The 71,149-nt window shown below is 40.1% G+C and overlaps 4 protein-coding genes across 8 annotated transcripts; 1 reads left to right on the plus strand and 3 right to left on the minus strand.

The window, feature by feature from the left end:
- Positions 1-3,930: 3,930 nt before the first annotated feature.
- On the minus strand, positions 3,931-13,186 carry LOC142400284 (monocarboxylate transporter 12-B-like). Its single transcript, XM_075485067.1, has 9 exons — positions 13,076-13,186; positions 10,802-11,065; positions 8,641-8,744; positions 8,269-8,412; positions 7,819-7,914; positions 7,440-7,596; positions 4,906-5,661; positions 4,562-4,821; positions 3,931-4,135 (listed from the first exon to the last, which is right to left on the minus strand). Exons 2-9 carry the CDS (start codon positions 10,948-10,950, stop codon positions 3,939-3,941), a joined length of 1,863 nt encoding a protein of 620 aa, XP_075341182.1. The 5' UTR covers positions 10,951-11,065; positions 13,076-13,186; the 3' UTR covers positions 3,931-3,938.
- Positions 13,187-14,642: 1,456 nt separating this feature from the next.
- pank1a (pantothenate kinase 1a) lies at positions 14,643-43,880 on the minus strand. 3 transcript variants are annotated; one of them, XM_075479836.1, is made up of 9 exons: positions 43,806-43,880; positions 42,330-42,650; positions 26,088-26,234; positions 25,790-25,995; positions 25,101-25,354; positions 23,278-23,454; positions 22,106-22,229; positions 20,132-20,257; positions 14,643-19,930 (listed from the first exon to the last, which is right to left on the minus strand). In XM_075479836.1, the coding sequence occupies exons 2-9, from the start codon at positions 42,613-42,615 to the stop codon at positions 19,871-19,873; spliced, it is 1,380 nt and encodes a 459-aa protein (XP_075335951.1). In that variant the 5' UTR covers positions 42,616-42,650; positions 43,806-43,880; the 3' UTR covers positions 14,643-19,870. The 3 variants fall into 3 exon arrangements, with proteins under 3 accessions (XP_075335951.1, XP_075335960.1, XP_075335970.1); XM_075479845.1 differs by having other exon boundaries at positions 43,842-43,878; XM_075479855.1 differs by lacking the exons at positions 42,330-42,650; positions 43,806-43,880 and adding an exon at positions 41,587-41,793.
- Positions 43,881-46,693: 2,813 nt separating this feature from the next.
- LOC142400292 (C-signal) lies at positions 46,694-49,021 on the minus strand. Its single transcript, XM_075485080.1, has 4 exons — positions 48,672-49,021; positions 48,049-48,226; positions 47,791-47,885; positions 46,694-47,251 (listed from the first exon to the last, which is right to left on the minus strand). Exons 1-4 carry the CDS (start codon positions 48,996-48,998, stop codon positions 47,060-47,062), a joined length of 792 nt encoding a protein of 263 aa, XP_075341195.1. The 5' UTR covers positions 48,999-49,021; the 3' UTR covers positions 46,694-47,059.
- A 9,289-nt stretch (positions 49,022-58,310) lies between these two features.
- nphp1 (nephronophthisis 1) lies at positions 58,311-69,459 on the plus strand. 3 transcript variants are annotated; one of them, XM_075479870.1, is made up of 20 exons: positions 58,311-58,454; positions 58,994-59,055; positions 59,265-59,325; positions 59,734-59,867; positions 60,124-60,352; positions 60,909-61,010; positions 63,225-63,388; positions 63,578-63,620; positions 63,754-63,853; positions 65,425-65,519; positions 65,676-65,804; positions 65,937-66,011; positions 66,147-66,257; positions 66,351-66,433; positions 66,591-66,667; positions 66,781-66,880; positions 67,378-67,490; positions 67,573-67,646; positions 67,861-67,905; positions 68,192-69,459. In XM_075479870.1, the coding sequence occupies exons 1-20, from the start codon at positions 58,389-58,391 to the stop codon at positions 68,468-68,470; spliced, it is 2,142 nt and encodes a 713-aa protein (XP_075335985.1). In that variant the 5' UTR covers positions 58,311-58,388; the 3' UTR covers positions 68,471-69,459. The 3 variants fall into 3 exon arrangements, with proteins under 3 accessions (XP_075335985.1, XP_075336003.1, XP_075335994.1); XM_075479888.1 differs by having other exon boundaries at positions 63,754-63,841; XM_075479879.1 differs by having other exon boundaries at positions 63,581-63,620.
- Positions 69,460-71,149: the final 1,690 nt, after the last annotated feature.

Genomic DNA, 71,149 nt, shown 5'->3' on the forward strand with positions numbered 1-71,149 from the left:
ATTCATTGAGAAAAGTAATGAGATACTAATAAAAATTTATTTTTAATAACAATACACTTTTTTCAGACAGCAATGTTAGTTAAATTCAAGATCATTAAATCTGCATGTGCTGTCAAAGTTAGGAAGCACATCAATGCCTCTGGACAGAAAAAAACTGGTAGATATTTATCTTCAGAATTTGACTTTGCCTCCCCCATGTGGATCTGCAGTCTGTTGGCTCAGAGTGAACCAAGGAAGCTGACGTGTTCATGCTTACTATCAGGGCAAATACTGCATATACTGTTTGGCTGCCTTAAACTGGTACTGAAAAACTTAAGTTGAACGATTAGAAAGAGACAGAGAAGACAATGTGATGAAAGAGAACAAATCTTATCAAAAAGTGCTGTTAGGCTTAAAGATATCTACGTCTGACTGTAGGTTAGAAAAATTTTTTTTTAAAAATCTGTGTGTGTGTGCACAGTTACAGGGGGAAGTCCTTTACTTTTCTGTGTTTGGGGATGCCAACCTCAAAGGAAACCCCTCCTCCGCCTGCCTCCCACGCATCCACCTACACAGTGGAAACTTCTGTCTGAAACACACACACACACACACACTGCACACACACTAACACACGTAGGCGTCACAGTTTTTGATCTCGAGGACACTTGTGGAGACTTTCGGGTGATGTTCATGCACCTTAATCCTGCCATATTAGGCGCAGGGGAAATAAAAAAAATACATTTAGGCAGAATGCAGTTTAACATATTTGGGTATGTTTACTTAAGATATGCAATACTGCAAGTACAGGTTTGAGGTACCAGCGCTATACTTTCATGTTTCCACTTTATAACAGCTACGCTACAGTGCATACCACAGCATTTTACCTAACGTTTCTACATTTATACGACAGCAACAGTTACAGGTTAACACAAGATTTTCAAATATGATGTTTTTTTAAGTCAATTAAAACATCACCTCACTGATCATTTGTGAATCACTGGTGTCATTTTAAAACACTCCTCCCCAAATGCAATGAATTGCTGCTTTACTTTGACTCACGTAACAGGAAACTGAATCACATTGTGGTTTATACTGTTGTTTTTTCAAAACAGCACATCTAACGAAATTACCGTGAGCTTGTGAAATTATCAATAGTCTAGATTTTACCAACAAATTCAATGTGAAATATATAGTTTCAGGCTGAATTGTTAGAGCGTTACATTTAACAATGAAACAGTAAAATGTTGCTTTAACATTCTTGATTATATACTATGGCATACTATAATCAGGAACCATTTGTCTTTACCTTTACTGTTTATATTAACAGGTACATTTTGGCAGTTATACCATTAGGAAAATATCTGTTATTTCTTTTTAGTTATAGTCTAAACACCATCTTCCCTCCTGAACAGCAACAAGGCAGAAAATACATGGATTTGGGCTTTGTAGTACAATCTTAAACATGCATTTAACATAGGTTTTGTATGAGTGCAAGGACACTGTATTTGCCCACTGGCTTTCCACCTCTGCAGCTATAAGGTGCACCCCTTCGGTGGCTGTGAAGGGAGAAAATAAGGACCTCTTCAACAGCAGAAACTTTTTTATAGTTGCTATGACTGTTTATGCAAATGTCCAATCTCTTTTTGGTCCATAAGACCAAGGATCAATAGGAACTAAGGATCAATGTAGTTCTCAGAAATAAATCTAATACTCCTCATTGTTGGTCCATTTCTATGTGTTTTCTTTCTTTTTTTTTTCAGGCTGTTCATAAACACTAATATTTATTGTTAATACATGTTACCAATGTTTACAAGTAAGTGTCTGCTGGCTGGTTGAACAAAGGAAACGTGTAGACTCCACACAGAAAGGCCGCAAGCAAGAAACCTTCGTGCTGTGAGGCGACAGTGCTAATTGCTCTTCTCAAATGGAGGTTGTGTATTGATACGAAAACAAACGCTTTCTTAATAAAACATTTGCTGAGGTGATTTTTTTCCAAATTTATGCAGTTGCTCTTTTTTTTTCTTGCTGTCTCATTTCTAGATGGCAAACCAGCACAGTACTGTTTACTGGAAACCACCATAGCAGATTTCTCAAGAGCACAGAAAGCATTATTGAAGGTATCTACAAACAGACCACAACAAGCTTTGTAATGTACAAATCCTTTCTCACAGCATTCTTTGTCATTCATAATTGAAGTCGCTCCAAAACACTAACTTTGATGACTGTAAGATCAAAATACTTTTAGACTGTATTGTTTATGTTCATTAACTGATATTGAGACATTAGCTGATAAACTTGTTTAATTATGATTCAACAATACATCTCTAAAGCTCTCAAAGGGTTTTAAGAATTGAAAGTGACTTCATTCTTTGTCATTTTTGTGATGACTCATATCTAACTCACACAAATAAAACATCAAATGAACTATCAGTTGAAATAATAAAACACAGACAAACAGATATCTGGATCCTGATGAATAAGGCAGACATACGCACACACACGGTGTGTAAATGGCATCACTGCTGAGAATGCAGAGAAAACACACAACGGTGTTTGCAGCAGCGGAACAAAGCAGGGCTCCCCGTGTGGGGGTGGATGCTCTCAGAACGGGATGTTCTCTTTGGTGAACACACACACACACACACACACACACACACACACACAGAGCAGTACAAACACACCCCACTGAATGCTTGGGCACACTTATACAAAAAAGCTGTCGCCATAAAAACCACACAGTTTGCACTCACACATTTAAACCTAACACTTCCCTTTAGAAAACCTTTCTGAATGAACTTTTCTTATTGTACTTATAATTCATGAGATCTAAATAAACCAATCTCGCTTTATATTTGGTGTCCAACATCCCCACTTTGACTGTTTGCACTGCCATTAGGCCTTGCTTTTGTTTAAGGAAAATAAGATTCAAAGTTGACATTATAAACAATTTTTCATTTCACTCGGAGGACTAAACTGGCAGTGCACTTGCATCCCAAATGCCGTCACAGTTTAAATGCACTTAAAAACAATTAGTGAGAAGTATGTGGATGATTTGAAGGAGATATTTTAAGAAATTTTGACCAACCTTTTGTTTATTTTGTGGTGTCAAATGTAATTCCCTCTTCCCAATAATTCTGTAGCTGCTGGACTCTTTTGAACAAACTTGAAACATTTCTTTTGAAAAGTTTAAACACTGAACAGATGAGGTAGATTGATGAAAAAAGCTGTGCACAAGTCTACTTTCCCCTCGTGATTGTTGTAGTTACTCCATTAGTGGAAACTTCAGCAGCTGAGCAACCAGGGAAAATAACAAAACATTTTATATATCTATATCTCCTGCTGACTTGGGAACACCTCAGTGTCCCCTCTGAAGTTGGCAGGGAAAGTGGGGTCTGATTGAATATATATTTCATGGTTTTCACTTCTTAAAATGTTATTGTTACCGTAGAAAATTCCACATTTATCACGTTTTACTCATTTGTTTTTCAAACAATCATAGATTGACATAACAAATGGACATAAATCAAGTTTGAATGGAACTCTACATTGCTGTTATATATACTGAAAAGCTACTCACGAGCTGGTGCCAAGGAACTGTAGTGATGTGTTCTTTGACTCAAAATTTGACCTATTTATTCATTCATTGTGCAGATAAATTCAGCTGACCACTTGCCCAATCTAACAGTCTGCTGTCCCTAATCTAATCGATCAATTATCAGATAGATGCCTGTCAAATGAGCAAAATTTTCACTACGGGTTCAAAACTATAAAAGCAACACTGACCACATTTCTGCTTTGAATCTGAAGGTCAGTTTTATAGAAAAGCTCATAAAGCGTCCAAATAAATCTGTAAACTTTGCCTTCAGTGAGACAAATATCAAACCAAAATATTCAAATATAACTCAGACAAAAAAAACTAACAAAAAAACAATACTGTTTATTAGATGTATCAAAACTTTTCATTTTTTGAAAAAAGGCACAGATTCTGACTGATTTCTGTCTTGTGGGAACTGTTCTTGATCCTGAGCCCTTTCACATCTTGTCATCACATGTTTGACTAAAGAGGCAGCAGCCAGAATCAGAGAGCTGAGGATGAAGGAAGCACTGCTGAGGAAGAAGGTTGCTGTGTAGTCCCCTGTCCGATCTACTAACCAACCTGGAGAAAAAGGAATAGACACAAAGAATAAAAGATAACAATTGAATTCTCTGCCTCTAATCTGGCTTTCATGTTTTTCTCAGTTTATGGACAAATTTGTTTACGAACATCCATGTAACTATGGACACAATAGAAAGTGTAATAGATAAGAAATCAGGTTTATTACTTTATGACATTTAGAAGTATGCATGTTCTCTGTATGCACAACAGATGCCATTAGTATGAAAATATCAATAAAAACAGAGCATTTTTTTTTTCCTTTTTTTAGTTTAAAGCTGGTACGTTTAGATTCTGAGAGGATAAAGCTTACTAATTTTTCTTACAAAAAGGCAGAAGTGACCGATAGTGTTAAAGGTCTTTTTTTATGAAAATCTCCAAATTTATATGACCTGTGAATATTGCAACATCTAATTCACAAACCCTTACCTCCGATTGGTGGGCTGATGAGGTATGGGATGGCATGCAGGAAGTAGACTACACCCAGAGCAGAGGTGAGATAGGTGGAGCCCACAGTGTCAGAGGTCACCACAGGTATTAGCGCCACATATGCCCCGTCAAAGTAGCCGTAAAGAGCAGAAAATGGCACCAAAAGGGAGAAGCTGTGCAGGAAGGGCACGAACATACAGCAGAGGCCCTCCATGCCTATTGCCACCATGTAGCTCAGCATCTGATACTTCTTCAGACACCTGGAAGGAAAGAAATCATTAACTATTGACTGCAATTTTAAACAGACATTCATGCAACAAACTAAACCTCCAGCCCCAACTTACTTCCTATCTGTGATCCATCCAATGGTAATATTGCCAACAATGCCGCTGACACCAAATATAGACATGAGGAAGGCACCGTGTTGATGCTCCACTCCGACACTAAGGGCATAGGGAACCAGGTAAACTACTGGAGCGCTACAGCCGTATGCCAGAAACAGGAAGGACACTGCCAGTATCAGGAACTTGGGCATAAAAAGGAAGCCAAACTCCTTGCTGGCCTCAAGACAAAAAGACTGACCTCTGGATGAAGGTTGGGTGTTTACCAAGGGTTCTGTAAGAACAGTTTTAGTCAAGTCATCTGTTGGTTTGATTTTACTAAATCCTGAATCTTCACTTGTTAAATTCACATCCGCCAACATATTCTTCGAGTTCATGCTTTTGACCAGTTTCAAGTCATCATCAGTGCTGTCGTTGAAAAGTTTAATATCGGATACTTCAGTCTCGCCTAGCATCGTCTCAGACAGCTTTTTGCTAAGCAAAATGCATTCAGCTATCTTCAGGTCAGTTAACCTTGGATCAGGCAGTCTTCGGTTTGGTAGCAGTATTATTTTCTCCTGAAGTTTCTTGCTTTCAAGTCCAAAATTTTTAAACATTCCATTGGCAATGACAAGCCCCCCTGTGTCCTTTACGTTGTGCATTTCCTGATGTTTGGGCTCCTCTTGGCTGCAATCAGTAGTTACTTGTTGAGTGACTTTAGATTCCAGAACTGTCATCATGAAGGCTTTCTCCATGCCTCTCATATTGTTCTCCCATATGCTGTAGGAAACACAGCAGAGTAGGGAAAAGATGTATATTTAAGTTCTTAAAGGATTAGTTTAAGATCAGTATCTCTCATTATCTAGTGTTTTCTTTGAACTCTGGAGCCAGTGCATTGTTCTGGTTAGCTTAGCTTTGCTTAAAAACTGAAGACAGAGGAAGAGAAGAAAAAATACTTCCTATTTCAGCATTCAATATTTATTTATTTTTAAAAAGTTCCAATGTTAATACATCTGCAAAAAGAAAAGGAACATTTTGGTCATATGTGTTTTTCACTTTTGTAACAAACTGTCACAAAATCTGTTGCTAGGACCCTGGTGAGTGAAGCTACGGCAAATGATGAAGTGTTTGATTGAGATTTAGTGGAAATGATCAAAAACTGTGTGAGTAAAACTGCATTTAATACTTTGATGGTTACATTTGCAGTTAACATATGGTTAAAAAAAACTGTGGAGTGGGAAATAGACGCAGCTCATTATATAATCCATTTGTACCCCACTCTGTCAAATACTAGGCATCCCTCTGGGTTGATTTATGACAACAAAGGGTCTTTACAAAATGTCAGCATTTGTCGGAGAATGGATGAATTGGACGCAATACACCATTAATAATTAAAATCCTTTTTATGTGTCCTCCTGCATCACCTTCAGTCTAATTCAATTCCAGTTTTACTCCTGTCCATCCTATAAAAAACAATTTCCACATCAGAGGTGGTTCAGTCATCCTAAAAAAGTTTTGTTTTGTCCTTTCCTAAACAATTTTCCTTAACCATGATGGGAAATGACATGGTGTTAAAACATGTTGGTGTACATTTTTAGTTATCTGTGACATGATAATCATAAATGTTTGAATAGAAGGCATCTGGACTTATAAGTCTGATTCTCCCCACCAGTCAGATAGAATTAAGAAAGCTTTTCAGATGAGAGGTGAAATGTCTTCAAGAACCAAGAACAAAAAGTCCAGTTGTCTTCTAGTTAAGCATTTGGTATGACTCAAGGTTCGGGAAAGATGGTAAGGGGGATTTTTAAGGAAGAATACAACCATGCTTCATGTTGTTCAGCTGTTCTACTTTAGCAAACTGTTCCAGAGATAATTTACAAAAGGACATGTTGTCCCATGCAATCCTAACATGGTTTTTCATGCAGGCTACATATATGCAGGAAGCATAATGGGAGATGATCATTTGACACCATAACAAAAGGCAAGAAAAAGCAAAAAAAGTTAAATGTATTGTTGCCACAGGGTGCTCACCTCCTGTTATCATATTTGTCTACTCGGGACTCTATGATCATAATTTAGTGTAATTTTAAATGTCATGGACACATTGAATTGTGTGACAGCACAATCTTTAGCAAGGAAGATCCAGTGATTACAATCCCAAAGAAGAGGATAAAGGAAGCATTGATGCTCCTCTACCTCTTCTCCCTTTTACAGGGTTCTACATCAGCTGCATTAGCAAGCATCTAGCCTCCTCTGTTGGCCAAAACAAACCAGTGTGAGTAAAGCAAGCAGCAGGTTCTGCTGTTCAGACTTTTAGCAAATCTGCGATCTGTCTTAATACACCTAAACCTGTTTGCAGAGTTAAATGTTGAGACACAATTTGCTCTCAAAGAGGAGATGAGCAAGTTATAATATTTTTGATAGTTTTAAGATTTAACTGAAAGCTGTCAAACTTGAGCTTGTGATAAATGAAGAAATTACATTTATTAGTAGCAGTGGTAACATTTAGAAAAATAAATAGGTTGATAGATAAGTAAGCAACGTAATGGAGGACTGACCTTTCATCTCGCTTTGGCTCTAATGGCCTCATCAGAGCGCCACAAACACACAAGTTGGAAACAAATCCCCCAAGGATGAGCAGAGCTCCTCTCCAGGTGTAATACTCTATAAGCATCTGAACTGCAGGAGCCAGTAGGAAGGTCCCGATGCCACTGCCTGAAGATGAGGTGAAATTGGATTTCATGGGATGAAATAAGACAGGAAGAAAAGAAGAGAATGATGGGAAGAATAACGGGAAGCTAGGCTAGAAGCAAGCATGAAAGAAAACAATAAATGAAGTCAGGTTAAGTTGATAAGTATGAAAAAAGGAGGAGAGGAGATGGGAAAATAAGGTATAAATGACAAGAAAATAAAAGAGCAGGAAAGTAAACTCAGTACCAGACAGGGCGATGCCATAGGCCAGAGCTTTTCTCTCAACGAAGTACTTCCCAACCATCGCTATGGCTGGTGTGTAGCTGAGAGCAAAGCCAAGACCTGCAGAGGACGGATGAAGGGGTTTGGAGTTTGGCAAAAGCTGCTGAACGCTGACAAATTTGAACAGACCCCTCACAAATCTGTGGTGTGGGTGAGGACAACAAAGCTCAAAAAACTGTTTGACATGCTTGAATCAGATGAGACATGCTGCTGTTTTTCTTTCCTTGTAGTTTAAACTGACAAACCACTGTAATGTCCGCATTTGAGCGTTCACTGTACTCACACTTGAACTCTTAAGTTTTGGATTTGTACAGGTTAGATATTACTTCGAATTGAAGAGTGCTAATGCATGGTGCAAGGACAGATAATTATAAAGGGCTCATGGGTCATGAAAGGTGGAATGCCTGTGTGTACCTGTAATGATACCCAGAGAAACGTAGAGGAATTCCAGGCTGGAGGCAAACGAGCTGAGGACCAGGCCAGCAGAAGACAGCAGGCCTCCCAAAATGACTGTAGCTCTGCAGGACATACGGTTGCCAAGGTAACTGCCAAGGGGAGCTTAAAATACAGTTTGTGCACATTAGTTAGATTTGATATAGTGATGCAGCCATAATCTTACAAAAAAAATTAACAAGGGACTTTATTTCCTTAGGTCCAACTTTACTCCAAAGTTTCCCTAAACTGTCTGTTTTTCATTAACTTATACAAGTAACTATCACCTGGCTGAATGTGGTCTAAGAGTAGTATCAATATGCCCACAGTTTCTGGTACAAACCACAGTCTTACCACATAGCATTGTGGTGGAGTCAATCAGACTATGGATCCAAGCAGTGGTGGAGTAATCCTTCTCAAAGCGCATCTGGAACTCCACAAAGAACATGGACACACATCTGTATATGGAGAGCAAGAGAGGAAAGGTTTTACATTAGTTCATTTTAACATAATGATATGCAAAGATGATGGACTTTCTTGACAAACAAGTGTCAAATCTTTTTAGAAGAGCTGTTATATTTTCTACAAAGATTCTGTTACCGTCTCTACGCTTTGCAGAACACACATTTTAGTGCTGCCTATTTTAATTCGAAGGTTTAAAATTAAGTCTAAGTAAGTACACCCATAGCTAAACAACAAAACATATTAGATGTGTCATTGATTTAAAAGGAAAAAAAGTTAAAATGAAAAAGTGTGAGACAGAAAAATAATTGTACTCCATAACTGAATGGCTGATTTGTTTTCTGGATTATCAGTTTTCAGTTTTTTACATCATCACTGAGGAATTTTTGCAGTATTGTGTTTCTGCATAGCTCTCTTAAAGTCCCACCACAGCGTTTCAATCAGGTTGAAGTTTTAACTTTAACTTGCGTCTATGTGATTCTTTTATTTTCAGTTGTAGATTTGTTGCTGTGTTTGGGATCATTGTCCTGTTACGACCCAGTTTGGACTAAGTTTTAGCTGGCTCACAACCCCGGCATTAGGGGGCCATTTGGATAACTTGATCCTCCATGAAGGCCAAGTGGCTGCAAAGGAACCTTAAATCATCATCCTTTCAACACCATGCTTGACAGTTGGTGTGATGTTTTTGTGCTGATATGTTTTCTTTAGTTTTGACCCAACATGCTGCTGTGCATTATGACTAACATCTGGACCTTGGCCTTGTCTGTCCAAAGGATATTATTCATGAAGTCTTGTGGTGTGTTTAAAGCCTCAGCCTTGCTGCCATGCTCTTTTTAGAGAGAAGGCAAATAAGATGTTGAGTTTTTAGCCTTTTAAAACATGCACTAGAGTCCTGAAATGTTCTAGAGATGTTCCGAGGAGGTGGAATTTGAAAAGACAAATGTCAACATCGTTTGCTCTAGACTTCCTGTGGAAATATTCCACCCAGCTCCCTTGTGAAATTTCTGGATTATCAGCAGCTGAGACAATATTCTGCAAATATTCTGGAGCATCTGCTGCCTGTGTATGAGTGTGAGCATGTGTGTGTGCTAGTTCGAGTTGCTCCTTCATTTTCATTTCCACTGACCCGTATGTAGCTTTGCACACACTCCTCGCAGATCTCAACACCACAAGGACCCTCATCTGTCATTCTCAAATAAATGTAAAGAAAAAAAAAATGTGCTTTCCAATGCCTATTTTCTGCATCATATCCTACATCCTGTGCGCTATAGGCAGAGATCCCCCTGCACTCCCTCCCCTTGCATTCCCAGTCAGGAGAGTGAGTCTCCAGCAGAAAGCCTCCTGTTGTGAAACACGTGTACAGCAGCTATGGAAAAAGTCCTGAACAAACTGTCCGTACTTTTACATTTCCCTGAAGTTCCACTTCATTTGAAGTAACTTAGTAACTTAGTTAGGAACAGATGATGTTTTTATTATATCCTGATGTGTGTAACAGCCCTAAAATGAAACAATATGAACTTTCTGTATCTCTCAAAGATGCTGCTTGTTACACATTTGCATAATGCCTGCTGACTAACTAGTTTTGCAAACTTGAAACAAAGAATGAAGGCAGTTTATATTCAACCAATCAGAACAGACTTGGTCTGGTTGGAGACCCAAACAAACAGGAGCTACTGTTTTAGACTGAAGGGGACAAATGACTACAACAGTAATGTACAGTATGACAAAAATAATCTGTGTGTTTTATATTAAAGTATGTAAATCTATACTAAATTTAAAGCCCCATATAACATTCTGAATCTGTAAATTAGCATGTTATGAGCTATTCACAAAATATGGAAAGTAAGATAAATTAAAAAGGGGCATTATCTCCAGTTGGTTTCATTCTGATTTTTTTCTTTACTTTTTTACCTTCTTTTTTCATTTCGTTAACTCAGTTAAGATTAAACTGTTTAGCTGGCAATAAAGTACATTGCAAGGACAATTAAAGTTTTACAACTTCAGAATGAGGACATCTTTGCTCATCGTACATTCACAGACACACACTCCTCACCTGGTCACAGCCCGGATGCAGATGGTAGAGAGGAAACAGCCAAAGACGATCATCCAACCCCAGCCACCTTCTGGGGGTCTTATGGCTCCTGACGCCTTTCTGCCTTCCTCAAACCTCTCTTCCATGGTAACTGCCATCACTGCAGACATTCACAGCTGGACGTTGTAGTGCCACTCTTTGGGGTTCCTCTGCAACACTTTATTTCATTGGCTGGATTTGGTCAGTCAAATTTGCACTTTGTGCGTCTTCTTTCACCTCAACTTCCTGCACCACAGGAAAAAACCCCGACAAAACACAAAAACTGGAGTGAAATCACAAATATGCTCATCATATATATGCAAACTGGCAGTAGTTTACCTAATGCCTGCTTATATTTAATTTTGCATGGGACATTTAAATTTGCATCATGTGAATCATCTAAATTTCAATCAGGTGCAAATCCACCTGAATCTCAGGGAGCTGGTGCCACTGAATAAATTTAAGGAAATTCTAAATGAACTGGAAGTTTTAGGTTTGTTTTTCATTTCAGATTATTTCTATTTGTGTCAATACTTACATGATATTTTGTTAGTGTCCATACTGATACACATAGTTCATAATTTCATTCTACTTACCGTGGAGTAACTTTGCTCACATTTCCTGCGACATGAACTAATACAAACAACTAATCTTTGCTTGTGTTTTCCCCCATTCATGTCTGTGGCTGCAACAATGGAGAGCCCATGTGCTGTTTTAACAAAAGGTGTTGGTGTGTCACACAAAAAGACGTCAGACAATAGTCAAACAGGCATTAGAAAACAGGAATCACTGACATCATCGAGCCCACCCACTTATTTCCATCTCAAAAAGTAAAACTTTCCCATTCATGCCTCACAGTAAGTGCACTCTCTTTTACTGTCCTCATTTAACAATAAGCCATCAAACAATTGCTGTAACAGATGTAAGTAAAATGCTACAGAAATCTACCTAAATTAACATGTTAAGTCTCATCTCAGTAACCCTCATATCTGTCCCGTCTCTCCTCCAAAACGTGCATCATGTATGTTTTCCCATTTCTGATTGAGGTGTGATTTATAACAGGAATGTTCTCAATGACTAAACTAAAATAAAATATTAGGTCCAACAAAGTTCAGACAGGAGTGCTGACTCTGTTAATGGCACCCAAAACAGCATGTTTTTATATACTGGCTATAGTTGCTCAACAGCCCAGTAAATTGTGAAATAACGTAGAATAAAAACATAAATAGATCGTGTATTGGAGCTGTGGGAGATGAATTGCAGTCGTAATAGTTGTAATATACTTCCTCTAAATGTAAGTTTGCCCTCCAACAAAATCAGCAATTTTATGGATATTATGGGGGGGGGGGGCTTTTGTAAATTCTGTTTTCAAAGACACAATTTCTTGAATTTCGAATTTCAACAAAAGCAATCGTTAGCTACATTTACCCCGCAGCTGCCATAGGTCAATGAAACACTAACTGTCCTCTCATGGTTGTTTGCATTTTATAATTCCAGTCCAAAGTTGAGTCTCTTTGTCTTTAAATTTGAAAAGCTAAAATATTCAAACCTGATGAGCTGTTTGTCACCTTTTTAAAACTGTATGCGTATGTTGATAAGAAAGCTGGACAGACACTGGAGACACGTACTGTAATAAAAAACTTTTAGGTGTGAGATAAAGCGATAAGAACACTGGCAGTCATATTTACAACCTAAGAGGAGAGTAAACATAAAGAGCTTTCCTGTCTGCTCTGTTCAAACTCTCATGTCTCTGTCCAAAGGTCTCATTGCATCTTATTTTGCTTTGTCACTTGTTTCTCTGAACGCTTATCTGTACAAAAGTGACATGCTGTTAACTTTGCATGTGTGTGTGTGTTGACTGACAGCATGTGTCCATCACCAACATAGATATCTCCTCCTACTGCAAAGTAAACTGACACTGAGCAATGAAAGCAACTGAGTTTTTTCATGTTTTCACATTATATCCAGATAGAAAAAAGTGTAATTGTTCTTATTGGTTCAAATTTGTTCTAATTGATTTTAAATATCTTTAAAATCAGTCTTGTTTGAACTGCATATAAATTAAATTATTATTTTGAAATTACAATGAATGCACTTGCAAATTCTTTAGAAATATTTTCTCCAGTTTTTGCCGTGAAATGCATATTTCAAAGCTGGGCTCAGAGCCGTTGCATGACATTGATTCAACATCAATGAATTAATAAAATCAATTCAAACAAAATAAGTTTTTTTTTTTTTAAAGAATGCTGTACTTACATGGGCCTGAGAGTCTCTGTACCACTTAGTCACAGCTGCATGGCTCAAATGCTCACTTGATAAAGTAACAGAGAAAGTCTTCCAGCTGCTGCCTGTCCTGCAAACAGCCTAAAGTGGCTTTGCAACACAAATGAGTCTGCAAACTATAGATAGGAGGGTAGGAAGGAGGAGGGGGAGGAGCAAGAGGAGGAGGAAGAGAGCCCCCCAAAGATTCGACCTACTGCGTTACTGTAGTTTTCAATATTTCTACTTTATGCTGTTATTCATTGGTATATTCCATGATAAAATGATAGACCCTGCATGGCCAGATACGAGCTCTCAAAATGTATAAAGAGAAAAAAAAAGGTGATTTTTCCTCCTTCAATAGACATAATTTAGTTACACAAATGAATATAAATCTAACTTTTTTTACTTAGCTTTTAGTAGAGTATTTTACTGTGTTAGCTTCTGTGTGGAGTTGGTAAGAGCTGGGAACCCAGCTGAGAGTTTAGAACCTGAAATTACAGGATTGCAGGATAATAAACGCCCTCCTTCATACCGTACCTTCGCCAAGTTTGGAGTTTTATGTTCCTTCAACTTTCGTCACATATAAAAGTAAATCCGTTTACTCGTTTGCTCATTTTCAGAAGATCCTGCTTATTCTTCAGCTCCATTGTTTGTGTGTAAATAAAGCAACTACCTTTCTGAAGCACATACTTCAATTAGCTTAAAACTGTCATGTACCAGTCAGTATTTACCCACTTTACCTATTATTCATGAAAGTTTTTCACTACTTATTACATTGTTTTTAAGGGTCAGTTTCATTAACAATTCTATAATCATACAATAACCCATTTAGCTCGGGCTGAAAAACCAAAGCTGATATAACGGTGGCAACACGTCTGACACTGACGTACCTGGCGGATAATATTCCTTGACAATATGTCTTAGTACTTTCCATTAACAGCCAAAGTAATAAACATTGTTTATTATTATCCCCATTGGGGGATGAATAAGGTATTTTTCTATTGTATTCTAAAGAGTTGGAAAAACTCTTTATATTTATCAAACAACATGGAAAGTTAAAGTAGTGACCATTTTGTCGTTCAATAGAATAGGCATTGATTTATCATAAGACTAGCAGCTAATATCAAAGAAAAAAAAGGAAGTTTGTAGTAATGATATATACACTACTTTAGCAGTACTTGTCACACTTGACACTGGTGATTGTGTTACTTAAATACAAGATTTAATTTTGACCCGCGTTTGACATTTTATCTTTTTTTTTTAATCACTTTGAATTGTTCTGTTGTCAATGGCAGCTTTCTATATGATTACATTTACTTTACAAACAACACACTGTGTATGGAACAGTTACAGTGGATGGAATACCTCCATTTATATTTCTTAGAGTTTTTGAATGCAAAAAATGTTTAAATTTTCTTGACGTCACATCCCTTTAAGAAAAATGCCTATTGCTAATTTTGAGTTGCCTTTTTGAATTGCAGTTTCTTCCATGCAGTGTTTTCTTTTTTTCTGCATCCCTTCTTTACAAAACACAGGCTAGTAGAAAAAGATCCAGAGCACATCGTATCCAGTTTTAGTTTATTTCTTTGTTAGAAAACAAAAAATCTCTTCACTTCAGTACATACACATTGCACAAGGCAGGGAGCTTTTTTTTCTTCTTTTTTTTTTAAACTGTCATTTTTCCCTCTCAAATCATTTCTTTTTTTCAAACCAATCTTAAAAGCAGCAGCAGAACTGACGCCAACAACCAGCACTGGGCTTCCCAAAACGTCCACGGCTCAGAGGAGCCCAGGTGGACAACTGGCACTTAAAATCCAGCAGACAGAAAACATGCATCCTGACTGTCCACAACAAAAACATCCAAACTTGCAGGAACAGGTCCGAATTAATAACTACAGCTCTAAAATATCCATTCAGTTAATTATGACTATGTCAACAAGTCAAATGGCTTTGAAACAATTTGACAAATTTATATGAAAAGTTAGAACTATATATATATATCCAACTTGGTAACTTATCAATGCAATAAATGGCAGAAAGACATCTAATTGCATTTAGTTTTAAACTGGAATATCCTATCAAGCATGTACTGCATGTAAAGTAAAACAGAGTTAAGTATCAGATAACACAGCTCTTTAAATTAGTTGGTGAAGGAGATAATCTACAGAGAAAAGTAGTTGATCTTGATGTGTCTTCTGTCTGCATTGGGATTGTGGATGAAGTGCCAAGCTGCGCTTGGGAAACTGGGCTCTATGAACAGTTAGAACCACTCTATCAACAGACACATTTGCTGGTGTAGAATATATCATATTATTAATATTATTATTATTATTATTTACAAATCTCTGTACAATCAAATACACAAGGGATAAAAGGTCCGTCCTGCTGGTCAAGCATTCCAGAAGACAGTTTACGAGTTGGATGTGCTCATGCAACAGGATGTTTGACCAGTTTAACCACCTCTGAGGAAAAGCTCAGCAAAATAGAGTCAAGAACATATCTGAAGAGCAAAAGATAACAAGGAACACGTTGTGATGGTGGGGTTTATAGATCACATGAAGTAAAACAAGCTATGCAAGCGATACCTCTATATTTTTTTGCCCACAGCTTTCTTGAAAAAGTTGAGAATTCACCTGAACCAAATTCAGCTCTCAGTCACCAAGATGCACTGCATTGAAAAGTAACTGATGCGTCCTACTGTGTATGACAGCACGATTAAGTGACATTGGTCACACTGAAAATACATGCTTTTCAAACGTCTTTGGGGGCCTACTTAGGTCAAGAACATCCTGTTACGAGCATCCACCTTAACCAGAGTTAACAAAATCAGCAGGACAGAAACTTCAGGAGGAGAAACTCTCTCCATCAAGTTTCCAACAGGATTTCTCAGAGGGGAAAACCATCAGGGTTGCATAATCTCAAAAAAGTTTCCAAACATGTCAAATCAACTCTGGTAGGTTTAGAGAAGAACAAAGAAGATGGATGAAATACTGCATAGCTTGTAAGTTAAGATTTTACCATTGATGACGTCGACATTTTTCCTTTCGGTTTATGCTTTAAGGTGAGGCTCCTTACAGTACCAGGAAAGACACACTGATCTGAGTGCATGTGGTCCCAGTGGGAAATGAACCCCAAGCTTTGTGAAGTTAATACAGCAAATTCTACAACTACAACCAAGACCACTATGAAAGCTGACAAACGGTACATTTGTTCAACAGTTAGGTCCAACAAATACATGTATTTGAACTTATGATGGCCTTCAGTACTAGCTTGAGATCATTTTTAGATCAGTATGAAAATCAAAACAGGTACACTTTAAAAGAAACAACATGCCATTCAAAATCTATATCGTCTTACAATGATGCCAAGTCTGGGCCAAATGAGGAGCAGTCCATTTGAAAGAGCAATAACCATCACCAAAAGTACATGGTGTTCATCTGTTTCCATGACATGTTCAAATGGAACAACTTGTAGTGAGACTTGTCAATTTTTAACAAGCAAATCACTGTCCGCTTATAAAAGATGACAGAGCGAGATTTACATTTGTGGAAATAATCACACTGGTTCTGTTGTGCCAACAAAAAAAACCCCAAAACAATAAAACCATATAAAAACAATCTGCTCTTCTTCTTTTCTTTTTCCCTTTTTTTTTCTTTTTCAAATCAGATGGAGAAAAACTGAGCTCACTTATCACTGGCCACAAAAAAATGGAAAACAATGAAAGAAAGAACAAAAAACAAAACAAGGAAAAGTTTGCAACACGTGAAATTTTCATTTGCAGTGGCTTTGTGATATCCAAAGAATGATATAGCATTAAAAAAAAAAAAAAAAAACAAACAAAAAAAAAAAAACTCTCAAACCCAGACTGCTGCAGCAGCAGTGGAAATTGTTTCTTTTGTACTAAGACAAACTCAGCAACAGGAAGTCAGCTTTGAGACTGAAGATCATTCAGACTAGCTCCAACCCGTTTTCTCTGTTACAGTACAAAAGGAAAACTAAACAAATCTGAACACAGAAAGCAAACCATAAAAAAAAAGGTACCTGCAAAAAACAAAACACTGTGGTGAAGTTCAGGAGGAAAAGTGGTGAAACCAGGCGAACGCAGTGAAGGCAACTGAGAGGGGTTTTCAGCTTAGAGGGGGGGTGGCACAAGATAACCAACACCAGCTCCGCTTTCAAGAGGAGTGGCACCTGATGGACTGAGGTCACTATTATCATCCAAACATGAGTTGGAACAAGGCAAATAAAAAGAAAAACAGAGCACAGAACACAGATTGCGTCACAGTTTGCAGTGTCATCACAGCAGGATTGAACGCATTGATGATTCAATGTCGTCAGGGGAAACCGATCACAAAACCTCTTTAAAACACCACCTGAAAAGTATTTCATTGGAGTTTCAGTCTCAACACTTGCATAAGTAATGGTATTTGGATTATTTAAGCCAATGGGTGGTAATGGAGCCTGTTGCACTTTTATGGTATTTTGTGTTGCTGTGGCTAAAAACATCTGCTTAAAGCCACAGCTTCATACGGAGAAAGTGGAAAATAAATAAGAGAAAACAGCACAGCAGCAAACATGTTGTTAGCTGGGGTCAAAGTGTAGTCCAAGTGTATGATAGATAACCGCAATCACTCAATCCCATCAATAGGACCTTCAGAATACTTGCTGAGCTAACATTTAAGTACCTGATTAGGAGTTCAGAAGTGAATTATATATGCACTGTAGGAGAAATTGTTTGGAGAAACCCGATGCCGGGTGCAAAAATGTCCTGGGTGCAGAGGGGGTGGAGGTGAATCCACAGTTCCTCTGCTGGAGGGTAAAGGCATGTACACTGTGGAGTTTAACACATAAAGAAGTGGAAAGCACAGTCTGGCTTTATAGTTCAGCTGCTCCGACCATAAAAAGAGATGAAAGGCTGTAAGCGTCCAGACTTGACGGGGGGGAGGGTGCAGCAACACCATGACAATACAGAAGAAATACACTTGTGGTCCACTTTGCTCGAAACCACTATAATCTGATAGGTATATAATCCACTGACGGCAAATAAACGCTTATTGATGACTTAACTTCTCTACAGCTGACAACACTGCATCAAAAAATACTAATCTGTCCTACAGGATGAACTATAAACGTGGAATACACAATTTCAACTCCCCCAAACAACCGCAGAGCAGATCATTTAGGCAGACGTTTTGATGAAATATCCACACCAGAGGATCTGCATACCTTTCCCACGTATTCAACACATGATAATTAGAATACGAACAAACAGCCAGCACAGGAGGATTCCCTGGCTTATGAGGTTATTTCTCCATTCAATACTTTTCAAAAGCCTGGTTTGTGCCACACCTCAGTTTGCATTACTGTGGTTCATTTTGACCACATCTGCCAAACTGCTCTTCATCTGCAGCCATGTCGACGTCGACCAGGTTTCATGGGTGGCTGATATGAACAACTAATGCTTCTGAGAAGTGATCAGTATCTGGGGAATGCTGGACAACTACTAAAACTGTCTGCAGGTAAAGAATATTAATTTTTCACAACGTGCAGGAGGGTGGCAAAGATATAACTTTACCTACCCGACTTAAAGAATGCCTCACAATACCTACACCATCAGAAAGGTAGAACTCGCTAAACATACAGCGCTGACTGTTTATGCAGCTGGCATATTAGTATTTTACGTTATGGGGTGACTTTTACCAACAAACATCTTGGTCCCCATCGTCTCTTTTCTTTTGCATTCAGTATCAACAGCTGGCTTTCTTCGTGCCAGAACTCACAATCAGCAAATGCATTCTCAGCCTGAAGAACTGCATTAAGCCACACCTCAACATCCAAGCAAGGCAGCAGGGCGGCAGAGAATCCAGAGGACAACGACAGCGGACAGTGGAAGGAAAGATCAGAAAGGGCTTCCTGAACAGAAATCAAAAAATGCACTCCAATCTGTTGGAAGACAATGTCTTGGTCCCGTCATCTCACACTCAACTCAGCAGGTTGGATATTGGCAATATGGTACTCATAGTGTTGCTCACAAGTAGGCAGACGGAAGAGAGACGAACAAAAAGCAAAAGGCCATATGCAGAGGAGCAAAAGACAGATTTCAAAACTGTTTTTCTGCTTTCCATCTGAGCTGAAGGAGGCAGGGGAATCTCAACAGGATTTGGCTTCAGTGCACTCCTCAGAAGACGGCAGCATGGGGGCAACTCTTCGCACAGGTGACCAAACCTCCCAACCCTTAAAAATGATATTTCTGTGGTCGCAGAAATACAATTTCCTTGAGTCGCTGGTGGTAAAAATCATTCATTCAAGTGCGACTTCTTTCCTGTGCAGGCATCCTCTCCGGAGAAGAAGTTGCAGAAATCGTCACCAAATGCACTACTGTCCCCGGGGTGTAATGCTACAGTAGCTTTTCACACAAAACACAGTAACAAAAACAACTACAATACTTTGTCTCTGTGCTTCCTGACAGGGCTGATCACAGGAATCAACAGGAAACTATAAATTAAAGATCACAATATTAAAACCTCTATGATAGGGGGACTTTGGGGACTTTAGAAGAGAACTGTTAGAGGTTATCATTATTTACAAGAGTTAAATTATCAAAATGGCTTTTCTCAGTTTCTCCATCTCCATCGTAGTGTTCCTTTAGTGGCCTCTGTGGATGGGACCGTTCAGCAGCGTCAAAAGTTCATGACCTCACAGCGCTTAAAGTTGATGACGTCAGGGTGTTTTGGGAGGGAGGCTGACATCTTCCAATCAAGAACTGATGACGTCACGGCAGAATTTTCTTCACAGGTCCTCTGTTGTCTTAAGCAGCTCCATCAGCGCCCCCACAGCTCCAAAATAACCCTGGAGCGAAAAAAGACAAACGCATGAAGACGCCTCTCACACACACGGAAAAGGACTTTAAACTGAAGTGGAACTGAATTTAAACAAAGGTAGCGAAGGAGAAATATATACCTTCGTTTAACATGTGAGAATACATTTGGTCAGGTTAAGTTCATGAGTTTGACCTGCCTGTAACCCACATTTCATTTGTCAAATGCTCACCTCATGTTCAAGAAAGAGGGCTCTTAGTTGCCCTTTGGACCAGAAGTCCATGGCATAGGCTAGCAGTTTAGTAGACACCGTGTTGATCCGAAGGAAGTTCCCAACAAACACCACTCGCTCAATTTTCTGATACACAAAAAAAAAAAAAAATGTACAAAAATTAGGGGAAACCTAGCCTTGTTATCTGTGTGACAAACAAGTCAAATGCAAGAACAACAGGACAAATCTACAATTAAATCTGTGTGATCTCATTCCACATTTATCATTTTATTTCTTTCAACTAATCAGCTCTAATATGGAAATATCACTGGGCATAATGATGGCTACAGTTAACCTGGTGCTTTCTATTTAATCCTATGATGAACACCGTCAACTGCAGTGCCTTCTTAATTTTTCTTTAGGAAAGTTTGATGTATCATTTATCATGTCAATAAATAAAACTAATCCCACATGTAAACAGTCACACCATAAACAGGACTTCGGGTAATGAAAGAACGTATTAGAAATCTTTTCCGTAATACACTTCTGAAACTCAATGCAACACCTCTTCCAAACCACATGGTGGTGCTAGAAACTAATAAGCAAGCTATCAAATGCTGATTAAATCATTAACCTTAACACAGCCTGAAAAAGATCAAACGGAACTTATTTCATCATGTAAATTATATTGTGCCGTTTTACAATTGTACATAAACACTTAGGTTGTATTTTTGTGGCTGTAATGGCTTGGCTCAACTGTCACAATAACATAACAATATATGATAGGAAAATTTAGGGTGAACTATAATCATCAGGATGGAGGGCTTTAAAATTTAATGACGACATTTAAAGACATTAAACAAGTAAAAAAAACTCTCCTTAAGTCAAAAGCAAACAAAAAAGCGCCAGCAGACCCTCTGACTACGGGCCTGTGCCTGTCTTTGCTGCAGTTCTGTGTGCAGTGATAGCCCTGTACAATGCTGCTTGATCGCCATGCCACAAGGCAACACTGTAAAGAAGCTCACAGCACACAGAAAGTCCTCAGAGACATGTCTGCTGCCACTGAGACACTTTCAAAACCAGCTTCAGCTCTTTTTCACTCAACTTTCCACTGACCCACTGGGAACCAGTGAACTATTTAGATTATCGGTTTTATGATTCATTTGATATACTGTTCATACATACTTTAAAAAAAAAAAATTTTTTTAGTTGAGAACTCATGATACCAAAATGATCAGCTGGGTCATATCTGATTATCTGAAATTTATTACTAAACGCAAGTGATCATTGTTGTTTTTGTTGTATTCTTTACATTGTTTAAAACATTTTGCACAACACAACAAAAAGTAAACCTCATTACTCTGATAACCAGTGATAGCAAAGCCAAACTAAATTAAATTATAAGTTAGTTTTTATATTTTTAGACAGTATTTGGTTCATTTCTATGTTGTTAAACCTGAGTGGAAGAGTGGAGTGAATCTCTTGTTTAGGTGGGTCATTAAAGCCCTTTTCACACAGTCCGTTTCAAGGTGAGACTGATGTGCCTTCATTGAACATCTGTGTCCTGAGTGTAAGCACAGAGGCAGAATGAGGGTCAGACTTGCTGCGCCCGTGATACGCCTCTGAGGCGGTTGGAAGGGCAACTCGGCACAGCTCAGCTGCACATGCCAATGCTTCGCTATGCCTCATCTGTTTGGGCTGCGTGAATTACCACAGCGGAACAGAGGCAGCTAAAATGTGTAAAAACAATCAAAACTTTGAGTCTGTGAAAAGGCAACTGAGTGAACTGTTAAACAAGAGACACAATGCAAAACACCAGCATCTCACATCATTTCTTTACATGTGTGATTAACATTATATCAACATTCCTTCTTTTTATCTTCTACATTTATGTTGGTGTATTCCATAACATGCTGTAAACGCCTGGTTCGTAATGTATAGGTGATGGCGACGTACATTCTTTCTGTGTGCGTGTGTTTTTGGGTGTGTGTATACCTCGTTGACAGCGCACATGCGTGCGATGGATCCTATGTTATTAGTGATGGTGACCAGTGTGGCTCTGGCCAGGTCTTCCTTACTGATGCTGTCTCGCTTCTCTTTGCTCATCATGTGACCAAAACTGTGAAACAAGCCATATGAAACATGACATTTCAAAAAATAAATAAATAAAAAAAAAAGATCTGTCGTTTTAAATCAAAGCCCCGACTCGGCTACAATTTAAGTTTAACAAAGTCGGGCACAGAATGCAACTCTGAGAAGCAACAGTTAACCAACGTTTATCTGCAAGTTTGTATTTTGTTTCACTAAATAACAGAAGGGAACAACACAACAGAACACACTGATTCTAATCTGATTTCTGTGCTCAAATCTGCTTTATTACTCCGCTTTATGGATTAACCTTTGAACTCAGCCGCATGTTTACAGAACACATACGAAGCCCCGAGTGAGCTGGTGTGGATGTGATGCTTACCATTCAGTCAGCTGTTATTGCATACACCCATTTGCTGGTGTGTACCTTCCCTTGCTTGTATAAAACCTTGTCCATTAATCTCAAATAAGCCGTGCTCTCATTATTATGTTATGTGAGAAACTTGCTAATTAGTGTGCAGTTTCTGAGCTAATTTTAGACACTTTACATCACGAGTTTAATGATTTGGATCTAATTACTTAATTAGCCATACATTCAATTCAGTACAATTTTAATTCAGTTAATCCAGCTTTTAATGAAGAAAAAAATCTTTAAGGTTTAATTCAGGGCTGAACTCAAATCACCATATTCCAAGTCAATTATTACTATTCGGTGAATATTCAACATTGTTATTACTGGTGTATTTTTTCACCATGGTTATGGGAAATACATTATTCACAGCTGCTGAGCAGTTACAGCAGTTACAGACCAGTGCTCCAGCAGGGCAGCCGTCCGGAAGTAAACTATCATAACATCTCCTGTGATGTTTACATGAATTCAAGCCCGGGGTTTGATTGTTTTTCATCATCAGTTTTGTCCTCTTCTTGTAGACTTGTGACATTATCCGATGAGATTTGTACCGTACTGCTGCATCAGCTCTAAACCTAAATCTTGTTAATCTCATACTACAATCAAGACAAGACACTAAACGTATTTAAAGTCCGTCTGGAATCAAATGCTGCACCGACTCCATGCTCACCTGGATGCGACAGCAGAGCCCTGTAAGCCAAAGCGCTCATAGTCTCCACCGTAGATATCTTTCACCAGTTTGTCCACGTTTGTAGAGTCACCCTTGCTGGCCATTTCCAAAGCCTCCTCGAACGTCTCGCAGCCAGTCAGTAGACAGCAAAGGCCCAGGAACGTACCTCCTCCCAGGCTGAAAGTAAGGCGGAGAGAGGATGAGTACACGGCAATAAAGGGAGAAAAGACAAGAGAAAGAGGAAATCAAGGGGCAAGAGGAAAGAGGAAAAGCAAAAGCAAGGACAACGACCAAAGGAATGAATATATAGGGAAGAAGGGAATAAATTCGTAAGGACGAGAGGTGTGGAAATGTAGACGTGGATGACTGTATGAATGCATACGTTCTACAGTTGCGGAATATAACCGACAGTTTGCAGCTTCCACAAAATCCCACTATATGATTGTCAATTGGGGATTTTTAAATTTTTAACACAAGGATACAGTAGCATGGTTACCTCTACTGTCTTTAAACACCAGAGAAGAAGAATTTACATCACGCAGCTTCAGTGTTACGGTAACGTTAACGATGGGCGATATGGCAGAAAGATACGGAGCTCAACAGTGAGTGATGAAAGCCGGATGTCTTTTTGATTTTATGAACGCACTGGAAAGCATGAACTAAGTAAGACACAGGAGGTGTTCAAAATCTGTCTTGCAACTAACGCGAGGAACCACTCTTTTTCTCCTAAATGATCAACTGCAACTTCCGAGAGGAAAGAGAATCCCCCCCAAAAAATCTGCAGATGTTATTCGGTTCTCGTTTCACTAAGACCTTGGATCGGTGGTAAAGCTCCCAACACAAACTTCTGTTAGATGCTTTGAATCATTAACGCGTAGATCATAATGGAATCAGACAGACTCCAGTGGGACCTCTTTTTCACAAACTGTTCTCAACCTGATGGTCTATAAGTCAAACTACACCTCCTCAGAGAGATGCACCATGTATAGACACACTCTGATGTAACAGTGAGGAGCCTCACCCTCTGTTTCCATAACAAGGACGTAACAAATGAGCGGTGGTGTACTGTGACACCAGCACATGAACACACGCCGACAGAATAGCTGAACTCTGTGCTTGGTTGGATTAGTTTATCAGCTGAACAAAGATTGTGAAATAATCAGGAGGGTGGTTCAAACATGAAGTAAAATTAGAATTAAATCAAACACAACAACCGCAGGTCCGAGAGGTACTCATTTTTACAGTTTGACGATATCTAATCACATCTCGAGCTAAAGTTACATAAGTACAAAAGTACACAAAGTGAAATGGCTATGGTTGGAATTCTAACACTTGAGTATGTGACACCTCACTTATCTGGTAGATCCGCTGAAGCTATAAAAGATCCTTAACTACAATAACATTTCATGCATACTCAGAGAAAAATAACTTCATGTTCAAAACTCAATGATTTACGACCTAAAGTTGACTTCAGTGCAAAAAAACATCTACAATCTTTAACTTGTTTTGCACTTGTGCCAAACCAACAACACTCTTAAATACTGTACATATCTGTTTAAATCCAGCTCCTCTCTTCTTCACGAGGACCCATTTCCACAACCCCGACCCTTTTTGTGTGACCAATTTACTGCAGCCATTCAGTTAATATGTTCACTTCACGCTCAGGATACATGACGGCAGAATGTTTGTTTTTTGTTTTGTTTTTTCAAAAAAGAAATTGTTAGAAGGGGTCAATAAGCGTATCATTCTGTTCTGCAAACTAAGAAAAAAATAAAATAAATATGCAAGTCACAACACTATGAGTAGATGCCAGCCCTCCTCACCTGGTCCCAGTCACCCGTTTGTAGTTGTTCTCCGAGTACACAGCCAGAATGGAGACCCCAGAGCCGATATTTACCAGCAGCATGGGGAAGGGGTTGTCCAGGTTACAGGGTTTCTTCACACAGCTGTGGGTGTCCGACGGGTTCTGGAAGTAGTAGCACTCTGGGTGTCCATTAAAACCAACCCTGTCGATATACAGCAGCCCACGGATAAGGCAGTCCAACTCGTCCAGCTTTAGCAGCTCCAAGTCGGCCATCTGCGGCACAGTATGAGGAAATATGAGGTAAAGAGAGGAAAATGTTTGCAGCTCAACACTTACAGAGGAGTTTAAACTGTAAATATATACCAAAGCATTCTTTGGAAGCGTAGATTTGAATGGGATTTTTAAAGCACTTTAAAATGTTGGGGTCAGTTCGTGCTGAAGCACCATAAGAGAGTTCATTGATCCTCATGTACTGCAGACAGGGTCAGTGAACTCAGCTAAACTGACAGTCACTATAGTCTGAGGTGACGTCATTGAATGCCTTATCTCGTCTCACCAACAGTCAAAAACACAAAGATATCAGAATGTAAGACTTAATAAGACAAGTTACAAATGTTCCCATTTGAGAAGCTGTTACTGTGAAATGACTTCAGCTGAATCTTTTAACAAAACGGTTACAGGTTACTTTTTTCCCCCCCACACACTCACCGTTCTGAAGTCATTCTCGAACTTATATGCCCCGCCTCCCGTAGCGCAGAGAGTCGTGTGCAGGCTCGAGAAGTTCTTGTCCTGTCCCATCTGAATGAAACGAGGCATGGCCTGTGTTGGGAAGCGGATGAAGTGCAGGTTCCCCGTCCTACCGAACATGTTCAGGTTCCTCAGCTCCAGGTGGACATCACGGACGCCTGTTTTACCTGAGTGTGGAGGGAAGGATCTTTAAAATACGGGCATCCGACACACACAGAAGTTAGAAGGTCCAACTGCCCACGTGTGTGAGCATACATACCATAGGCAACGTTTGAAGTGAGGTAGCGACGGATCGACTTGAGGTTATCAACTTCTTCTTGTTCTTCCTCTGCAGTTATATCGACTGGCTCAAAGTAGACCAACTTGACCAAGGTTCCGCCGATGTCCATACCGAACCAGGGGAAGGCTGCAGGAAAAAACAAACTGATTAAAATAAGACAATACAGATGAAAATGACAATCAGCATCTTACAAGAAACTATTTATATGGAAAGTATTGTGTTATTATGGAGATGTGGTCAAAGATGTGATCATATTGTGGTTGAAATATGAGGCTGCAGGTATCACCTCTCAAGAAAGACGAGAGAATGAATGATTTAAGCAAAGTCGAGTGAAGTTTAAAGCCGCTAAACAAAACTGACCTCCTTTATTCTTTTTTATCTGCACAGTAATGGTTTTTTTTATGTCTTAATAAGATTAAAACTATCTTTTAATAAATAATACTCGCCAAGATGGTCAGCTTTTACTGCCTTTTTAATGCATTTTGTTAAGTATGTTGATTTGCTTATAACTTTCAATTGGATGATGATTTATTCAGTCAATAAAACACCACAGGGACACAATGTCCATCACAACTTCACAGCATCTGTGATCGTACCTTCTGATGTCTTGTTTTGGGCTACCAACATCCAAAAAGCTAAATGAATGTGTTTAAAAGGATATAAAACAGAGAAGAGGCCCACAAAAGCATACTCGAGAGGCTGCATCCCTTCTTCTATGAAATATTAAAAAGGAAATGCCTTTGGAATTTGGACGATTGTTCCGACAAAACAAATATAGTAACGCATCACTGCAGATGCCATCATAATGAGAAAAGTATTATGAGTAATCTGATAGTTTGGTTAGTGGAGGGTCAGGCTGGAAGTGTAGGAACGCGGCCCCGGCAGAACTGCCCACAGAGAGGACCAACCATCTCCTCTTGATGGTTGGTCGAGTTCAACATCATGAAAATAAAACAACAGGCTGGTTAAACTGGTTGAAAAAAGAAAAAAACTCACCAAGAGCTAATGTTGCCATGGAAACGGATACCCCTCCCCCATCATCTCCATCTCTAATACACTCTTCAGCCTCCTATTTTCTCCTTGCTGCTCCTTCGCCTCGGTGGCAGCCTTGAACAAACCATCCATCTTCTTACTTCTCTCTCCATCCCCCCTCAGACCAACGCTCGCAATTAAATCAAGATTCACTGAAACTAATGTGGGAAAAGCATTGCCGTTTAATGCACCACAACGCAAACATAATATCCAATTAGCCTTTTTTTTTTTTTTTTAGTTTTTCACCTCTGTTGAGTGAGATGTATTTGAGTGATTTCAGCTCAAACAGTGGTTGATCATTTTCTATTCTTACATCAATGTAATATGTATCATCTAAATATAGGACTGCTGGTCAGAAAAAAACACAAGCTATCCGTTTAATGATGAATTAAGAATGTAATCAAAGAGGGAAATTAGCAGCCCTGATGATAAGGTAATCAGATCAGATGGGATGTTTTTTTTTAAAAAAAAGGAAAATCTAAATGAATATTTTCATTTGAAGATGGCCATCGCTTGAAAAATGTGATGATTGAGAAAAAAGGGTCTTGAGTTTTGAGTCTTGACTTTATACATGACTGAACTTGATGTTGTGAATAAACATTAACTAAAGACACACAATATAAAAAGTCATTGTTCCACACAAATTGACAATAACTGCATCAAACTGTACTTTTGTTTGAAAAATTGTACAGTGATTTTCTGTTCAATACATGGCTATTTTTAGCAGCCACCAGCACTGACCCATTTTTGTTTGCACGAGCAGATGAACTGATACCAAAGTTCTGGTTGAACAACTCAGGGACTGATGGCGTTTCAACCCTCATGATGACACAATAAGGTTACTGAAGCCCAAACTGGAGAGGGTCTTCTTCAGGTTTTATTTTTGATGGAGAATACAGGAAAAGGTTAACTGATGACATTCGATACGGGCACTGTCATTTTGAGCAATGAGTCTCCGTATTTTGGAATAATGTAAACCTTGTGCAAGTGCTCAAGCAGCATGTGTCCACTTAAACATGTGTTGTTGTGGAAAACGCCTGCATTCACCAAAGGAATGTGTTGAATCCATCTATTTAGAGCGTAATGGTGCTCCGTCCCACTGAGCCACCAGGACACTGAAAACCACAGTGCTTTACGAATAAACAAACTTACTCATGCAGGAAGCTCGTTTAAAAATGTTTAAGCGAGTTTCTTGAACATCGTGACCAATTCTTTTGTTTTGAGCTGTTGGAAAACATCAACTAGAATCTGAATTGCACTTACTACATAAGAAAATGCACAACATTTCACTTCACATGCTGGTTACGAACTGATTTAAGACTGAACATCCAAACAAAAGATCAGTCTGCAACAAACGAAGAAAGATGGAAGCTCAGCAGATATCATGAATGTACAAAACGAGCCTCAGCACCAACCAGAGGCGCGGTAGCATGAGTTGACTTAGGGTTGCATGAGTGCAAAAGGTTCTAAAATGTATAGATGGTAAAGATATGAGCACCTCAAGCAGTCCAGGATGATTTTTTTTTTTCTGAAGAAGAATGGAAGAACATCTCAGCAATAATTTGCGCCAGCTTGTTATCATCAATGCAGAGGAGAAATGAGGCATCACAGATTAAGGTGGAAAGTTAATCTCAGTGATAAGAGGTGGACTTTTAGTGAGATCCTGCGATGGGGCAGCATTTTTTCATACAATTGTATAATCCGTTTGTTTTCAACTGTATGAAAAGAAAAAAATAGCCTTTTTTTAAACATTCGAGGTTGAAGTTGTTTTCAATCGTTTGTTATTTAATGGACCACTGACAGGAGTTTGCTCTCATCTGATGAATGTTATCATTTTGATGATTTTTGCAGCATCTGGATTAGTGGTTTAAGGGTGCATACGTAAAAATCCCTTTCTGTGCTTGGGAGCGTATATTTGAGGGTCTGAAGTCAATGACAATTAAAAAAAAAAAAAAAAACAACCTTGCCAGCTTTTATTGGCCACCGTAGAACTGAAAACATGTCATTCAAAGAGCTGTTTAGATATGCAGTGGTAACTCCCATCACTCCTCCTCCCTCTGGATCTCCGTCTCACTGTGCTTTCTCCCTTTTATTTTGACCAAAGCGTGTCTCAGACATTTCACTTAGACCACAGTAAATTGTGTCAGCTTGTGAAAAAATGGGAACGACGTGTCTTTCAACACAAAAGCATCTAGGCCATTTAAAACTGCAAAAATCAGTTTGATAGTAAAGGTATAGCCCCAAATTTCCTTGTCTGACAAAAGATTAGACTTTTTGTATTAGACTGTGACTGTGCTGTAAAAACCTTAGTGGACATAAAGAAAGGTCAGTAATCAGTTAAAGACAAACATGCCATTGTGGCATAAGGGGAAACCCCAGTGGAATTTGGGAGACTTTCTGTGGCACAATGAAGTGTCGACAACTTGTTTTCTGAAGTAGCTCAGCTAATGAGGAACGTCTAAGCTGACCTTGAGCACGCATGCCAATTCATGTATAGTATGATGCAGTCTGCCATGTTTCTTCATCATTGTGCTCACATTGTTTTGAAGCAGAAGCAACTCGTACTGGTACTTGATAAATCAGAACAGTTCACCGTTTGGCCGTCAGCCTCAAATTGAAAGCTCCTCCATTCCACCAACCTGCCACATCTCACTGCAATATTAGGAATTTAACTAATAATTATTTACATATATCAATCAATCTATTTTTATTTATACAAATCTATTGTACAACAACAAGGCCTAAAAAGAATCTCAAATATCACTCACAAGTTTCCAACAAACCAAAACCCCTGAATATCAAGTTTATTGCTGCAAAAGAAAACAAGGAGATTAACAAAGTAAGAGGGTGGAAAAAGGAGAGGTTTTGTGTAAATTATTCAACAATTAATCATTTCTGTTCAAAGCAAATAAACCTGATTTACGACACTGTGGGAATTTTGGAAATAGTTATTGCATTTACCTTTCGGTTAAACACATGCTTAAACACACAATAACTCTGGGATTTGTAAGCCCTCAGTGTTCCCTTAAGTCTGCATATGACTGCTGACCTGCTGGTACACCCTGTGCTATCAGCATGGCCCTGAATGGATGATCAGGAGATGGGACTATTTCACAACAGACAGCTGAGAGGGACAAAGTGACTGTCTGGTTTATTGAGTCAAAGTCCACTCTCAGATGAGGACTACTTTGAATCTCGGGGTCCAGGGCCCTGTACTACGAAGCGGGTTCAACATATTCAGGGTATCTTCTGGTTATCTGGCTTAACTAACCAACAATGGAGATCTCAAGGGCCCACCCTGCACAAGCTGTCAGTCCGTCACAGGGCTAACACAGAGACAAACAACCATGCACACTCACTCTTAGGGTCCAGATAAGAATAATCAATTGACCTGACATGCATGTTTTTGAACAATGCAAGAAAGCCAGAGTACCCGTAGAACGAGAACGCAGGGCTGACCAAAAAAAAAAAAAAAGGACAAGAACGCAGACTATGGAGACACCGCCATGTCATTTAAGCACAAGTAGATGTGACAATTGATGAAGGTGTATTTCATTACATGCATGTGCTGCAGGTGCATTCTTCAGGTATGTGAGAATTTCAGTCTAACTGTGTCAGATGCAACATCCGTCAGTGGACTTATTGTAAATGCAGATCTTCATTGCCTCATGAAGATGCTTCTCAAAAAAAGTCAAATTATTTAGTCTGAGAACTGACTGGTAGGGAGGCAACCTTTTACACAGGTTCATCTTTTATAACAAAGTCAAACCTGCTCGGAGAGGTTCGCGTTTCAATATTTGACCAAGTTGCCATGGTGGCACAACCCAGTAAGAAGTGAACAAGCTTCATGGTGTAAACCCTGTTAACCTGCTAAGTTAACCTGCTAAGCCACCAATCTGCTTTGTAGTACAAGCTCCCAGTCACAAGAGAGCCCCCTGTAAGCATGTATTATAGACTTTTGTTAAGTTCCCTTACTTGCAGTGTAGCTAACTTAACAGTCCCTGGTCTCTGAAAACAGGCCTCATTAAACATCTGAAGACTGAGATGTTGAGTGCAGGGCTAACAAGTAGCACTGGTATCCTTTATTTATTCATTTTTTCTCAAACATGACTGCATAAGTGATACATAAATAATTTGGTGATAAACACAATTCACAGAAATTTCAAAACTTATTTTATCACAATAATAATATAAACCCAGCAGAGCTCTTAGATCCAAGGACTCAGGTCAGCTGGTCCAGTCCAGAGTCCAGACTAAACATGGAGAAGCAGCATTTAGCTGTTATGCTGCAAACAAGTGGGACAAACTGTCAGTGGAGATTAAACTTTCACCAAATGTAGACACATTTAAATCCAGCTTAAAAACATTTCTTTTCTCATGTGTCTATGCATGAAATCTGCACGATATCTTTTAACTTATCGGGACTGTTGCTTGTTTTTAATCATTTTATTTGTTTCTCTTTCTATTCTTTGATGCATTTTTAATGGTTCTTACACTTCCCACTGCATTGGTTTTATTTTATGTAAAGCACTTTGAATTGTTTCGTACATGAAATGTGCTATACAAATAAATTTGACTTCAATGGGAGAGAAAAGTGGAGTCGTGCTGTAGATGCCATAAATCATCACCAAATCTTAACTTCCACGGCAGGTTTTTATCAATATAAATATTAGTATTAACTAAAGAACTGGGTGAAACATCAGTGTCACGTCCAATGAGCTGCACACATCAGACGAGTCAGATTTGACGGGAATTCTGTTTCTGAAGACAACGAGAATTCTATGGAGGAGTTCATCTGTGCCTTTTAAATGCTGCTGGCAGTGGCGTTGGTGTATCACATCGATGTATCACCTTTATGTGGCACTTTTTGTGTTTCGGGTTTAAAGTTTGCGGTCGAGTTAGTTAAACTAGTTTTCCAACAAATGCTGGGCCACGACAGCTTTACGTGAAAAACAAAGTGTGTTTTTCATTGCAAAGTTTCTACCTTTTAGACTGCGCAAGTGTTTCATGACAGATTGAGAGGAGGAGCTCTTCTTTTCTCAACACCAGCTCACATTGGTCATCTTTACCGTAAAGAATTTTGAACTGTAGTTTAAGAAGAGGATCTAAATAATCTTTTGTTTTTGCTCTCTGCTGTTGTTTTTTTAAGATGTAAAATGATTAAAAAAAAAAAAAAGACATAAACATAGTTAAATCAAAGCGGTGCATCTAGTTGGGAAGTGTAGTCACACTGCTGTAAAAACAGCCACAAAATGCAAGTAAATGGTCGCAGTCTGGAGCCTTGAACTGGTAAACAGTATGAGCTGAAGTCTAACTAATTTAGTGCTCGTTGTGAATCCTATGGTTCTGTATGTTGTGAGTTAGAAAATTGAAGGCATAACAGCATCTTGCCTGATTATCAGCCAGTGAAAACTCATCCTGTTCATTTGTCGAAATCTGATTAAAATCGTAGCGCATCAAATTTGTTCTAAAATGTAAGAAATTGTGTCACTGCCTGTGTTGATGGAGTTGGATTGTAATCACTGTTTAGGTGTGTCAAGTTACAAGAGATTAATTAGGAGTTGGAGGCAGAAGCTGATTAACTTTCTTTTTTCTGTAATAAACATCTTTAGGCTTGCACCCGGGCTATCAAGCAGCAGCTGAAACCAGCTGTGAGACTTGTTGCAACACCGTGCTGCTACCGTTACCTGCTGATACCACCGCTGTCACCTCTCCAGCTGCTGTGGTGGAGCTGCTGCAGCTGGAAAGGTAACAGCAGTTCCCTCACCTTTCATTCTGCTGACTCTTTGCTACCATCCCCTCTCGCCCACTGACCTGTTCTAATTCTGTAAACTTGAACTTAAAAGCACTGATGCTGCAGCGTCTGCGACAGACAATTCAATTCCCAGAACTTTAAATAAGTCAACAAACTGCTTTACAATGTTTTTATATTAAAAACCCATTTTGTGTGTTTATTCATGCTATGGATAGCTTTCATTTAGGATAAGAGATTGGATTTTAGAACAACATACGAGTCATCTCACCTTTTAAATCGGAAGCGATGCACACATTGCATCAACATTTTCTAGAAATCTGAGGGCAAAGTCGGTAAAGTACAAAGCCTTAGGTTTAAATGGTTGGGTGAAGTTGGCAGCTTCACCTTACAGGTCAAAGAAAACATTCAAAACCAGCAGCAAAGCCAAGAAAGGGCCGTGAAACGCTTGTGACGTTCCCCCGTCCTGGCTTGCACCTACTTAGAAACAATATACTCTGATATGATGAAAGGAAACACCACAGGCAGAAGGAACTGAAGCCAGCCATGGTACATGACGGCATCTGCCTCAAGTGACCATCATACTTTCCTCCACAGCCTAACCCAAGAATACACTCACAGGCAGCACGTGGCTTGACTTTTAAAAAGTATCTACATTTCTTTATCTTTACAGAACAACAGTGTAGCCTGTTGCCTCAAATCAATGATTAAGTGATCCTAATTGATATTTCAAATGTTGCTGGGAGACAGTGCTTTGCATTCTGTTTTTCCTTTTCTAGAATCGAATGTGGAAATGTCTTAAAATGCACTTGAGCCATGTGACACTAAAACTCCGCAGTGAAACCTATACTAGCAAGGAAGAGATCCGTTCATGGGGATGGAAAATAAACTTGCATGTAAACATACAGGAAATTCCTCACTAAATATGGGAAAAGCTAAACACCTCGGTTCAGCAAGGACATCTCACAGCCAAATGCTTCGACGTGTGTGTGAGCAGAGGTCTGCACGTGCAGGTGTGAGAAAACTAAAAGACAACCTCATGACAGATAAGAGGAGCAAATCCTTTGTTCCATCTGGAAAACAACAAGAAAAAGGGAGTAAAACCAAAGTTGGAAATTAACTATACTGTAGCACACAACAGACAAGAATTCCAAGTAGTTTTGGATGCTTTACTACAAAACGCAGAGCACAACAGCAGCGTACAGTACACCCTTCCACAATTCTTGGGGAAATTTGGGTAGACTTGTGCCTTGTTTCGGCAGATGGGGAGATTTTTTTCTTCTTTACTGGACAGTCAACAGTTTATATGCAATGGAAAAAGAGGAGAGATTAATGCAACAAGGATACCTCTCAATTTACACCAGATAGGCTGCATTTCATCAGTGTTCTAATCCCTTCAGTTATATCCACGTGAACATGAGAACAATGCTGACACAAATGTCAGTGGCTTGGGATTCATTTTAGGTGAAGATGGACCACCGTCCAGTCTAAAATATTCTGAAGACCTTTCTGTTGTTAAACATGTAAACATTAGCAGCAGTGGGCCAGAGTTTCCACTTCATGAAAAATGCATTTCCTCACAGATGTGCCAAGTGTTTTGTCCTCGGAGTGTCGGTTTCTCCACGCTGTGAGGAGGCTCTCCTTGGAGGGAACCCTTGGCAAATAATACAGTGTGAACATTTCTTACAATATCAATGAGTTTGTGCACACCAACGTCATCTTATTCACAGTAAATCTATGTTTCCATTAATCATTTAAAGAATTTGGTCATTTTTGTGCACAGAAGCCTGAGTTGTCTGAGGTAGTCGTCTTAAAGGCCAACTTCCATCGTCATTTCATTAATACTGCTGTGTTCACCATTGTTATTGAATGCATTAGGCGAATGAATGAACCCCCCCCCCCCCCCACCCTCCCCGCTCTGTGTGTATCCGAGAGCCTGCAAGTTTTCTCAAAACCTGTCGAAGATCAAACTTAAACACAACCCATGCGGTAATAATTTAATCAAGCGTTTTCCCTAACCAATATTTTTCACCTCACACGTCAATGTTGCAAAATGTAGGCCTATACAGCGCAGCACTGAAAATCGCGCGGCAGGAGTAGTGATTGTGGTAGACTGCAGAGATTGTTCGTGGCGTGGAATACACAACCAAGATGAAAAGGCACAAACCCATTTTTGAATATTTCAAAGCAAAACTAGTAAAAAGCACAGCATCATCTGATGGGACAGCTGTGCCCCAACCTTCAACTGTGGACCAACCAAGCAACAGAAGCCCCTTTCACACTGAGGAAGAACCCGCGTTTAATTCGCGATTTTAGCGTGTCCGCTGTTCCTTTCACACTGATGACCCGGGCTGGCGTGTCAACTCGACTCGCCTTTCGACCAGCGTCGGACCCTAGTCTTTTTGCCGAGCCGAGTTTGATGTGAAAGCAAGTGACGAGGGATGGACGTGGGCGTGGTGTGACGTGAGGAGTTTAAAAGACAGAATGGACAGCTGATTCAGAACAACAGCGACAGGTGAGGACAAGTTTTACATCAAGTTACACGGGTCACCTAAAACACCAAGCTTTCACATTGCTCGACGAGGGTCGAAGTGGCAATTTGGACCCGCGATGGTAGCGGCTCTCAGTGTGAAAGGGGCTAGTGACGAATGTTCTTCAACTACTACGCTAACCGAACCAAACTTCGCTGAGGCTAGCCATGGGCACTGTTCAAGTGAGTGCTGCAGGGATCTTATAACGCCAGTAATCCCGCGTCAGCATGTTGTGGACTTTAGCCCACAACATGCCAGTTATGTGCAGGCATGTTGTGGGCTAAAGTCATGACCATTGATTCAACTATGTAGGCTATAGCCTTCTGTGCTGTGTTGACTGTTTTGGCAATTTGCGCACTTCTGTGCTGGCATATTTTGCACTTGGGTTATTAGTGTTGTTGGCTGTTTGGACATTTAAAGTAAAATCATTCCTGGCTTGTTTTTTTGTTTTTTTAGCAACTCCAGAAAATAACATTCTGTATATGCTCAGTGTCAAATGTAGTTGATGGAAAGGTGGTAGTGAGAGGCTCGATGAGGAGGAATGAGGAGCCCCACAGACTACAGGTTTCTGCTTATTTATAGGGCCCGTCCGAGGGGGGCGGGCATAATCCCAAGTGGGCAACGCCTTTTTTTCAGTTCTACGTAGAATGTACAGGCTTTTCTGATTCGCTCGTGGCTCTGTATTGTTTCTGTAAATTCGGGAACACAGCCTGTGGAGGTGACGCAACACTTGGAAGCCTAGTATGTGTATGTAACTAGGGGTGACCCTCCCTTTTTCAGAAGGAGCGAGTAAAACCGGTTTTTAATGGAAGTTGGCCTTCAAAACACTTGGATCCAGTATTCTGAATAACAACAGCAGAAACCTTTTAGTCACCAGTGCAGCAGAGTCCTCTTCATTTACAAACAAAATGTTTTATTCAATCCAATCATCTCTATATATGGACAGTGTTTCTCTCATTACTATTCCTCTCTGTGCAGTGAAAACGACAACAAAAATAAATAAATCATACTTTATGCCTGAGGAAGCAATATTATTTAAACTATATTACTCTTATTTCAAAATACATGGCTCCATTGACTGAAAAGACGGGCCTATGGCTTTCTTTTATTCATTTACTAACACTCTGTGGCTAAGTTTCAACATAAATCTTATAAAGCAGTCATTAACAAGTACTTCAGCAATTCCTGTCAACTTTTCTTTGACCCGTGCATTTAAATCCCCTCAAGTGCTGCAGCCGGAAGGCAAAACACTAAAGGATTCCTAGGCAATGTTGAAACTTCCTTCCATAAATGAAGCAAAATTTTTTAACTAAATCTAATTTCCCCCTTTAACATAACATATCCAGAGCGTCTTCTTAAAACGCACACACATCACGCAAACACACTGTGTGAGGCCAAAGGGCACTGTGACAAGGAGCAGGGCAACAGGAACGATCTGTCTCCATGTAGGTGAAAGGCTTCTGGCCTAACAAACACCTGCCCTGCACTCCATGTCCACATGGTGGATACAGTCTAAAAACGTGGGCAGTCTACAATGAGGAGCATCATTTGTGTTGCTTTTGTGCCGTTCAGCTGAACCTGTCCTGTGCTGTTCTGTTCTCTTCTAAGACTTTTCTGTGATAAGACAAGAACAAAAACCAGCTTGTTTTTACACAATGGATACAATGATGAACGCATCACTACACTTGACATGAAGTTTTGTCCTCAGTTATACTTGGCCCTGATTCAACATTATTGCCCTTTTCCTTAACTAACACGTATGATTCTGATTGTAATAAGTTATCTTCAACCCAAAACACATGTTTGCAATTAATTCATTGCTCTATAAAATGTGAGCCATCACAAGGTGGTAAGAAAATGCTTGTTTTGACAACCAACAGTCAAAAATGCTAAATCTTATTTATGAATTAAAGATATCTGCAAACACAAATGTGAGATGAGTAATGAGTTGGTCCTCATACTGAAATATGCCTTTCTTTTCACATATATTACTACCAACCACTGTACTAACAGCTACTACTAGGTTTACCCACCAATATTATACATAGTCAGGTTTGAAAATCATGAGCTGAAATGTTTCTATCTGGGAAAACAAACCGATGGGTATTCTGCCATCACATCTACTTTTCCAGGTAAAATGACACCAGATTGAAGAAAGAAAATGTCAGAAAAATGAAGCTGAAGTGGGACTGCACCCAGTTTCAAAGGGAGGAGAGGTTTGAGTTGTTTTTTGGGTGTGTTGCAGATAGGACACTTCCCCTAATCCTTAATTACATGATCACTGACACAAACTCATCCTTACAAAATTGCCGAAATTCCAAGTGAAACTCACTTACAAATCCTGTACATGATTCATCTATAATAGCCAGGAGTGTAACATTGACTTGACCTGTGGGGGACCTCTTTGTCAAACATGTATCTTTTTATGGGAGTTATTGTGTGACTAAATTAACACATGCTCTACGTGTAAAGGCTGATCCCGAAGACCTGGAAACTGGGTGTGCCATAACATTCAATCACAGGTTCCTTCTAATCTGAAAAAAAGTTGTGGTCCTAATTTGGATTTGTTGATGGTTCTGATACTCAAACATTGAACTGCACCATAGACATCCTTTTTGTTGTCTAGGACAAATAAAATCCTTTTTAAAACATAAAATTACCCCTCATTTTTCCTAAATCCCATAAATACTTTATCGGCAATTGAGTCAGAACACAGATTGATACGATACAACTCAAATTAAACAAAAAGGCTCAGCCAAATCCACTGCTATTGTGCAAATAAAATGTATAAAAGCAGGTTGAAGTTGAAACTGTGCCTCTCCAAAGACACATACATGCGCCTGTGCAGATCTACACAGGCAATGTTGTGGGCAACCACCGATCCCAATGGTTCACAGGGGAGCTAATGTGTAACCCTACAAAAACACAACAACGCAGCAGGATATGGACGAGGCTCATTCAACTCCTGCCAGCCCCAGAAATTGGGGATGAAAACATTATGCTACCTAGATATGACAAAGCTGTCTAAGACCATATTTGTCATTTGCGGGGCACTATGACGCTACACTTGAATCTGGTCATAAACATCTCCATATATAGTGCAAAACAAAATTCCACTACACAGTTGCAGTATTCTACCTTGCACTGTAGGTTTTTATCTGATTTGTTTAGTGGGAGTTGCTCTGCACTCTGGGAGCTCTAATGCTTTATACTGTTAATTATACAATCTACCTACTAATACTGCTGTGCAGTCTGTTTGTATTTCACAGCAAATGTGATGACAAATAAGAACTTGTTTAAAGCCATGTGCAGCACTGACACAAGCAGCGGTGTGCAACACTTCAAAACAGAAAAAAGAGGAGAAATGATGGGCAAAAATTCAATTTCTTCCACTACTGACAATACCCATAAAATCCAAAGGTGATTTAAAGAGATTACACAAAATAGCAAAGAAAAGTTGATATAAAAAGGAGGGAAATGGTATAGAATTGCTGACAACAATTTAATTAGGACACAAAAATTGCAATGCTCTGGCACTGGATATAAAACCAGATTTCTGAAGCTAAAGCCATTGTTATGTAGCTGCGAGGTTGGAAAATTACAGATCTCCAAAAGAAACTTCCCACCACTTTTAAGTGACATTTTTTAGGTCAACCATGACAAGATAAAGTATGTGATGACTGAAAACTATGTCAAATCTCATTAGGCTTCAACTCCGTCATTCCCCTACACAGCCAATACTTAAACTGCTGCCAAGTCGCTTCCGGCACAAACAAGCGGTACTTCAGGCAGTATTAACCAAAAGTAACCCCAACCTTGAACCACCTCAAACCCCAAACAGAACAAAAGCCTGGAGACAAAAGATCACATCCCCGAGGGGAACACATACCAGGGTCAGCCCCAACGGGGAAAAGCTTAGAGTTTTATCTGGGTTTATCAGGATGGCTGCCCGCCATCCCCGACCAAGTTAGCCATGAAGCAGAGGAGCTCTGACCGGACATTTTAAAGTTTACAGATGAGATGTCCCTTTGATTATGTAATCGGGGTAACTCTTGTATAAGGACTTTCATTCTCTTGCTTCTCAGCATCACAGCAAAAACAAATTTAAAAAAAATCATTGCTGTACCATCTGCAACATCACAAATAAATGATCAAAAACATACATATAACATCATTACCAGCAGCGGCAGCACAGCTGGCATCGTTTTCACCTTTTGAGTCTGTGTGCGCGTTTCACTGTGGTAAAATAATGAGAAGGATCACTCACTGTCACTGTGTTTGTGTATCTGTCTGTCTGAAGTCAACACATCACAGTTGTACAAGCCACAGTCATGAAACTTTACAGATATGTAGTCTAATTTAGATCAAATGAAAAAGGAGTTTGCAGGTGGGTGTTCTCCAACACACGAGTCCTAAGCACTCATGTTATAAACATTACTGATTACTCATGGATCAGAACATCAGCATGTTGATGAGGCTGGTGCGAGCCGATTCAAAGCGATCTCTGACAATAATCAATATACGTTTATACATTAAAGTTTTATCATGATGAATTTCATGTTTTCTGTTTTATTGGACTTTTTAATACTTCAATGCGACTTGAAATTCAGACATCTGATTTTGATTGCAGATAGGGAATCCACAGTACATAATGTATGTTTCAGGACAGCAGTATGTGAATATGTATTTGCAAGCAAAATAAGAGATTTTGTGTTATCTTATTGGGCAGATTTTTTCCAACTAAATAAACCACTGAACATCTTTTATTTTGCAATGACTAAGAAACAATAGCCGGTGGTTAACACTAGCCCTTTTCACACTGCGACCCGCTACCTTAGCGGGTCCAAATTGCACCTTCGACCCGCGTCGAGCAATGTGAACGCTTGGCGTGTCAGGGTGACCCGTGTCGCCTGAAGCCGAGTTCAGGGGGCGTTGCCTAGTGGCAGAGCGTCACATGAAACACAGAAAATGCTGGGCGTGTGCAATGACGTAGGCACAAGCCATGCGTCGGAGGTAGGATGAAATACACCTGTCTGCATCAAATTTTTCAAACAAACGATGGCGGGACACCTTGAGAACTCATTTTTGCAATGCAGTTCATGGAGATGTTACTTTACGGTGCGTCTTGCTGCGTGGGAAACCGCGCTCTCCCATCTTTCTCGCCAGCCCGAATTCCAGCAGAGGTCCATCTTTCACCGTCCCCGAAATGTGGCGGTAAATAACGTCCTCTGTTCGGGGGCTGAGGAGCTCGCGGACCTCCTTGTCTCACCAGTTGGCCATCTTCAAAAATGTCTCAAACTTGATGTAGGCTAAAACAGAGTAAAACTTGTCCTCATCTGTCGCTGTTGTTCTGAATCAGCTGTCCATTCTGTCTTTTAAACTCCTCACGTCACGCCACGCCCACGTCCGACCCGCGTCGATTGCGTTCACATCAAACTCGGCTCGGCAAAAAGACTAGGGTCCGACGCGGGTCGAAAGGCGAGTCGAGTTGACGCGGCAGCCCGGGTCGGCAGTGTGAACACAACAGCGGACACGCTAAATTCGCGAATTAAACGCGGGTTATTCGGCAGTGTGAAAGGGGCTACTGATGACTTGAACTGCAAACCACTTTAGTGCCTTTGTGTGGCACTATGACACACATGCTGCAGACCGTGATGTATGAATTCAACATTCACGAGGGAAACACGAGCAAAAATGTGAATGTTTAGGAACAAGAGCACTTATAGATAGAAAATAGTGGTATGATCTCTTGCTAGTCTCTTAGAAACAAACAAAAAGCAGTTCACTTCTTGGCAACAAGCACAAGAAAGGTGTGAACAGGGGTAGGTAAATTCCACCAATGTAAACACAAGCATTATCACAGCAGAAATGAGCTCCACTTACTGTAATAAGCAGCCGTCTAACAAGTGACAGTTACAAGACTTTTCTTGAAATAAAAAAAGAAATGTGTCCTGACCCTTTTTTCTTTCCCTCTCCATCTCCCTAACAGGTGTAAAGAATGCTGAGAGGCAATTTGACATATCTGCAAACATCTTAAGAGAGTAAGATTAAGTTTTGGCATGACAGCCACTCTCTTTTTAGGACAAATAAGAGATCCAAAGAAACCAGGTTAGAAGAACTTCTACGCCTCTAAACATTGAAACACAAACCAGCTCACACTTACCAGGTTTATTCTCAGTTATGAGCTTCATCGTAAGGTAGAATATCTGCTCACGGATGCATACAAGGAAGTATTTATAAAAAAAAAAAAACGTAAAACAAGATTTTCGGAAGATGTCTTTGTATGAGGTTTCAGTAAGTCTTGGATATCTAATAAAACAAAGCCAAGAAAAGAACACTTTTAAACATTCTTCGCGAAACCTGCAAACTTTACTAAGATGATCTTCACTCTCATCAACCGAAACACTCGGTAAATAAGGGGTGGGACTCCGGCCCATTCAACCCTTCCTCTTGTAGACAAGAGTCGCGTACTGATTGGCTGAGGCAAGCCAGGCCCACTTATCAGGAGCTCTTTCACCACCGGAAACCGACCAATCACAGCGCTCCAAATGCACCCTGAGGGTCCATAAACACAAAAGGAGGTCTCCCTGACAACGGCAGGCTGGATTGGACAGCTCAGCTGCAGACGCAAACTGAGCCGGCAAAAAAAGGACCAGATTGGGTTCTAAAACACAGACTGATAATAAAGCTATAATAAAGTAAACTGAGCTAATATAGACGCAATGACAAAATACGATGCGGGGTCTCCACAAGGTTGTCTTGCTGTCATTGCAACACGGCACAGTTGTGTACACAGAAACTTCTCAGTTGACAGCTTGTGTAACACAAACAGCACACCGCCTCATAGCAGAGCAATGACAACAGATGACGGAACGATAGTACCTGTGAAAGATATGTTTTACTTACGGGGTCTGTTCCGTCTCACCGACTCCGTCCTCCTACGCAGCCGGCTTCTCTTGGCCGGGGACCCGTTGCATTCCGCATCCTCCCCGCGGTGCAGGTGATGCATATTTTCAAACGTGCTGCTGTTGGCTCCGGTGTTCAAGCCGAACGCATTGCTGCTGCTGCTGCAGCAGCTTCCGTTTGCGGCCACCACGACGTGGCCGTGGAAGCCTCTCTGGCTCGGGCAGTTGTTGACATGAAAAGGTCCCGACGCTCCTTTCTTGTCCATCAGTGACTTAGCTTTATCCATGACAGCAGCTAACCCAGCCTAGCCTAGCTTAGCATCTGCAGGGAACAAAGTGCAAGAGCTCAGCTGTTAGCCGGGCTAGTTTAGCCTAGCTAGCTAATACTAGCCCCACTGGCGAGCTGGTGAGATAGTCGTGCGACCAGCGAACGCCGTAATTTAGCCTTTCTACTCTGAAGTACCAAGCACAATCTTGGGGTACATTTTTAGAATTGTGACTTTTGAAATTAAAATGAGAATAATCGCTAAAATACAGTGTGTCCTTTGAGGTCACTCGCGGTCATTTCCCCTCATTGAGATACTGGCAAGCGCAGCAGCAGCAGCCGGCGTATGTGTATGTGTGTTGTTGAAGCGCTACGTCACGCCAGCTCCTCCAGCCGAAGCCCGAACCCGTTCACCTCCTCCAACCGGTTTCTTCTGCTTTCTGCAGTAAAACTACACCGCAATTCTACACTGTTACATAAAGCCATGCAAGAATGGACTCGTCCCTTGTCCCCTTCTGTATAATGGCAGAGTCGCGGCTGCTCCCCGCTGGTATATTAAACAACACCACCAGTCCGTGCAGCTGTGGGTGCTTTTATTTATAATCGTTGCCGCTCGCTGTCATCCTCATTCCCTGCAGTCCTCTCCGCACATGATGTGCGCACAAAGCTGCCATACAGTCAATTTATTAGTCAAGAAAATGAACTATAGTAACCCTGTCGCACGAAAATCACTTCTAGCAATAACATTGTCTTTCTTTTAGGATACCTTCTGATAGCATGTCTTTTGTTATACAGAAGAGACCTGATACCAAACAGAGACTTAGATAACAAGAGCAAAGAAGTCAAAAGACAAAGGTCAAACAACAATCCAAGCTCGATGGAGGAAAACAGTTACCAGAAGGCATTTTTACTGACAATTCGTTACAAATTTTGCTCTATCAAAGTTTAATTTATATTTATTGATAAATAATCTTACCAAAGAACTCGTTTGACAACAGCAACAATGAGGAAATTCAGAATATGAAAAACAACCATAAAGTACTGTTTCACAGACTACTTCCGTTCTTTAGATGATGAAATGACAACATACAGTTAAGAGATATTGACACACACAGAATATAATGTCGCTGTTGACACTGTAAGAAACACCATTACCAGGACAACGTGTTAACGAAGATAATACTGATACGGATATACAAATGCATTCATTACCATTGCCGGGTCAATCAAATTGGAGAAAATACGTACAAAGTTAGAATTGTTCATGGAGTCTGAAAATGCTGCAAGCCTGCGTAAATCCTGACCGAACTGTGCTTGTGTTGTTCCAAGAGAGGAAAAACGACTGGAATTTGAACGACGTAAATGCTTGGCAGGCTGCATGGTGATGTGGTGTTTAGCACTGTCGCCTCACAGCAAGAGGGTTCCGGCTTCAAATCCCGGCTGGGGCCTTTCGGTGTGGAGTTATGTTCTTCCTGTGCCAACGAGGGTTCTCCTTGGGTACCCCAGTTTCCTCCCGGAGTCCAAAAGTATGCATGTTAGGTGAATTGGCGATTCTAAATTGACCATAGGTTGAGTGTGTGTGGTCACATGTCTCTGTGCAGCCCTGTGATGGACTGGCAACCAGTCCAGCTGTGCCAGGCCTTTCCTCAGATGGTAACTGAGAAAGGCTTCAGCCAATTTTGGTCTTGAGCGGGATGAAGTGGGAATTAAAAATGATTGAATAATTGCTCTGCACTGAAGGTATGGTGAGGTCTTTGATGAAAATATGAGTATAATTTTAAAGCATATTAGAATTAAAGCTTGAATTAACTCAGTAACCCAGAGTTGGTAAGAATCAGTTCAACATTGTTATATGTTATACATAAAATATGTATCCATTTGTTTGCCTGTTGAACTGGTTTTGCATCCCTTTCATTTCTGCCAGACATTTTGCTGTTTGAAAATGCCAAGCCTTTTTGTAATCAGTTTTGAGTGAGGATGCGGCGTAACTCTGACAGCAAACATATCATCACGACTACAACTTCATGCTAACCTGCACAAGAGCAGCATGAACAGAAATATGTCAATGAGCATCTCAATGTTACCAGATTCTGCTTTAAAGGAGGAGTTCTACATTTTGAATAATGTTTTCCTCCTGAGAATTTGAGAATAAAAACATCAGAAGTACCCTCAGAGGGTGATCTGACACAAAGACTGGAAACAAAATGAAGTTACAGCTGTATGAAAACATTTGGAAACCTCCAAGGGATGTACGCCTAGTACGAAGGAAGATTAATTGCTTATTGAGTTGAGCCCAAAATCCCTTTTCAATTTCAGCATGGCTATATCATTACGGTTAATTATGCTGGCCCTGGAGCGGTTTATGATCAGAGTTCTGGATTAATCTGTCGATAAAAAGCATCACTCTCTCACAGATTTTTCCCCGATGACAGCAAGACAGACAGCAAAATCAGACTAAAACAATATTTAAATGTTGTCAAGCAAAACTGTTTAATCTGTAATAATGTTTGGTGTCACAACCAAATTGAAAAAAAGCACTTGACTGAGGTCGGAACAAACCTTGGATTTTAAAATAACTGACAGAAAATCAATAATTCAGTCATCATCTTAAATGTCTGTCAGTGCATTGATAGAATGTAGAAATTTAACCACGATACAATGACATCTTCTAAGCATTTAATCTATTAAACTGTTTTAATCTTAATTTTTTTTTAAAACAAACTCTTTTAAACTCTGTATTGAATTAAAAAACTTGCAGTCATTCTGAGCCTAAGGAATATGTTGTATATGAAACCTGTTGAGCTGTTTAATAAGCATCCAAAGATGATTTGTAGCTGGACTAAAATCAACAAAAGGCTAAAACTCATGTTACTATGGGAACCATGCATTAGCTGGTGAGAAAGAGAAGACTATATATATATATATATATATTGTATTTGGTCCCAATCTGACAACAAATCCATTCTATACTGATGATATTGGTTCTACTATAAATTCAAATCAATTCAATACCACTTTATTAAATTCTAAAGGGAAATCATATGATAGATTAATAACAGATGTGTTCAATATCCCAAAATATTAAATGAATACAATTTATAGAACTTTGATTTGTTCTGACATTTAGAGGATTTTAACATTATTACAGGGCAGAGCTTGTGTATTTTATGCAACCGAAGCATCAAAAGGACCAGTAAAACACCATTTTGCATGTGAGTGTGCACAGAGGAAGAAAGCCTGGGTTAACAAAGAAAGATCACAAACACCATCATTGTACCTTTTATCTCAGACAGTTTAGCTAAAACTAGATAAAACAATGAAAGTCTGGCTACGATGAGCTCGCTTCACACATTAATCACACTTCAGGTCAAATTTAATATTTTTTAAGTTTGAGAAAAGAAGCAAAAATGTCTGAATCTTTACTAATACATGGTTTCAATTAATTTAATGAACGTAAAACATAGAAAAATGTAATACTTGTGAAACTTTTTGCACTCTTGAACATGATATAGGAATTCCCTTGTACTCTTCTTAGCAAATCAGCTCATGTGCAGATGTGCTGGGATATTTTTAGGTGCTCTTGGACTCGCAGCATATTTGAGGGGACTTTTAGGGCTGACCAGAAAGCTGCAGCTGGTCTTTTGGCTTATTGTTTTTATGTAAAAAACGGTTTCACTCGGTATAAACTCACTACATGACATTTGTATTTATTAAATGTTCATGTACTCACATTTAATAAAACACATTTTCCTTTTCCTTTAGCTCTCTGAGCAATGTGTCCTATACAACTGGCCATCTTACATAAACTTGAATTCATGTGTTCATAGCACCTAATTCTAAAACAACAAGTGTATCCAGATGTTGCTTTGAATTCTTTAGATAGACTAAAGTCTGAGGTCTTGTTTTGACATCCCTTAATTTTTTTAGTAATATTACAGACAGTGATAGCAATAGGCTGGGAGAGCTTTGTTATCCTTTATTACTGACCAATAACCAGCTTTGTGGGCATCAGTTAACATAAAGTTCTCTGTAAGTTGCTTTGAGAAATCTGTAAAAGTCTGGTGCAACAAACTTATGAAGAATCAGATAATGCATAAACAGTCCTTTAATATAAACCACTTTATTAAGGATACTGAAAGAAAGTCAAGATTAGTCAATATTTCATCATTTCTACCAACAAATGATATGTGCTACATCGCTTCAGGTGGTGTTACAACTGTGTTAAATCTTAAGGCCCACATCTGGCCTTTGCGTGATTGAAGCACTTTGGTTAATGACGAGGTAGCAAAGGAGTTTTTTTCTGCAACTGTTTGGGCTGCGACTCTGCCAGACACCCCCGGTACAGTATTTGTTTAAAGTCTTTCAATTATAATGTCCAGCTCATCTCAGCACTGTCTGATCTGAGTGTTTGTTACAGAGAACAGCAGCGATAAAGTCACTTCTCTCTCTTTATCCACAAATCAATTCTACCAAGGAAGCTCAGTCCCATCCCAGTTGTACGCCTTTCCAGTTTTCTCGATACTTAGTGCGTTTATGATACTCATCAGGCTGCTCACAGAGTGTTCCGCACTGAACAACTTGTCTTTTGGCACATTCCTGTGATAAGGCCGGGAGAGGTCTGTGTTAACTGTTCCTGGATGTAAGGACACACACACCACCTGGAAACATGGAAAGAAAATAAAGGCCGTAAGTCTGAATGAGTCTCTCTATCAGATTCAAACATGCTTTCTCTGAAACTTTAGTAGAAAGATGGATGGTAGCTGTGTGAGCTCAATGCACAGCAACCTAAGAAAACACATGCACACAGATTCCATTGCAAATAAATGTTCACCTCCATAAACTGTGTATAAAGATGGACACCTTTGTGCCTTAAGGTGTAATATCACTGACATCCACTAGAGGCTGGCCCCAAAACCTCTCTGGCTTTACTTTTCACGTGAAATACAGTGTCAATACATTTTTACCACAAGTCATCTCGGTGTAACTAGCTGCATTCCCTCTTTGTGATAACTGTGCCACTGGTCTTTCTTGAAATAAGTCCATCGTAAAGCAGATATTAGGCATTTTGTCCTTTACCATGTCTCTTTTTAAGTTTTAACATGTGCTCTCAGCCACCGTAGTTGACTAATAATCCCACATATTAAAGGGAAATTAAAAAAAAAAAAGAAATCACTAAACCAGCACTCAGAATACTTACCTTTGGCCGACTGCGGCCCAGCTCTATAGACAAATTTTTGGTAGCCATGTTGAGAGCTGCTTTAGACATCCTGTAGCTGTACCACCCACCAAGTCCTGAGAGGTCAGATTGGAGATTGAGAGAAAAGAAAAATCATACCACATAAGCAATTACTGCAACATGTCTTGAGAGATAAATACTTGTGAACTTGCTAATGCTCCAGCAGTGGTGTAGCCTGTATCATATGTGCACTGAAAACGTCACTGTTCAGGTAGATACCATTGTCTCCGATGGAGCCCACTTTAGCTGTGATGTTGACGATGATGCCGCTGTGCTGCTTGGCCTTCTCTGCCGGCTGTTGACCGAAACCACCGCTACCCTTCTGAAGAAGGGGGGTGAAATATTTGGCCATTACCAGAGGACCCACTGTGTTGGTTGTCAAGGTGGAAATGATACCCTGAAGAGGACAAAATATCCAACTTAATATAATTGAACATAATTGAAACAACTCTCTTATAAGGAGGTTATAAATGGGTAAATGAAGTATGTCAGTTGATTCAAGAAAATCTTTATGATCAATGGGACTCCAGATAGCATCAGCAAAGATCAGTGAGTGGTTCCCTGGAACTTAGGGTGGATGGACAGGACGCTGTCTGCCATAACGCTTATAGTGAAAGCACGTGATCTGGTCCATTACAGAAGAAACATGCTCCTACATTTACTAACAGATGGCCCAATTAAAATGTTAGATCTTTGGACTTACAGACAGTAATGCACGTTACACTGACATTAAATATTCTCTAAAAGCAGTCCCATGTGATGTAATAAGATGACTATCGCTTTTAATTAAGTCATTTAGGAATTAATGGCTGACAAAAACAGAAGAAGAGATGATGCCCAACCTGTGCAGAGATATCTCTCAGGCTGGTCTCTCCTTTCCCGGAGGGATGAAGCATCGCCGAGGCGTTAACGATGAGATCCAGCCGACCGAAGTTCTCCTTAACCCGCTCTGAAGCACCGCGGATGTCCTCCTCCTGGTTCACGTCCAGCTTGAGAACCGTGAGCCTGCCCGGGTGTTGGCCAGCCAGGCCCCGCAGCTCCGCCGCCCCGTCTGGGTTTCGGCATGTCGCTATTACAGCAGCGAGGCTTTTATTTTTCAATATGTGTTTGCAGAATTCCAGCCCCAGTCCTCTCCCGGCACCTTGAATGAGAGCGATGGGGGCAGCCATTGTAGTTGAACTACCACCACATTTAAATGTCGTAACAGTCACTGTTTGCTTCAGTCACTGTTTGCTGCTTTCACATCCCCCGGAGTTTCACGTTCTCAGTAATTGAAGGGGACAAACCAGGCCTTGCCAGCCGAAAGATTTGAAAAAGATTACTTTTATGAAATCTATAGGTAAATCTACAAGTTAGATTTGCAAAAATGTTGAAAACTTTGATCCGTTCTCATGAAATCGTTAATTCTAAATTTCAGTCAGGAAAGCTGACGAGGGGTACCTGAAGGTAACATGTTTCACAACAAGTAAAGTACGCCTCCTTCAGGTCGTTTTAAAGGCACTTACACAATGTTAATATTTGCGCGTGTCTGTTAATTAAGCGTGCATGCCACCTGTGTTTAAAAGAAAAATACACGAAGGAGAAAAATATAATCAATTAAGGGTTGCTAAAATTATTAATTGAAGCATTGTGAAGTGAAAATAGTTCAAATTAAAAAGCAAAAAATCTGCAATCTGCAAATCTGTCTTCTGAAATGATAAATTATATTATTAATATAATAATAAGTGATAAGATTAAAGTCCCTTAGTATAAACATTTTGCTTCAAGTATATGAATTAAGTACCTACGGCATTACATACAACAGCACAGTAGATGGCGGTAGTGGGACAATAATCACTGAAAGAAAAAGAAAAAGTTTAGATGGTCACAGTATATATTTATCACGAATACAGTTCTGAGTATACAAACATGAAAAGCAAATCATTTTAATAATTTTGTATATATAATTAGAAAATAAACAAAACAATGTTTTTTTTTTAAAAAAGGAAAGAAGTCTTAAAGGCAAATTAGACTTCTGCAACTGCGCACATCAATTATCGCTTGGGTCTGGTCGCGAACCAGTTTTGCTGTTAAGCCTAATTTATGCTTCAGACGCAAAGCCTCTGACGCTTGGACGCATAGCCTCTGCGAGCGTCAAAATCTTGACCACTCCCCCACGCAGAGGCTCTGCGCGCGTTCTCGTGCACCTCAAAAAAATCCTGACTACGCGACAGACGCACGCAGACCACCAACTGAAGTGCACAGGCAAAAGCGGCTGTGATTGGTCCTCGGTGTGCCTTTCCGGTTGTCATTCTCGCTTGTCTCTTCCCTGGTCTGGTTCAACGGGCGTACAGACCACCTACGCTTCCTCCTTCGTCTTTTCGCCAACTCCAATAGCAGAATCCTTTCTTCTTCAAGGTCGAGGAACTCCATATCCATCTCCATAGTATCCTGCAGACGCGCCATTGTTGTTTTGACCAGGATCAGCGTGTCAGCGGAATATATACACTCCCCCCACCGAAGTTCTCGCGACTCGCGAGTTCTCGAATGGGCTCCCACTAGCGTTTTGGCGGGAAACTGCTATGCGTCACTAGAAATTCTAGGTCGAGGTTGCAGAACCATAACATGAAAAGTGGTTCGCGACCAGAGCAAAGCAACACGTCAAGACGATAGACGCGGAACTGTAATCTGCCCTTACTGCATCTGCGCCCTCGGTCTGGAATTTCTAGGGACGCACAGCAGTTTCCCCCCAAAAGTATTCGAGAACTCGCGAGAATTTCGGTGGGCGGTGACGAGAACTTCGGCGGCGCCGGCGGAAGTGTTTATCTTTCAAAACAACAATGGCGTGTATGCAAGATATGGATCTGGACTTGCTCGACATCGAAGAAGAACAGCTTCTTTTATTGCTCGGTTTTTAAAAATGGCGCGCCCCAGCACTGAACGAGAAGAACAACCACACAGACAACCGGAAAGGCATACCAAGGACCAAGCACTTCCGCTTGAGCTCTGCGTGGGTTTGCGTCCGTCCGACGTGTAGTCAGGATTTTTTTGAGGTGCGCAACGACGGGTGCAGACCCTCTGCGCGGGGGGCGTGGTCGCGCACAGAGACAGATTTGACGGTTGCAGAGGCTATGGTCGAAAGCATAAACTCAGCTTTAACCCCTCCTCCCACTCCTCATGACCTGGGGTCAACTAGAGTTCACCTGTCACATTCAATTAACTAATTAAGTTTGAGGAAAGGGTGGTACTATTGTTTTTTAAAGTTCATATTTAGGCTGTCATTTCCAACATCTACATGAATATTAAAGTCACCCACTACAATGACTTTATCTGTACTCAGCACTAACTGGGATAAAAACTCTGAGAATTCAGACAGAAACTCAGAATAAGGGCCAGCTGGACGATACACAACAACAAACACAAGAGGTTTCTGTGATTTCCACTTTGGGAAAAACTGAGAATCACAGATTCAAAAGAGCTCAAACTAATCTTGGCTCTGGGACTGATGAGTAACCCTGATCTGAAGATAGCTGCCACTCTTCCTCCTCGGCCTGTGGTTCCAGGATGGTGAACATTTAAAGTCAGAGGGAGTTGCTTCATTAATGCTAACATGATCCTCCTGCTGCAGCCAGGTTTCTGTAAGACTAAATATATCAATATGATGACCACACATCAACTCATTCACCAACAGAGACTTGGAAAGGGGAGATCTGATATTCAGCAAACCACATTTAATAGTTTGATGTTTTTGTTCAGTTAAAGTTTTTATTTTCTTTAATTTTTTGCACAACAGGATTTGCTCCTTTTGTGTTGAGTGTGTGTGTGTGTCGGGGGGGGGGGGGGCTTTTTGGACTGACTCCAGTGATTCTGAGGCTCATTAGAAGAATTTTCTGTAATGCTGTAATGTGATCTGAGATGACACTTTGCCTTTGTGTGTGCTTTTGTATGTCTGAACACTTTAGTGTGTCAGCTTTCGCTGGTGTGCCTGAAGATGTGCTGGGGCGTACTTTACTGTGGCTGCACGGCTGCATGGTGTGCTGATCAGAGCATGTGAACGGAGCGGAGCTGCAAAATATAGTTGGAGCATGGAGCCAGTTTTGATGAAATGTGCTCCAGTTCCGCTCCGAAACTGCTCACACCACGAGTCTAGGGCATGCAGAAATCCACCCAGAATTGAGCTGTGCCCATCACAGGACTATGGTGGGAAAGCGCCCACAATGGCCTTAACCATGGCCTGAACAGGCTAACTTTATGGTTCCTTAGCTAGCTAAGTTTAGCTCGCCAATGCTAAGAGTCGTAGCAGTAATTAAAAGATATTAAGAAAGATACTGGGATGATACAGTATGTTTTCTTGTTATTTGTTAATAAATAAGAATAAGAATAAGGCTAAAAAAGACGTGAGCCTTTTCCAGTGAATAAAATAAAAAGAGTGATCAGAGCTGCTGTGGCTGGTTGACTGTTAGCTCTTTCGGCAGCAGCTAACACCTCGTCAAGCACCGCCTATCCCTCACAAGATAGACATCTGAGTTTGCACTGACTGGGGTGGATTTAAAGCTATTTTTTTGTGTGCCACCCTGGATTTCACGGGCCGAACATACTGACAGTAGCGGAGGAAATACCACGTCAGATCCACAGAACTGTCCATCTGTGTTGAGCTCCAGACAGCTAGCTCTAATCACCTATTTACACAATGGCGACGACAGCTATTTATAGTCCTCTCACCCTCTCTCGTTCACAGAGACGGTACCGCGGTCAACACCGCTCTATTGATACACAGCAGGGAAAAGGGAGGTGAGTAAGGTGCACAGGTGTCATCACAACATCATTACAAGTGCATTAAAAAGGTCTGTAGCCCATTTTGGGGGTAAATCTTCTCTCCCATGAGTCCTTGTTGCATTTCCTCTATGATGATTGGTTCTGGGTTGGTCACGTGTTTCGTGGACGCCATGTGTGCTTCCAATGTTCCTAGTTCACCCAGCGATCCCCACAGTGAGCTATATCAGAACACTTCAAATACATTATTAAATTACTATTAGTTGTTATGCCATTATAATGCCAAGCTGCAGTGCATATGGCTGTAGTGTAAGACCGGGTCAGGGGAAACAACTACACCGTTTCCCCCGTGACAAAAAACGGAGGAAATGATGGGAGATTAAGGTCAGAAGGAAGAACTGGAAAGCAACAGATTTCTTCGTGTTGTGTGAGGTAAATGTCATTTTTTTCTCGGACTTTTTTTAACAATTACTTCAAAAAATAAAGTCATAATAGCATTAATATATACCATGCTCTCAAAAACTCCTGACACCGCTTAAGAAATTAATCAAGTTTGAAGTTAGTCAAGCCTTATGCTAACCTGTAGCTAGTTCGAAAATTAGCAGCTACTGTCAGTAACTCGGATGCAATATAACACCTACTGTGAAAACGACGTGTGCATTTAATTCATGTCGATGTAGACAGCCACATTTCGGTAACACATAACTTTGCCTCAGTTACTAAGTTATTACTGCTATCGTGCTAATATTATGGTCCTTTATCACGATTACATCTGACTAAAACCTCATCCTATGCTTATGAAAACACGTAACTTTGCCTCTGGTACTACCAAGTTATTATTGCTATCGGGCTAATGTTATGGTCCGTTTCCCCTGCGATTTACATCTTACTGAAACTCACGTCCATCCTATACTGTCAATCGCGTTATCATTTTCTTATGTATTTGGCAAAAAAACTGTTACTTTGTGAAGAATTCAGTAGTTAGTCATGAACATTTTGGATGTATTGGACTTGTGTGTATTTGGCCAATTTAGAAATGAGAGTTTTATTCATGCATGTGTTTGTGAAATAAGAGATGTCTGGTTAAGAATACATGATAACTTATTGATAGCTTTTGTAAATACATTTGCATTTTTCTTTTATCTACAATTCATTTACTTCCATTAACAAGTCACTGTCATTTTCCTTTTAGGACCACTTTGATGAAAAACAGTATGAGAGTGGCAGATGGCCTGAGGAGACTCAAACCGAATGCCGTCCCAACCAAGTTCATCTTCACACCACCAGAGTGCCCCGAGAGACCCACCAAGCGCAGTAGGACAGAAGATGAATTGTGTCCCGGTGCACAGGAACATAGACATCATATAGAACACGAGACTTTGGCCGAACGTAACGCAGGGCCGCCATATTGGAGTGGTGATTCGCTCCATTCAGTATAACCGGGTTGATAGGAGCAATGAACAGTGAGCGCATTTAATTAATAATATATCGCTAACACAATATAGGCCTACATGAGTCATTAATAGTTCATGGTTCACCTTTGAAAAACAAACAATGAGATAACAAGTCATTTTTTCATTTTATTTTTATTTTTAGTTCTTAAGTGAATCATACACGGACCTTCAACATTACATTTCAATATTGTTTTTTTTTCACACTTCTTTTTTTCCCCACAATTATTCATATATATATATATATATATATATGTAGGGAAGATATCCACTGGCCATTAATATACAAAAAAGAGCACTACAATTTTGGATGCACCTCAAAACAAGTCCCTCAGACACACTGCACTTTATTGCAGCAAAAACAATGTGTATAATATAAATTAATCATTACATGTTCATTATATTTTATGCTTTGGCAATACATTTACTTTTTCATGCCAATAAAGCTCATTCAATTGAATTGAATTGAGAGAGAGGGAGAGACAGAGAGGACTAAAAGCCCTGAAAGAGAACTGCTTTGCATGAAATGTTGGCTGCATATTATGGAATGATCCGTTGCCGCGAACCCATCTCTCCTCAGCGCCACTTCCCACTTTTTTCTCAACCCTGTATCCTGTGGAAACGTTAAAAAGTGTCAGATGTAACTTTGGTCATTCCTTGTTGTTCATCATGTTCACATTCATGTTCTGGTTTTCATTTGTAATGTGCTACGTCTCCACCACCCATATCAACAGTGACACGACTCAGTAACCTTAGCATACGTTCGCCTAAAATGAAGTTCATAAAATGCTGTACAGTTTTTTATTGTTTATCTTTATTTTAAACTTTGTTGTTAAAGTATGTCATGTTTTCATTTCCTTAATTTCAAGCCATTTATATAATAGGATGCTATGGTTGATGCCGAGCTGTCAGCTCTCAGCTGTCATCTGTCAGCTGTTAGCTGATCGGTCATTCATTGACGATGTGGTCGCATAGTGTTAATACGCTAATATTACTCTGCCGTTGCCCTCCGCTATTACTTTGTTGTTCAAGTAGCCTATGTCATGTTTTCATTTTCATTAATTTCATTATCATATCATCAAGCCATTCATATTCATCTTGTGAGCTAATCTAGCTAGCCACGGCCTCAGGAGCATCTATTTATACTACAACACTCTGGTAAAACAAATAGATTCAATAGTACGGTAATGTTAAATCTTACTTGTGAAAAGTAATCCCACGACTTCTGTTTTCCTTGGTTCGCTCGTTTGAGCAGTTGTATGCTGAACACCAGCCAGGCATCTTGACAAGTCTCTAGTTGCAAATTCAATGACAAACGTTATCGTGAGCTTGACGTTCACCACTCCAAGATGGCGGCCGTTTTTCTCGCGTCTCAGCAGCCAATGCTCAGTCTAGTGTTCTATATGATGTCTATGCACAGGAACACATACATGTTGACCGTTCCTATTGTTCTACGGAAAGCCATACATCTCTTGAAGTTCAAACAGGTAAATATGTTCAAGGTGTTCAAAGTGAGAACTGATTGAACTTAGTCTATTTGAAAATGAGGTATCCCCATAAGGACAGGAGTGCAAAATGCAGCTACAAAGTTAATGTGCCATGTACATAAATATCATTTTATTGGATGTTATAAATTCTTGCTTTATTTTATATGTAGGTATTTATTTCCACTAAAAGTGACAATGGCTAATCAAAATAATAATTGACACCATTATTATTCAGAGTTTGTAGAATATGGCGTGCTCTTATCCCAATTGTTTGTAGGCTTCTTGGGTTTGGGTGCTCTTTAGTCCAAGGTATTGTACATCCAAGTTAAAAAAATGAGAAAAAAAGAAATTCCCTGACTAAGGCACTCCCAATTAAAATGTCTTTCTTACTTGACAAGTCCTACTTGGACATCTTAAAAACAAGGCCCACGCGTAGCGGCATGAGTGCCTTCTTCAGGGCAGTAACACAAAAGAACAGAGTAGTGCATTTGTTTAGGGTGTAGGTAAGGACAGGTGCAGACAACTATACAATTAGTGCTGAGCTTCTCCACACTGCTGAGCCCGCCTCTCAACACAGCTCTCAGCAGCAGAGAGCTGTCAATCAAACTACCAAAACAACTTTGGGCCCGCCTCTCACACGGTTCCCAGCATAAGACAGTAAACATTCACAAAATTCAAACAAGAAAATATATACATTACACTTGCTGTGAGATTACACAACCTACATATATGTACATAGAATATAAATAGATCTAGGCCCTATATTTTCTTACAAAACCATGGAAAATTAAAAACAGTCACAAAAAAGGCACATAATCTATTTCCTCATTCAAGCCTGGAAATTCCATTGCTTTTAGTTTCCAAATCCAAAAGGTTTCCCTTTGTAGTAATAACTTGAGTTTGTCACCACCACGTACTGATGTTTTAACTATTTCAACCCCTTGAATTTTCAGGCTTGAAGGGTCACTGTGGTGAACATCCTTATAGTGCTCGGCCATGGGGTAGTCTTCATTCTGGACTCTAATTGCATACTTGCAGATCTTCAATATTATTTGTCATACAGGTCTGATGCTTTGCCACCTAATCAATTTTTACTCCATCTCACAGAATGGACTTTACACAATAATGTGTTTCTTTTCCAAGACTCATTATACAGGCAACTGAAGGGCACCGCCATGGGTGCATGTTTTGCGCCTAATTATGCCACATAATTCCATCCGCGCTCGGCCATATGGGTGATGAAGAACATATCTATCGGGGCAAAAGGCCATTGGAAACCCGTGCAGTCAGGTGTCGTACTTTCCACATCATCAATTCTGGATATTCAGGCTGAGCTTCTCTCGCAGGGCTTTACATTCGTCCTGACATCTTGGTTCTCCCAGGACTGCCTGGAAAACCTCTTTGGCTTTATTAGGATGAGAAACCCAACACCTACCGCTCTTGAATTTAAGCAAGCACTCAAAATCATAACCGTTGCACAGTTTTTGAAATGCCCCTCAAAAGGTAGTTACCGAGAAGATGATGGTGCTTTTCTTGCTGAGTTCCTTGATCAGCCAGGAAATCATGCCATTACTCTGCCTGTGGATCTGGAGCTGCAGCACCTTCCATCATTTTCAGGGCTAGTAGATGCGGAGAGGAGCAGCCTGCATGATGTTGGCGGGTACTGTATCAATGAAGTGGTAAAGCTGAGAAAACTGTGTTCAGTGTTCACTCCATCTGTAGAAGATGTCATTCAGTCTGTCTGTTCTCTCTGGTGTCAGATGGACAATGAGCCCCCCCCCCCCCCACCCGACCGACGGATTCAGCGGGTATAATGGATGTATGGATGGATTAAAATATGAATTTAACTTTTTTCTGGTTAAAACCATATTAATGACAAAATAAATGTGTCAGTTGTGGGAAAAAAATAAACAAAACAGATTTAAACCAAACATTTTATTATAAAATGTTATCATGGAAAATGTAAAACAAGCCTTAATAAAGAAGTTATTTTACTGCTATTATACTGTTGGGTAGATTAATCTGCAACAATGAACTGTATTTGATCAAATTCAAGGGTTTGGACATTGTAGAAATCTGCTGAAGCCCTAATGAGGGTTGATCCATGGCAGCGTGACAGCAGCGACCACCACATCTGCTGACCTCCCTGACAACAACAACAGAGAAAGTCATAAATTCATTATCACAGCTGCAAAGTCATGCTGAAAAAAACTTACTTAATTAAAGACCAGTCAACTAATGCCTCACTATGCCAAACATTTTGTAATTTAATCAATTTACCGGAGAAAATACGTCAGAAATACCAAAAATCTATTAAATGTATTATTACTATAGGCCTATAAAGTATTTTGGTAATATTTTAAAACCTAACAATCAAAACAACTTTACATAATGTCACCTGACAATAAAAAATGAACGGACTTTAGTGAAATGATCACGTTAATCACCTCACGTTAGCCTCCGTTACGAAGCTTTCAGTTAGGTCTCTAAATCCATTCCATTTTTAACATCAACATCGACATTTCATGCTGACCAAATGTAGAAAATAACGATATCTAAGAGTATACTTCTGATAGATAATGCTTAAAAATGTAAAAAACGTTTAAAATGCTGTTATTTTATTAACTTACCAGTAATTGTTCTTGACGAGTAATTGAGGTTAACGGAGCTGCGTCTCTTGTTTGGAACTGTGGCGTCTCCGTGACCCACCGGGAGTGTCGCCACTCTCTTTCTACACCACTCTGCAGTAAACGACTGACTGTATCTAACGAAGAAGTCGGTTGCCTAGCGACCAATGAACGTGTGGCGTCTATTAGCAAGCTAGGCGATCGGCTAACTGATGGGCTTTGACACTCTAAATAGCGTATAAATGCCGCTAAAAAGAAGAGGACCGTTGCAGCTCATCCAGAGAGAAGCAGACGAAGTCAAAAGACAGGTGTGGTTAAGGATGGCGCCAGCATTTGTGCATGTGTTTATACAGAAGCGCGACTGAGAGTAAAACGTCACAAAATGTTGCAGTTGTAGCGCAAACTATGACACAAACCGAACACTTTCCAAATTTAGTGGTCCTAAATCTTGAACCTGAACATGTGCTTTGTCCACTTGTAATGTAAACTCTTTATTGACGAGGTGTGCGCTAGCGAAATGTCAAACGTAAAGACTGAGAATATATTCTTTGAAAACAAGTTTTGTTTTGCTTTATAAAATTAGGGCTGAATAAACACGAGGAGAGGCATTAATACTTCTTTATTGAAATACTGATGTGCTGAGCAGTCTGGCCTGCAGTGTTCATTCTATGGTGTTGGACTTCCTTTTGAGCCCACAGCAAAACACATGAGTGCACTGGAAATTACACTTAGTTTTTTACCACAGATTTGCTGCATGAATCAATATTTACACTGTGAAATGTACTTAAAGTAGCTAATCCTCTGTGCATTCAACTTCAGCTGCACTCAACTCTTTCCTCTGAAACAGGTTGACAGTCTGGTGAAAGATGTGCAGAGTCAGGTTGAATCTAATGAAGAGGCATTTCGAAGGTAAATATCACTGACTGGGGAGCAGCTGTGATTACTACTGCCTTCGCTGTAGCTCTGACTAAGACCAGGAAATTAATCTCGACTACCATTGAAACCTGCTTTTCTTTCTATTCCTTTTTCTGTCCGGTTAGAATTGAGTTGGTCTTGATTGCCTTTTTAATGTAATGCTAAAAATCTCAGTTTTTGATAAGATGTCAATGTCCCAACAGATGTCAAGAGTTGCAGATATCTGCAGAGAAAACATTAAAGTCACTGCAGAAACTGACAAAGGTGAGTGCTTCACTGTCAGTAGGATGTCAAAGAAACATTCATTCAAGCCTGTATTTGCAATTATTCCATTAAACTCCTAATTGATAATAATTGCAATCAGTCAGTACTAATGCGTGGCCATTTTTAATGATCTCTATCGAGAGAAGGGACATTATGTATGACTAATATTCAAACGTCTCTGAAAGACTATTTCAGTTACAATGGAGTTGTAAAGTTGCCATCAATGTTATTTGTTATTGAACAGTATAAATACTTTCTTATACTAATTGTTAAGCAATCGATGAAATTTAGTTAAAAAAAAGTCACACTTTACTGACAGGCCAACAGTTTATTGCTCAGTAATGCCACAGTACATCAGTCTAAACTGATGCCTAAGCTAAAGTCATAACATGCGGCTTTGTTTTCTAGGCTGATGAGCTGGCTCCTGTGGGGAACTATGATCAGAGAAAACAGGAAGAAGAGAGACGACTGCAAAATATCTTGGAGCGTCTTGACACACTCGCTCTGGAGATCTCACCTCCAGGACCCAGCAAAGAAGCAGGGTGAGAACCTGTGTGTTCGCTGCAAAGGAGAGAAAAAAAAAGCACCAAAGTTTATGGTGCCTCCTCAGTTACACAGCATGTCTTTTTTTTTTTATCCACATACATTAGTTCTGTTTCCTGCCTCAGAGTATCACAAGTGTAATGCATTTTTATCCTTTTTACAGCACAGGCCTTAATAAAATGTGAAATTCCCAAATTTTAAGTGTGTTGAGGAAACCTGATAACTATAGTCCGACACCTGTGTCTTGATTCACAGGAATGTCAAGGAAGATGATGGTCAAGATGGTGTTAATGAAGATGACGATGAAGACCAAAGTGGTGATGATGATGATGATGATGATGATGATGATATTGACAATGACAATGACGGGGGTGAAGATGAAGATGGGAGCAATGCTGTAAAGCCGCCATCTCAGTCGGACCCGCAAATGTACACAGTCCTCAGTGATTTCAAAGGAGAGCAGGAAGGAGATCTGACAACTCAGGTGCAGCACTTCATGTTTCAGAGACACCAGTGAAACACAAAAGGACTATATGTCAGTAACATGCAGTGGTTTTTTAAAGGTGGTACTATTTTTGCCAAACGGTTTTCTTATATTAAAGAAGTGTCACAGTAATCAGAGTGAAACTCAGGTACAATTACTGTGGAACAGTTAAAGTGAGAGCTGTTCCCTGCCACTACCAGAATGTGCTCACAAAATATTTACCAGAACATTTTCTCTTTAAAACTTGAGAATGGCATTGTATTATACAGTATTTAGTTTAAACAGAAGATGCTTAACGGAAAGGAAGCAGAAATATGTCACAGGAGTTTGTCATATATGTAAATTTAATTCAAGTATTTCCTTTGGTGTATGTGACAAACATCATCATGCAATCTGTAGGCATGAAATGATTTGAAATGGGACGTGTAAATTTTATTATTGTTGTTTCTATGATTTTCGTGTCCTTTACTTCAAACCACCGGGGGTATTAAAAAGTAAATCAGAAGTCTGTTTGTTACTAATTTTCCACTAATGTTGAGATGTGTTTCTGTTTCAGAGGGGGGACGTATTGAGGATAATCAGGAAGACAGCAGATGGATGGTGGCTGGCTGAGGACACCAAAGGCAACAGAGGAGTGGTTCCAAAAACCTTCCTTAAGGTACAAAGACTGCGTCACATTCAAGCATTCAATACTTTTAATGGGGCTGCACTGTGGTTTGGTGGTTAGCACCAGGGTTCCTGGTTTGAATCCTGGCTGGGGCCTTTCTGTGTGAGGTTTGCTTGTTCTCCCCATGTGTGCGTAGATTCTCTACGGGTACTCCGGCTTCCTCCCACCGCCCAAAAACATGCATGTTCACCTCATACACTCTAGCTCCACCAACTCCAACACCAACAAGTTCTCCGCCTTGTCACCAGGGGAGCTGCCCAAAATCATGACAGGCATGAAAACCTCCTCATGTGTCCTGGATCCCATCCCATCTCACCTCATTTAGGACTCTTTACCAGCCATCTCCACACTCATCACAGAAATCATCAACTCCTGCCTCAGGTCTGGCTCAGCCCCCCGTTCACTCACACTGGCTGCTGTCACCCCCAGCTTCAAAAAACCTGGACTCAACCCTGGCATCATGTCGAATTTTCGGCCCATGTCCAATCTCCCCTTTCTGTCCAAAATACTGGAGCGTACTGTCGCCACTCAATTCAAAGCCCACCTCTGCTCAAATGACCTGTTCGGACCATTTCAATCCGGTTTCCGTTCCCAACACAGCACTGAAACAGCCCTCCTGAAAGTCACCAACGACATCCTCCTCTCTGCAGACTCCGGCCACCTCACTATCCTCATCATCCTGGACCTCACTGCAGCTTTCGACACCATCAACCACACCTTTCTTCTCTCCCGCCTCCCTAAGCATTACTGGCACTGCACTCTCCTGGCTCAAATCATACCTCACAGACCGGCAACAATTAATCCACATCAACAACTGCACCTCCTCCCCTGTCCCTCTGTCCCAAGGCGTCCCCCCAGGGTTCAGTACTTGGTCCTCTCCTCTTCATACTTTATTTGATCCCCCTTTGGCAACATCATTCGCCACCATGGACTCCGTTTCCACTGTTATGCCGATGATGTGCCGATGATGTCGCCCCCGCCACTCACTCCTCTCTCCAACTTCTCCAACTCAGACCATCTTCCTCAAACTCAACTGTGACAAATCCGACCTGATCATTATCGGCCCCAAATCCCTCACCAAAACCACCGTCAGTTTCCGCCTCACCATTGACAACTCCATCCTGTTTCCATCCCCCCACAGTCCTTGGAACTGCCTTCTTTCATCTCAAGAACATTGCCCGACTCCGCCCATCACTCTCCTTCTCTGCTGCTGAAACCCTCATTCACGCCTTCATCACTTCCAGAATTTACAACTGCAACAGGATCCTCTACTGAACACCATCCAAAACTTTAAATAAACTACAGTACATCCAAAACTTTAAATAAACTACAGTACATCCAAAACTCAGCTGCACGTCTGCTCACTCACACCCGCACCCGGGATCACATCACTCCTGTCCTCCAGAACCTCCCCTGGCTCCCAGTTCCACAGCGTATTCAGTTATAAATCCTCCTCCTCACACACAAAGCCCTCCATAACCAGGCCCCGTCCTACCTCACTGACTTGCTCCATCGCCACACTCCATCCCGCAGCCTCCGTTCATCTGATGCTAACCTCCTTACGCCACCATTTAGAACTTCTCTGCAGCTGCCCCCTCCCTCTGGAACTCTCTCCCCAAACACATCCATGACTGACTTGTCCACTTTCAAATCTCTGACAAAAACCCAGCTTTTTAAAATTGCTTTTAATGTTTAACCTCAGTCTAATGTGTTTTTAGTGTACTATTTTATATTGTTTTGCTGGTTATGTTGTTTTTATGTAAAGTGTCTTTGAGTATTTAGAAAAGCGCTTTTTAAATTTAAATGTATTATTATTATTATTATGTTAGATTAACTGGTGACTCTAGAATTGACCCTAGTGGTTGAGTGTGAGCGTGGATGTTTTTTTTGTCTCTGTGTGGCCCTGTGATGGACTGGCGCGTGCCCTGCCTCCCGCCCAATGGCAGCTGGGATAGACTCCAGCCTCCCCGCGACCCTGAGTTTGTTTCAGCACGTATAGAAAATGGATAGATGGAATACTTAAAATACAAAATATCTAGTGGCATTTAAAGTATAAAACATGATTGGGGACATTAAATTACAACCAACTGTGGTGGATGTAAGATGCCCTAAATTTCTTCATATTTGAGCAAAGATTCATTCTAAAACAACATGGTCTCTCTAGAGTCTCTTTTATGTATCATTTCTCTATTCCCTCTGTATTAGTCTGGCTCTGGTGTTGATGATGAGGATAAAGGTGATGATGAAGATGATGAAGATGATGACGATGATGACGATGACGACGATGACGACGATGATGATGAAAATGAAGATGAAGAGTCAGAAGATGAAGATGGTGAAGAGCCAATTGACCGTCAAGAAAAACAGAGGTTCAGCATTTTGACGTTCAGTTTGATCACATGAAGCTTCCTGATTTGTTTCTGTTCAGATAAGTAAAGGTCCCAGTTCAAAAGGACTTCAGTCAGTTAGTGTTTTTCACAAATTAATGTATGAAAACACCAATAAAACAAGTAGAAATCTTTTTTTAAATGTGTCATTTATGAATATATGGTTCACAGCAGTGCGTCCAACTGGTCGACTCTCAGAAAGGCTCTAACTGAGGTAAACTCACTGTGCAAACTCATTATAATCACTTGAAATGGTGCTACTGATAATTTTTATGCAAAGAAATATTTAATTCACAATTCTGAAGGGTTTCTAGAGTATTATTTCAGTGTCTTTGTGTGTACGACAGATTGATGCAACAGATGTGCTGTCGGCCATGGGAGCGATACCTTCAGGATTCAGACCATCAACTCTCACTAAACTGCTGGTGGAAGAAGGTCATAATGCAGGTGTTGTGTCTGTATGCGTGTGTGTGTGAAAGAGAGATGTGTTGTCTTTAAATAGAAACATACAGGTTCAAATTTGAATGCAATTTACTGGTACTGGTACTGGTTACAGACAAACTCCTTAACTGTTGCCTAAGAAAATGTTACAGTTTGAATAAGTGTCATAGGACAACAATAAATCATAGCTTTTTATTATGAGTTTCCAATACTGAGTCAATTACTCTGTTGATTCAGATCACAATCAAATCAACACTCCTTCAGTTTGCTAGTTTTGACAAACCAAGAGCCAAAAACCCACATATCAGCAAAGAGAGCCAGCAAATTGCCACGTGTGCTACTGAAATTTGAAGGTTTTGCATTTATTTTTGAAAACAAAATGAAGACAGAGAGGGACTTGTTAGCCGTTTAACTACATTTCTGCATGAACATGAGGGTCCATAAATTGTTGCAGCTACTTGGACTTGGTTTACTTTCAGTTCTGAATAAGAAAATGACACCTAAAACTCAAAAAGCTTAACCCATTAAGACCCCCAGGCACCCCTCGGCAGTGGCGGCTCCAGAAATCTTTTTCTGCAGGTGCTAAGGGGGGGCTAAGCGTTTAACTGTGGGTGCTATGAAGGATATTTTTCTAACCTAGAGTTATCAACACTAACGCAAGCACCCCCCCCCCCCCCCCCCCCCCACACACACACACACACACACACACAGCTGCACTGAAAACTCTGACATCAGCAGTCACCAATACAGTGGATAGTGAATAATGTGGTACTCTGCAATTAATTTAAAGCATAAACAAACATGACACAGTTACCGTATTTATAGAAAAAAATGCATCCTTCTCAAATTCCATCCGTGGAACTTTTGGTTGCAAAAAACGATCCATATATGCAGCGTGTTCCTCTCAGTTTCTTCCCGGAAGTGATAATATACGCAAAGTTCAAATCAGGTTGCGTGATGTTTTTTTATTTTTTTTTTATTCTTTTACTGAAATTAGAATACAGTATATTTTTTTGTCTTTTGAAGAAAATGCCACAACTACATATTTAAAATATTAAATTAGTTGAAGAAAAAAATCAAAAAATTTCCTGGGGGTGCTATGGAGGTGCTATTACTTTTCCAGGGGGAGCTATAGCGCCCCCTAGTGTCCCCCTGGCGCCACCACTGCCCCTCGGTGAGGGGACAAGCATGCTTGTGCTGCATGATTTCATTGTTTTAAACTGCAGTTTTTGTCACGTATAAGAATTTGACAAACTGCCACAGCGCAGTATACACTTCTGCACAATCCCTGCAACAGCCTCCATAGGAGTGTACAGAGTTCCAACTCCTTTGTTATTTTTAGTACTGTAGTTTGTGGTTTTTGTAAAGTATCTTGAATTCTGATATTAGACACTATATCTATATAGACTTTTTTCACCCCATGTATGTGTATATTGCATTAGTTATGTTGGCGATATTACTTCATATCTGTTTTACAGTTGAAATTTGACTATAAGTGCTGCCACTCACTGTTTTTGCTTCTTTAACAAACTGTGTGCTTAAAAGACAAAGCTGTCCCCCTTTGTGTCCCGTTCTAGGCGTAACATACAGAGGAAGTCACTATATTCAGCCTGAGCTCAGCCAATCACAGCTCTCCTTTAAAGACCTCTTTCTGGACCCTGACACTGGCAGGGTGAGCGTGTCCCTCTGTGTATGTGTGTGTTTTTCAGTGTAATGACAGCATAGTGTTTAACAAAGATTATGGTTTGCCAAAGTGCAGGGCATCTTCTTGTGAATATACTTTGTAAACAGTTCATTTCAGTTAACTTGTGAGCTTCCTGTCATGCAGGTTCGGGCTCGGCAGGTCAGAATTTGCGTTTGTTTCACTTTGTGGAGTTGCAGGATGATTCCCACTCCTGGAGTTGGAGTTCAGGTCCTCAGCAGGCACGTCCGCCTCTGTGCCTTTGATGGAGTTCAGGTATAAGGGATGCATCGCTTTTACATACAGCCTTTTTCTTCCTGTATTTCTGTATCTCCTCAAGTCTCAGCAGAGTAGAAAGAGTTGAATCGACTTTTGTTTTCTCTCACCTGAGCTGCGCTTGTGTTCCAGGTGTTGAGTAACATCCACACAGTTCGGGCAGCCTACAACTCCAAGAGCCCAAAGACCTGGAGCTTCTCTCCGAGGGTATGAGGACACCCTGGCTACTTTCCTTACAAAATCACGAACACTGAATTACAAACACTTGTCTTGCTCAAACTCTGATCGCTGTACTGAGCTGCGTTGTTCCGATTGTGTGTGTTTATTTGTATTTTTGTCCAGATGACTGGCATCCTGCCGACCCTCCTGGATGGAGACTTTTTCCTGCGTTGCAACTCTTCATCTCCTAACCTCGGAGTCCTCTTTGAACTTGGAGTCACTTTTATACGAAATGTAAAGACACATGTGATGCAAATACGAATGAAAGGCAGGAAATGGAAAGCTTTATTTTGGAGGGACACAGATCGGATCTTATGTGTGTTTTAGTCTACAGGTGAGAGAGGAGACCTGAGCTGTGGCTGGGCCTTCCTCAAATTGCTTGATGACGCTGGAAATCCACTCCAGAACAGGTGCATACACAAAGAGACTTGCACAAAGAAGTATCTGTGATTGAAGGGAAAATGAAAGGATACCTATCATAAGTGCAAAAAAAAGAGCTTATATCAATAATATGTCACTTGATATTTAAAAATGATATATGTCCTGGATCTAATCTTGTGCTTATAGGACCTATGAGCTGCCAGTGAATGGTGGTACTCCCTATGAGAAGGATGTGTCGGTGGAGGCATCAGTTAACAGAGGATGTAAGAGAGACGGCACGCTCAGTACATGAGGGATCGTGTCAACTTTGACTTTATTACACGATGTTCGAAGGAAAACTTGAGCGACGAGTTTAAATTGCGTCTCTTCTCTCCAGCTCCCGGTGGTGTTTTCCAGCAGATGCTTCAGGCCAGACGGCAGCCCAAACTGATCGTTAAGCTCAAATCAACCAGCAGCCGGACCAGAACGCAGCTCAGGTGGGAGGATCAGTGAGAAAAGCCACAGAGTTTGAACACGTGCAGTGGATTATGTGATCTGATTCCGTATCGATGAATAATTCCAAAGATTTAGTCAAACACTTTCCTGGCTCCCTGAGGTGCATAAGTTCGTAGTGCCAGCAGAAAGCTTTTAGACCTCAAAAGGCTTTACACATTATGTTGCTTCAGTTGGATTTTTTTAAATCAGTTAATACACAATTATCAACATTTAGTCAATTTATGACAAGACAGAAATGTTGATGTATGAATGGATTCAGACTCTTCACTTAGCTTGCTTTGGTAGCAGTGGCAGCCTCAAGACTTCTTAATAGAGGAATGCTTCTCGAGCCAAATGGATTCAGTGACTTTTTTTTTTTTTTTTAACAAAGCCAAGTGAATAAATCCTAATCAAAGTAGGATACAACAGATATAAAAGGGACCTATAAAAACTTTTTGTTGGCAGAGTAGATTCGTGACAAAAGCCTTTTCCTCTTCAGTCTCCTTCCAGACACTCTCCTGCACTGCCTGAGCTGCGTGCACCTGCTGGCTCTGCACCGGCAGCTGCTGGCCGACACGCTGCTGATGGACCGGCCCACCATGCAGAATGCAGGTAACATCCGACTTCTGCGCTACTTACTGAATCCAAACAGTTTTAAGAACGATCTCTATCTCCACATTTATCTTTGTTTAAGATCTGATATGCAGTCCGGTGCTTTCAACCTTTCCTGTGCTGTTGGACCAGACAGATCTACTGGATGCTCTCAGGGTAAGAAAGGAGGGCTTTGCTTTCACGTTTTTTATGAATTGTCTTTACATTAGAATTAATTTAGCTGTGTTATTTCAGAATTGTATTAGCATGTTTTGAATTGTTGTTAATTTTTTGTAAAAACATGTTTGGGAAGAGTTATAATCTTATGATACAGACTTCAAATGACAGGATTAACAAAACAAGCTCATGCATTCAGTGTGTTTTCTTTCAGAGTGCCTGGCTGGAGGCTGAGACCAACATGAGCAGAGCGCAGAAGGTTTGTGGCTATACTTGAGTCACTTATATCTAATGTATAGCACCGAAACTCAGCAAGAACACTTGGTAAAGTCAGGACAATGTTAAGGCAAGTCTCCAGAGGATGAATGTAAGTCAGTGCGATGACATCTGAAGTGTTGGAAACCCAACCTTGTCTGTAATAGCAGAACAGGCCTGCAGAGGATGCTGTCAGTATGAGGAATGAAGTGGCTTTTCTGTTTGGAAAGATTGAAAATGCGTTTGTGTGAGTGGATATAAACTGTTGCCTGCTCTGTGTGTCTTTGCAGAAAGACTTGTCATATCTGAAACAGGAGTTTTTTAAAGTCTACATGTCGTCCGTGTACTTCCTCCTCCACTCTCCCTCGCTGCCTGCTTATCGCTGGGCAGATCCACCCACAGAGGAGCAGAGGGCCAGAGTCATCTTCGCCACCGTAGAGGCTCTCAAAAACCACCAACATACCACCGGCCAGTCTGGAAGTCCGGATGTCTTTTTTGACTCAACGCAGCCACATCTGGGTTTTGACATCACAGAACTGAGCTTTGACCTCCTCCGTACGTCACGGTGACGATAACGTCACCTAACACAGCGAAAGTGCCGTTTGATTGGAATTCATTTATCTCAAAGTCAACTTTAATGTTGTCGCTTTGGTTCGCTTTACAAGTTGAATTTAATTCTTAAATGTGCCAATAATACATTTTAGAAACATTTTAAACATGTTAAGGATGAGGCTGGCAATATTTTTTATTTATGTGTGGTTGAAAAAAAATCCCATAAAACCAGTAATAAGTCTAAATTCACAATCATTTCGGCTGTCCTCTGTCCAGTAGATCATAAAGAAATAGTTACACTTTTCAAAAATGTCTTATAAAATAGCAGCTCATGTCTCCCATAAGAACTTTGTGGCTCATTCGTGAGTCTTTGGTCAACGGTAAGACCTTGATTAAATCACACTTAAGATATGAAGGGACAAGTCTTGGATGTGTTCGATCAATTCTTCATCAGCTGTCCATGGAATTTATTGAAAATAAGAGAAATGACACTGATAATGATGAAAAAAAGATTTTTTGAAATGCTTAATCATAAGTTCCACTATGCTCTTCTTAAAGTTTCAGTTAAAAGTAACATTGTTTCTTTTGTAATAAACTTTCTATTAGCATATGTTGATTTTACATGAGCTGATTTTTCTGCCGTGTCATCTAACTGGTCACTGAGAAGCTCCGGTCATTTCCGCCCATGAGTTCAACATCAGTCAGGTGTGTGTGTGTGTGTGTGTGTTTGTGTGTGTGTGTGTGTGTGTATGTGTGTGTGTGTGGGGTGTAGAGTTACAGGACATCAGAGCAGTGTTTAGGGTTAATAATTAGTTGGCTGCAGGTTTTTTTTAGCCTGGTATAAAAGAACAGGAGTAGTGGAAGGTTGGGTCAGATGGCTGTGGTTTCACATCTGAAGTTACATTTCTCATCCTCAACATATACAATATGTTGATGTGTTCAAAGATACTTGATTTTCCATAAATATGTCGTGGTTTAGACTTTGAAAAATATTTATTCACAAGAATAAGAATTCAAACATTGAACCTTAATAAACTGACATGCACTGTTCCCATGACAATGTAAAAAGTCCCAGAGATTTTATTCTAATGAGCTGGTCAAATCTTTTCACCTTTAAAAACAATTGTGATGTCTTTTCATTTGACCCTCTTTCAAGAAAGGAAAAAGGTTAATTTCCCAAATTTTAAACTGGTACTTGAAAAAACTCAAATTCTCGACCCGTTCACATATTTGTAGTTAATATGTGGGCAAACTAAAAGCATTCGTGCTCCTCTTAGCTTTCAAAATGTTCCTGATTCTTTAAATGAACACCTTTATTGCAGAACTTCAAGCAGTCTGGTTCATCTGAAGAGAGGCTAAAATGTCCTCATGCCTATAATTATACCTCCATGTGTGCAGTATAAAGCTTGAAGTGGTTTTCTTGAGTGTGTACAGACACACACACACAAACATACTGAGTCTTTATGTGGTTCAGTGTTTGCAGGTGAATCATATTTCACATCCTGTATTTCCACATTCCAGCGCTGTTGCTGTGGTGATTGTAAGCTGCACGTAGCGACCGAGAGAGTTGTATTGTTTGGATTAAACTGCAAAGATATCTGCACCAACTTTAACCGAGATAGATGTTTAGTGTTGGATATGCATAGCTTGTGACTTGGATGTAAAAATTCTTGATGATAAAAGTGACTCAAGTGAAAACTGAGCAAAACAAAGAAAAGGTGTGTTGGTGTGAATGACTGATGTGACATGTGCAGGGTCTAATACCAAAGAGCAATTAGCCTTATACAAATAATAAGCCACTAGTTCAATGACAAGTATAATCAATCTTGTATAATTTACTATCCTATTACATTTGCTTTAAGAGCAAATCCACAAATAAACAACTCGTACAACACCATGTACATCATAAGTTAGCAAATGCAATTCAGATTTAAGATACTTTGCAATGATTTGCTTTGAAAAAGCACACACAATATGTAATGAAATTGCTAGTCAGTAGAGCTATTCCATCTACTTTGCGGCATGTTGAAATATGTTTTACAATAATCTTAAAAAATGGGTTTGATACTGGTTTAATGAGGGAAGGTGGGAAAAAGAAGGCACACCCTATTTTAGCTCTAAGGTTTTACATATTGGGACTTAAAAAGAAAGTAATTTGGTCCTGTCCGTATCTTAGAATTAAGTAAATACAGCCTTAGAATATTCCACGGTGTCATTTATTCATCTCACAAAAACAACTGATTATCTACAAATGCGAGGACGTTTATAAAAGAAGAAAATTCAGAAGTAGACGTCCCAGCAAGTTCGCCCCCAGGTTCAGAGCGTACAATGCTCAGAGAAGCTGCCTAAAATCCAAGATATAGATCTCTGACTCTACAGGCCTCAGTTGGACAGTACATGACAGTACATTAAAGACGGAACAATTATGGCTTGTTTGGAAAGGTTGCAGTAAATAAGTATGATAGAGTCCCATGGGAGGCCATCTGTCTGACATCTAAAGCTCCATTCAAATTGGGTCATGCAACAGGACAATGATCCCTTATGGCGGCTGAAAAAAAGCTTAGGCCTAAACTGCTTTTTGTTTGTTACTTTTAAAAAAAAAAGTACTTTCTCTTTGCCCCCAGAAAGAAAAATAAATAAATACAATGTTCCTTTCTGGTGATGTTATTTGCATGCATTCATTATGAGTTTAAATA

This window comes from Odontesthes bonariensis, chromosome 2, assembly GCF_027942865.1.
Source record: "Odontesthes bonariensis isolate fOdoBon6 chromosome 2, fOdoBon6.hap1, whole genome shotgun sequence".
NCBI lineage: Eukaryota > Metazoa > Chordata > Actinopteri > Atheriniformes > Atherinopsidae > Odontesthes > Odontesthes bonariensis.

Excerpts from the sequence above, each read along its gene's own strand:
- LOC142400292 (XM_075485080.1), bottom strand. The coding sequence starts at position 48,998 with ATGGCTGCCCCCATCGCTCTCATTCAAGGTGCCGGGAGAGGACTGGGG. Across the intron at positions 48,227-48,671 it reads TGAGAGATATCTCTGCACAG|GGTATCATTTCCACCTTGAC; the intron begins GTTGGGCATCAT and ends TGTCCTCTTCAG. Across the intron at positions 47,886-48,048 it reads GGGCTCCATCGGAGACAATG|GACTTGGTGGGTGGTACAGC; the intron begins GTATCTACCTGA and ends CTGACCTCTCAG.
- LOC142400284 (XM_075485067.1), bottom strand. The coding sequence starts at position 10,950 with ATGTCTGCAGTGATGGCAGTTACCATGGAAGAGAGGTTTGAGGAAGGC. Across the intron at positions 7,915-8,268 it reads TTCTCTGGGTATCATTACAG|GTCTTGGCTTTGCTCTCAGC; the intron begins GTACACACAGGC and ends CGTCCTCTGCAG. Across the intron at positions 4,822-4,905 it reads GGATGGATCACAGATAGGAA|GTGTCTGAAGAAGTATCAGA; the intron begins GTAAGTTGGGGC and ends CTTTCCTTCCAG.
- nphp1 (XM_075479870.1), top strand. The coding sequence starts at position 58,389 with ATGCCGCTAAAAAGAAGAGGACCGTTGCAGCTCATCCAGAGAGAAGCA. Across the intron at positions 65,520-65,675 it reads TGGACCCTGACACTGGCAGG|GTTCGGGCTCGGCAGGTCAG; the intron begins GTGAGCGTGTCC and ends CCTGTCATGCAG. Across the intron at positions 67,491-67,572 it reads GCCCACCATGCAGAATGCAG|ATCTGATATGCAGTCCGGTG; the intron begins GTAACATCCGAC and ends TCTTTGTTTAAG.
- pank1a (XM_075479836.1), bottom strand. The coding sequence starts at position 42,615 with ATGGATAAAGCTAAGTCACTGATGGACAAGAAAGGAGCGTCGGGACCT. Across the intron at positions 22,230-23,277 it reads GGCTCTGCTGTCGCATCCAG|TTTTGGTCACATGATGAGCA; the intron begins GTGAGCATGGAG and ends CTTGTTTCACAG. Across the intron at positions 19,931-20,131 it reads CCCTCTTTCTTGAACATGAG|GGTTATTTTGGAGCTGTGGG; the intron begins GTGAGCATTTGA and ends TTTTCGCTCCAG.